At 42.4% G+C, this 58,369-nt stretch overlaps 1 protein-coding gene across 1 annotated transcript; it reads left to right on the forward strand.

Moving 5' to 3' along the window:
- Positions 1–8,194: 8,194 nt before the first annotated feature.
- CDH17 (cadherin 17) lies at positions 8,195–33,211 on the forward strand. The gene is made up of 18 exons (XM_063391086.1): positions 8,195–8,806; positions 11,431–11,500; positions 14,211–14,309; positions 14,962–15,099; positions 16,773–16,911; positions 18,130–18,288; positions 18,967–19,166; positions 20,228–20,359; positions 20,936–21,086; positions 21,789–22,004; positions 23,265–23,341; positions 24,596–24,787; positions 26,003–26,247; positions 27,950–28,080; positions 28,994–29,230; positions 31,102–31,218; positions 31,315–31,431; positions 32,366–33,211. Exons 2-18 carry the CDS (start codon positions 11,456–11,458, stop codon positions 32,470–32,472), a joined length of 2,502 nt encoding a protein of 833 aa, XP_063247156.1. The 5' UTR covers positions 8,195–8,806; positions 11,431–11,455; the 3' UTR covers positions 32,473–33,211.
- The last annotated feature ends 25,158 nt before the right edge of the window (positions 33,212–58,369 follow it).

The raw sequence follows: 58,369 nt of genomic DNA on the forward strand, positions 1-58,369 counted from the left end.
TTGCTGCATTAGTTGCTCATTGTCCTGTCGAACTTACCAACAAGTCATTCACAAAAACTTACTACCAGAACTACAGTTTCATGAACATAACTCAAAGTCCTGAGACTGATAACAAGCTCTTAATGCTTTAGATTAGTTAGATATAGGAGATAAATATCTCTGTAGTTCCAAATAGCTCAGTAATTTATTTGAAAAGCACATAGGAAGTTCAGACAAAGTTGTATTTTTGTTTTCTAAGCACACTGTTTTGAAACAGTCTTGTTTTTGTTTGATAGCTTCTACAAATTTATGAGTGTGTGAGAAGGTTTCTCTTGTTCAAAAAACTCTCTCTAATCTCCATAACTGTAATGAAACTTCAAGGGTCACGCAGCAAAAGGTGAATAAATTCATTCATTCATTCATTCATTCATTCATTCATTCATTCATTCATTCATTCATTCATTCATTCACATTGTTGTTCTTATTGAGACCTTTTTAAGACCACCATGGTATTTTGGGGCCTGAATTACTGTTTTTGAATTCCTGAAATTGATGGCAGCACTACTTTTGTGGAAAGGAGATGGGGTTTTTTTGTAGATCTTGCAGAATTTCATTAATCCAAGTCTACAAAATACTTGGAACTCCTATAATGCATTATATAAATGCAACTGTATTATTAACCAGTAATTGATTCAACGTATTCAATATCCCACAAACTGTTGTGTTCACTCAGCACTTAGACAAGACACACTACGACAGAGAAGTTCAGGCAAGGTATTCTTCAGCAGGCTGGTTTGGGTTTTATGGATGTGCTACAAAGTGTGTTGATCTCCCTTTGGACTGGGAGGATAACCTGAGGTTGCTGCGAGCAGGACTTTTGTTTGCTCAGCCCTGCCCTGCTGCATCTGTGCAGGTGATTTGGCCTGGGCAGACCTGCAGGAAGGAAATGAAGTCTGAGAGCAGGCATGAGGTGCTGCTCTGACCCAAGCACAGCCAATCACAAGATCCACAAGATCTTGCTGGAGTCAAGGGTAAAAGGAAGCGGTTTGGTGCTTCTGTCTCTAAGTGAAACCTTTGGCCTCATGTCTGGGCTCCTCAAGAGGAAGGAGGAGCCCTGTCCTGTTGTCTTTGAGCATGAAACTAATCACTGAATGCACAGCTTTTAGTTTCAGCTTTGCTGGGCTTGGATCATTGGGGTCTAGGATGGATATTGGTACCAGCACCACAGCACCTCTTCTCATGGGCACTGTTAAAGGCACTGGTTCGTTCTCTGGCTGCACTGACCTTGACCTTGAGACCTTGAGATGCAAAAAGGCCTAGATATTTCTGAACTGATGAATTTGCCCTGCTAACTGTCCTCATAATTTGAAAGGTAGAGAGACAGATGCACACTTGAAGCTTGAAGGTGGGAGATGATGGAGGGCATTAAGTCATGGAGTTCCCATAAATGTCAAGCAGAGGTGTCTGTCCAGGGAGGCATTTCCATATAAGTCACAAGGGAAACAGAAAAAGAGCTAAAATGGTTGCACTGCAATCTTTGGAAGTCCAGAAGTGAACACGAAGTACATACACAGATAGGCCAATACCACGGTTATTTAGTCACGGAAATGAAAGTCCCACAGAAAGTCCCTTGAGGTCCTAGTTGAGTATGGTGTGCCAACAAAAGCTGGTCATCCATCACTGGCAGAAGTTAAAATTATGTGGTATTTTCAACATTTTCTATTCTAAGCACAGGAATGAGTTCTTTAAATAGTGTTCATCGTAGGTGATGGCAACACAAAATGTGCACTCTCCTCTCTTGCAGACCACAGGCCTCATCCCCTAATGCCTTGTTCATGTGACTAGGTTTTGGTTAGCAAAGTAGATAATTGAAATAAGTGTGATTATTTATGCTTGGCTTGGCCTCTAATGAATGTAGAATTCCTTCCAATAGCTAAAGGTCAGTCTCAGCATTGATTCAGGTTTATCAGGTGAGCCATGTAATTTGTCTCGGGAGTGAAGTTGCCAAAATCCTAGAAGATTCAACTCCCATTTTGTCACTTCTTTGGAAGTTTGTAATACCTTCAGTGGAGGGCAAAGCTGCAAACAGACCTCATGGTCCTACTGAGATGAATGGTAACACAACTGATTTGTGGCAATTTTTCCAGCAGGAATCACATTTGGGGCCACCTGGAAGCTCCTCTGAAAAGAATGTGTGTTAAATAACCCCCAAGTTTGATATTTAGACATAAAGCACTTTCATTGCATGTTAAAATCAATGTGAATATTCAGTCCCTTGCTATCTGTTCCTACCCTTGTCAAAGGCTTCAAGGAAGCTAATTCAGTGTTAGAAATGCACATAATATTTAGGGAGACATACTCTGGGAACTCAATTACCAGTAAGAATTCCTGATGAGCTGAAGTTTGCTGCTCTTCCTACTATTACAGTTGGTGGTACAAGAATTTATAAGAAATTCTATGCTCAAGGAAACACTTGGTATCTTATCAGGCTTTAAAAGTTCCACCCTATGACATAAAGTAGTGTCAGTATGAATATTGTCTGCATGGGGAAGAGAAGAGCTAAAACCAAGGGGAGAATGACTCTGACTTATCCCTGCTCAGGCAAAGAGCATCTTTTTTTAACCTATCCCAGGAGACAACAAGCTGGTTTCTTATAAACTATAAACCTTGACCAGTTTTGTCTCCACTGGTCAAGCTCTGCATTTTTGAGGTTTATACTAGCATGGCAACAATAAATTCTGCCCCTTAGGGGTGTCATCAGTCTTTAGATGAGGGTGTTGGAGTGATATTCTTTCGTGTTCCTGGTTTTACACAGTCATGGCAAAGGGAGAGTCAGGTAAGCCTGAGCAGCAGAAACCCATTCTGTATTCACAGCTGGGAGGTTGGGAGGGAGGGACACAAAAAGCATCAATTTCCAGTCATTTGTGCTAGTTTTTGAAACATGTTTTCATTCAAAGGCCAGTTTTCCAGGTTCTGAGCTGAGGGACATGGACTGCCCAGGCACTGCAGATTTGTCTATGTGGGCCACTGAATTTCAATTTACTTTGTAAGTGAGTCACCATAAACATATTTCATATATCATATACACAAAATGTGTATTATAATACTAATTGTTAATTAAGACATTAAGAACAAGATATAATAAAAAGTTGAAACTCTGCTGAGCTTTTTTTTCTCAAGCACAGAGCAAAATTCGTTCCCAAAGCTCTAAGCCTTTATCCCTGACTCAGCTAACAGGGCCAGCAAACCTAGAAGGGGAGGAGGTGAAGCAGTGAGCTGCAGTCGTGGGGACTTCCCTTCAAGGGAAGGCTAAGCACAGGGCTGCCTGTGAGCTCCTGCCCCAGCTCTGGGGCTTGGATGTCTGCAGAAGTGTTGGTCCCTACACCTGGGAGCCAGAGCTGCAGATCCTGCCCAAGGAGAGCATCCCCTGAGGGGATTGCCTGGCTGTAAGAGAAAAAGAATGAAGAGCACCTAAGTCCTGCTTCAGTTTGAAGGAGGAATCTTGGTATCTGAGCTCTGTTCCTGAGCTTCTTTCTGGTTTTCATGCAGTGATTGCTATATGTAACAGTTCAGGCAGCAGAATATGAGATCACAGTGATAAACAAAGCCCTAGAGACTACCTTGTTTTATCATGCTTATTTCAGTGTCCTACAGGTGCGCATATATATCCAGACCATAGACTCCTCTAAGACCATCTGCATTTATATATGTATGTGAATAAAAAAAAGAAGCATCAGTCTGCCAGCCTGAGGGTTATTTCATGTTGTAATACTATCAAGCTTTGTAAAAAGACTATAGATGAGGAAAGACTTGCATTTTCTTTTTAGATTTTACACTATGTTATATATTTTGAGCTGTGCCAATTTGGACATGTCTATAGAGATATTAAGTTATGAATGCAAGAGGTTAATAATTTGTTTCTTCTGCATTTATGAAGAAAAATGTATTTTTCAAATAATGCAGTTTATAATTCTTAGTGCATATGACACCTTAAGACATCATGTTACAGGACGCCAGCATCCTGAAAGAAAGGGAATATCTCCATGCTCCAGTATGGAGCTCAAGTTTTAATCTTCTTTGGAGGTCTTGCACGTAGAGTAAACACAAGTAATCTCTAGAATATGCATTGTTTATTCCAGAAGAGCCACTTGGTTCCATTATGTCATTGCTTGCAAGGAGAAAAAGGAAAACTAAAATCTATCATCTTGACCCGTGCAAGTTTAATAGCTGAGGAGTTCAACAGCATTAGCTCAGCAGCTAACAGGGGCCAGGGCCTGGCAGCAGCAAATTGGGGAACTTCTCAGCAGGCCCCTTGTTCCAGGGGGGAAGAGGGCAGGGCAGTGTGATCTACCTGTGTGCAGCAGGAGCACTGCCACCCCTGGGGACAGAGCCTGAGAGTGCCTCGTGTGAGGCAGCTCCTGCAGGGATGGCACTGACCAAGCCCTTCAGGGAGATCCTCTGAGGGTGAAGGTGGCCATGTGCTGTTCATCAGTCAGACGTGCTGCTGATTCACCTTCCTCCTGCTTTGAGACGAGCCACACCTAGCAACAAACGAAACCAGCTGAGGAGACATCTGTCCAAGCTCTGGTGAGCTGCAAGGTGGCATCACTGTCATTGCAAGCCAGGAATGAGGTGCCATGTGGGTAAGGGAGGTGGTGGCCAGGCTGAGCCACAACAGTGGCTAGGAGAGTTATGTCAATATAATGGACGTGGAGCACTCTGAGGACAGCCAGACACAGAAGGTGGACACATATGGCAGCATCAACAGGGAAGGACTGTGCCCCTCAGTGGGGTGAAAACTGTGTGTGAACTTCCCTGAGAAAGAACAGAGCCCATGTCTTCTAGGAGATGTGCAATTCATAATGACTGCTGCAAGGAGGGAAGCAAGCAGGAAGTGTCTCTGCTTCTGAGACAGTGTGGGGGAACCTTTTCAGGTTCCTCTCCTGAGTTCCTGGTCATCTGTTTTCTGCTGTCTCAGACAGGAGAACTGATCCAACTGAGAATTAAGATTAGCAGGTCGAAACTGAAGAGCATGTTCTGGGAACAGGGATGATATAGGCAAAGTTTTTATCTTCCAAGGCACAGCACTCATAGGCTAGTCAAAAAACCATTTTCTGGACAGAACTGGGCCACACAAATGGTGTAGCTTCACTCACTCCGGCCATCAAGCATTAGTACTGTGAACTATTGGATGCCTCTGTTTTCCCTCTTTTATGCAGAGCTTGCTAAACAGTCAGTGCTGTGCTTTGGTCCTATCCCAACACGTAGTTTACCTCTTCCCCTTGTGCCTTTTACCATGATGTCTCTTGTTTTGGATGACTGCTCACAAAAAGATTCTCATTTGCTTTTCTTGGTTTGTGCTTTTTTGTCTAGGTACCTTCTCCCCAGCACAATTCTCACACTGTTGTATAAAGACAAATTATCTCAACGTGAACTGGTGTATAAACAATAGAAAGGGCAAAGCTACCAAAAGAGAGTGAGAGATGTCAAAGGAAGGTTTGAAGAATACTTAAATGGAAGGAATATGTGATCCTTTAACACTTAATATATTCTCAAGATTATGAGAACTACAGAGATTTGGCTGAATAATTTAAGACTGAATTGTTTGTGTAGAAGGGCAAAGTGTTTCAGAAAGAGTTGTCAGGAAAATAGAACTGTCAGGAAAAAAAAGTGAAATGTTGGTGGGGATGCATGTACTTATTTTGAAATGCAGGCTACAAGAGCTAGCAATGATATCAGTGTTGGTAATTATACCATGATGGGAATCCACAGTCCTCACAAAGGAAAAGAGGGAAAAGTAAAAAAATTACAGTGAACCTGGAAAAAGCAGACTTCTATAAAATAACATTACTGATAAAAAGAATTTGCTAAGAAATAAAACAAAGAAAAGCATTAGCAGGAATGACCAGGTCTCTCTATAAATGGAATGAATGACATATGTCCCAAAAGTAGTATTAGGAAGGTTAGTAAGAATAAACAAAATCAGAGCTAATCTTTGCTAAATCAGAGGTCATTTCAGACACTCAGACACTTATGAACTGGTTACACCACTAAACTGAGTGTATAGAGTAGGCAAATACAGACAAAATCTGAATTCTGTAAGTGCAATTATCAGTGCAATGAAGATAGCATGAAAATACATTATAAATGCATTGGTAAGAGGTACATTGTTTGGGAGATACTTTTTGTAGGAACCTTTCCTCAGCAGTGTTGTAAAGTCTCGTCTGGGAGAATATGGGGCTGGAGGTCATCGGCAAAAGTGGAGTGACTGAGCAGTGTGCAGAGGGCATCCATATGAATGAGCACATGCTAGAAGTGCCGCAGTGGATTAGCTATGGAAACTAAAAACCGGTCATTATTTGCATTTTTTACAATCAGGGAGGTGGAAGGTATAGGTGATTCTGCCTCATGAGAAGTGAAGGAACTAAGCCAATAGAAACTTAAGTTTGTTTTCAGCATTACATTTCTATGCTTCTTTTTCCTCCAGTGGTACTATCTCCTTTTGAAACACATTAATTATGTCATGAAATTATCATACCCTAATAGATCTATAAAAGACATATTTTTTAAACAAACAGAAAGGGAAAGAAGCTGAGGTCAGGCAGATCCAGCTAGTTAGGTATGTAGAAAAGGTGCATGGAAAGATATCAGCTGAGTTGAAATCAGGAGTAAAAGTAAAAAGACAAAAAGAAAAAAAAATAAAAGGAGCGAGAGAGAAATGACAAAGTTGATAAATGGGAAAGGTGAAAAGGATGTGAGTAATGATATGAGAAGAGTTGTTTCTGGAAAAACTGACTCGTTGAACAATGATTCACTCAATAAACACCTGGACGTTTGCCTTTTCTTCGTTGGATTTACTCAGAGAAACAGCTGGCTCAAGGACCCAGCCTCACTGCTGAGTTTCTTCTTGTGTTTTTATCTGTGGCACCATGTTATGACTGTTGTAAAGCCTTAAGTGCTTCTGGACTTTGTAATGCATTTGACATGGGAGATTTTTTTTTTCTCCTGTGCAGTTGCAACCTGTAAGCAGTTGCTCTGTGCCTGGGAAACTCTTTCAGCCTGAGAAAGTTACTGAGTATGACAAGCTCACCTCTGACTTTAAATAATGGGGACATTCAATTAGGCATACTAGGTACCTCACATTTGTGTATTTGTACTTCAAGTGATACACTGCGCTTGCTAGTAGTTGAACTTCCAAGCAGAGACACTAGCACTTGAAAGACAAATGCTTGACTTGTTTATAGGGATTGCACTTCTGACATCATGCCTTGAGTTACTCTGCACTTGTCTTGTGAAGGAGGACTAAAAATGTCATTAGGAATTTGTGTATGTGTATTTGGTTCTGCCGCGTGAAGTCTCGCAGTTTTAAAATTACTACCTCATGCTGGAAGCACTCCTCAATCACATCCAACTAGTTAATCTGCATGTAGGTCACTTAAAATCAACATGTTTCCGAGAAAGTTAATTTCCCTCTCCTTACCATATTTATTTAGAAGTCATCAGCAATGAATTTTAATGCTTCATTCAAAATTGGATTTGAGCTGTGCTCTAAAGATAACTCACTGCTAGCAGACAGCTTTGAGAAAGTCTGAATCATTCTGAGTGCATGACGAAGGGAGAACACTTGTGTTTTAAAGCATGCTGAAAGCATAGCCTAGAGGTTTTTTCCTGGAGAAACAAACACTGATTTCGAGGGAAATGTGTGATCTGAAACACAAACAGAAGGCCTTTTCCCAGAACTGTACACCTTTGAGCTGCAATTGTTCCTAAACACTTCATTCTTTAGATGCATAATTCAAAAAACAATGTGCTGAACAAATAATAAATCAGTGTTCAGAGCAATCTGACAGACTGAGGAAATTGAAAGCAGAAGTCAGAACCTGGATAAAAAGTAACATTTCTCAAGACAATAAAATTAGCCTGTCCAAAACTTCTGAAATAAACATGATATAAAAAAGTGAGATACAAAAAGCATAATATTTCAAGAACAGAAATTTTTTTAAAAAAAAATTCCAAATATATTTTATTTATTATTTGTTTTACTATTGTCCTTTACAGGCCAATTGATTTCAGTTCCCTCTACTGCAAGTGTCATAATTCAGAGACTAGTGGGGGCTAGTTCCCCTGAAAGGCTGCAAACACAAACAGACATGAAATATGGCACACAAGGGAAAGGAATGATTGGATCCTTTATGAGATAAGTATCTGGAAAAGGGCAGACAGACTGATTTGCCTAAAGTTACCCAAAGTAAAGTTTTAATAGAGCTGAAACATAATTTGAACTTTCCAACGTGAGGACTGATGAATTATTTTCATAACTTGGCTGGGTCCTTTCCATGAAAGGGTCTGCTGTGAAAACAAGCCACCTTTATGTCCAAATTCTCATCTTCTGGATGTGAATTATTCCTGTGACTAGGCAAGTAGCAAACACGAGGCCCATGCCCTCTCCTGTCCACCTGCTCTCCTGCAGAAAGGCTATCTTTCCCCTGTGGCTCCAACCCATGCCCTGCATGTTCTTTTCTCACAGCCTGACCGAAAAAAATTAAATCAGAAAGAAAATCGCAAAGGACATAAAAATATTGAGGACTGTAAATTGCCTTGGAGCTACCTTGCTTCCTTACAGGGCTGCTGTTTCATACCACACCTAGTCATTAGAATCAATAATTGCCCATGCAGTTAATGTTTGAGCTGCTGAATCTCTGAGGGCAAGTCTGAGGAACTATAAACTGGATAAGCACAGGCAGACATCCCCAAGCTGTGCAAAGGTGATTCCCACAACTGAAAGAAAGAAGCATTTTTAAAGCAAAATAAGCTTCTCATGTTACAGGTAAGGGGTGATCTAACTGACATTTCACAGAAAGATTTTAATAGCTGAAGCAGGGGTTTTGCTGAAGGATTTTCAGGCAGTGTTAGGAACTCAGCTGTCTGTGTAAAATGGATGATTGCTTTGCTAAGGCTTAGTCTGGTTTATATTTGATTTGGATCAATTTCCTCTGTTTTCTCTTTGCTGAATTTGAACATCTGAAATCAATCAACTAAAGAAAATAATATTTTTTTCCATGGAACCAAATACTTGTGATTGTTACTGATCTTTAATCTCCAGGAATATTCTTTGTTCTCTGAATGTTTATTATTGAAAGTCACAGGAATATTTGTATGGTGGTTATCCTAGAGATTTCTCTTCAGTCATGGGAAGCGTGAGGGATTATTGGGGATAGAGCACTGAGACGAAGCTGAGAAATGAAGGAGAAAATATGGCTCCGGTCCTCAGCCAGATCTCAAGCTGCTTTTAGTTAAGCTGATGCTATTCTAATCCTGAAACTGCCTGTTACTGAAAACTTTTATATGAATCTCTATATACTGGAACTCTATTCTGAGTGACAGAGGAGTACGGATTTTGGGGCTTTGGCCCTTGGCAATGAGACGGTTCATGAGACTTGGTAACAGTTTCCACCAAAAATAAGTGTTCAAGGACTGATCAAGACTTGCAATAGGCACCATAAATGGCATGACATAAGGAAATGATGTTTATGTTCAAAGAGAAGAGAACATCAAAGACACTTGTCATGCAAACTGTGAAATGGCTGCATTTCCACTGCTGTGTTTGGTAGTCAGATCTGGGCAGGAGAACCTGGCCATGACACAGTCGCATTTAGCAATTAATTTTCCAGTATTTTCCGTCCCCGAAAGTAAGCCTTGTAAGGGACACTTGTAAGTGTCCCTGGAACTTTCTCCTCTCCTTGGTAGGTCCTGCTCCTTCTCTTTTCCCTGAATCCAGACCATGGTACCCCAGAGCACCCCATACAGTTTTTTCTCCCTTTGGATGGCCTTCCCCAGTACTTTTAGCTCCCTGGTGTTCCTCCACTGCTGTTGGCAAAGGGACACCTCCAGCCATGCCTCCTCCAGAGGGGCAGACAAAACCCTGCTGGGAGGCCCTGGGCACAGACTGCAGCCTTACAGGAGGGAGAGCAAGCGCCTTGGGTACTCTGTCCCACCTTCCACCCCAAATTAACAAGGAATGAGTTTTCTGAAGTTCCCACAAGCTACTAAGTGGAGCTGAAACTGGCCAATATATTCAGAAGAGAGTGCAGGAGAGGAGGGGAGGGGAGAGGTTGTGTAGGCAGAGGAACTGAAAGAATTTTCATTGACTGTATAACCGGAATATCAGCAACACCTTTGGTTCAAAGTGTCCTTCCAGGAGGTTCAAAGTGTCTTCTCCTTCTCTCTGCCCTGCCTGTGCCACCTCCTCTGGCTTCAGGAAGGGCTCACTAAGGAGGTATCACAGCCAAGCCTCTACAGAGGGCTCAACTTCAGCCCTTGTCTCCTGACAAATTGAATGATTTTCCTGATCACTTCTGGCTTGAAAAGCATGTCATATTATTTTCTTCCAGTACCCACAGAGTTATCTCCAGGCCAAGGGAAGAGCCCAGTACTTTCAAAGGGTGTGATTGCACACACGGTGTAATCCAGCTCAGAATGGGATCTGGAAGATGAAGTCCTTTGGCATGTGCTAGAATAAGTGTTGGAGAGAACAGCAGTGTGGCTGGCAGTTTCTATATTTACAGGTTCCCTCTTTGTTCAGCCATTGAGGAAAGAAAAGGAGGTATGATGGGAAGCACAAGCAGGAAGGCATCTGGAGGGAGCTGTGCCTCCACACTGAGCTCTCCCCATGGGAGGCCTCCATGGGACAGAGCTGTGGAAGGATTCAGTGTGAGCCATATAACATGAAGCACCACTGAAGATGGCAGCACAATATGACAGCTTCGCCTCTGTCCAGAACCGGCCTTATCCTCTTGGTTAAAATCTAGAGGCAGTGAGGAAATAGGATTGCATTTTGAGAAAGCCATCTAGTTTTCAGGAGGATGTAACATAAATTGTGAAAGTGTGTGCTCAACATTTCTTTCAAATTTGAGGCAGAGAGTGCTCCTTAGACTTGGAAATTTTGTTTCCAGTAGCCACGTTTTAGGGGGTACAGACTCCTGAGGCTGCCTTTGCCTCTGCAATCTGCAGGAAGCAGTTGGTTTTTTGGAGCCAGAATACAGACACCTCAGGATAGTCTCTGCAAGACCTTTGTCCTGTGGTTATAGCATTTCCTGTGAACATCTCATTGCTTTCAGTAAAGCAGAAATGAAAATAGGCTTGTGGTACAGAATCATGACAACAATGCAGTTGCACTGCTTGAACTTTTGTGCCAGGTTCAATCTCTGACAACTCTGGAGCTCTCACATGTTGCATCTTTTGCACTATTAGGCACAACCTGATGAGCACTGCCTTTCTTGAAGCCCAGGGGTAGCACTGGTCTTGCCTTTCGTGGGCAGAGCTGCACCTGCTCCTTCGGGGCTCGCCCCTCAGCTCTCTCCCTGCGGGTTCAGAAAAACTCAGCGGTTGCCGTAGTTTGCAAATAGACTGGGACAACTCTATGGGGCTAAAGTGACTGTCATCTCTTTGCAGGAGCTGAAGCAAAGCATATTCCAGTATGCTTAAGCTGTGTGGATTTCCATTTCTGCTTCTCATTCACTCGGTGAGTTACAGTTTTCCTTTGTTTATCTGTGGGCAAATGGCAAAGGCTGCCTGCGAGCCTCTGAGCTCCGACCCTCAGGGTGCCAGCTCAGGCTGGCAGTGGTGCCAGAGAGTGGCTGCAACTCTGGGTGTGGGAGTGTGTCCTGGGCACATCCGTGTGACCCCACAGCCAGATAATCTCAGTCAGCAGGAAAAAAAACTTCGAAAAGCCTAGGAGGCACCAATTTTGCTTGTTTTGCCTCTTCTACTTCCTCTTTAGATATCACTGTTTCCAATACGTGAATTTCATGCTAGGAAAGATTCAAACATGCTGTAATAAATCACCAGAGTGAAAACATCAGTGTCATGTGTTCTACATTATAATCCATACATATGCTGACATACTAAATTATTCTAAGGCATATAATGGCTCATAGTTTAAACTGTGCATAATAATTACCTATCCTTGTTAATTGGTTCCTGTGAATCTCTTTTCAGAGAGTTTTCTGGAACTGAAATGTACTAATTATACTCTTTATGGGTCTTATGTATTAAATTCAATAGATTTATTGATATTTGTAAAGACTACAGCAGTGGTGACTTCTATTTCACAATTGAAATTAACAAAAAAGATTGAAAAAAATGTATCAAATTCAAGTTCAGTAAAAAATGCCTCAGAATATGGACACCTTGAGGGGATCCCACAGTGAGCACCTCTTTTTCCCTTCCCATTTCACAAGCTGCTGCTTGTGGCAGTGCTGCCCACCTCCCCCTCCTTCCCTGCCATGAAACCACTCTGAAGGCATTATGGCATCTTCAGAAGAGATGCCAATAGATCTGGACCTAGAGGTAAAGCCTCTTTCCCCTTCAAGCTCGAGAACAGTGATTCATGCTGTAGAAATACGTTTGGAAACATTTATGGTCCACATAAAGTAATTTTAATCAACAGAAGTGGTATCGCTTACTTGCTTCGTAGGCTGCACTTTGAACTTGTTGGATTTTTATGACATCAGCCTTTGTTCCTCCATGGCAGGGAACATGATAAAGCAAAATCTGTCCACAAAATGGCCCTGGGGAAAGCCTCCAGGAGCCGGGCTGTGCCAGCCTGTGTGACATGGGAATAACCACAGAGGGTCAGACTCAGGGTCCTGATACCTGGTCCCTGGCAGAGGGCAGCAGTCAGCATTTTGCAAAAATATTGAAAAGTAGCTGAAAAATGCATTGCCCAACTATCAGATTGCATTTGTTGATATTCTTGTGCTGACACTAGTGTTCACTAGCATCCCTCCCTCTCCTTCCCCAGCTCTCTGCTTTTCCTGTTGTCAAAAGGATTCACAAAGCCTTGTAGGTGATGGGGACAGCATCTCTGGCTATTATTAAGAACAATATGTAATTACTGAAACACTACTTGTGACACACACACAGCAGTGCTTTAGGGTGAATTGTGCTGAACTTAGCTAACGTTTTTGTCACTGGCAGAATTAGGCTTTCCTTGGTAATATGCAGCCTGTGCTTTTCTGTGAGAAATTGAATAGCTGTCCCAGCAGCCATAGGATCAAATCCAGAGGAAAAGTCATGCAGCAGAGAACACACACTCAACTCTGTGGTGTGATGGACAAGGTGGAAATAGTACTCTAAATCTGTAAAGCAAAATAAATTAATTTTTACTGTGGAAGAAAAGAAACTTTACCTGTGCAGCCAAATAATGGAGTCTAATTCTGACAGGCAGATCTGCAGGGTTGTCAAGATAGGTGGTGAAGAGAGGGAATTTGGGGAAGCTTGGTTTTGCCTTTGAAGAAACAGGTGAATCACAGTGTGAATTGTCTTGTGTGCAAGGCCTGCCCTGAGAGGCTCATTTTTGCCTTGTTGTTTTTTTTTTTTTTGTTTGGAAGTGAGAACAGCCCTGAAATCTTAGGGCAGAAGTGTGAGGGTCTTTGGGCACTGGGTAGTGTGTGGTTATAAAACTCCTAAAAATTTGGCAGAAAAAACCCCGATGTTAAGACATTGCTAGCCATTAAGAAGAAAACAGAGGCTGAGACAGCTTTGTAAGACATTTTTGCCATCAGGTAAAAGCCAAAGATCTGAAGGACATGTTTGTTCTCTCTGTGGTTTGCTTTCACATGCAATTGATGTGAAGACACACCGCTCAAGTGGCTTATCCAGATGGCTGTGGCACTGAGGGAGATGGTGTAGGGACCATGGGAGGACCACCTCATTCCCATACAAAAAGTATTTGATTCACTGGGGAAATTACAAAGGGTGCAGCCACAGCTCCTCCCCATGCCCAGGTTTGATGTTTGGTTTCCAGACACTTGTTTTCATAGGGCTTTGTGGCTCCTGGATGGGTCGTGGGTGGTCCCACTGGGGACAGAGAGGAGATCTAGCAATGATTTTATGAATTCCCTTTTGCTCTCAGTCTACATGGATCTATTTTCTTATTGTTTGCTCTTGAAGGCAGATCCAATCTCATGTAATTATGTGGTGGTCAGAAAAGGGCAGGGCAGAAACTCTTTCTCTCAAATTAATTAATAAATCATACTGTTCTAAAAAAAAAGTACATACACTAAAGAACCTGGACATGTTTAGTGCAAACCTGGAAGAGTCTCTGCCATTGTACAATAGCAAAATAGCTTGCAGGAGGCTCAGTGGTGGGGAGCTGGTGTTTGTGTGTGGTGGCAGCAGACACCCCTCAGCTGCTTTCCTCCATCCCCCTCTGTCTCTCTCTCTCACAGGCTGTGTGGCTCAGTGTGGAGGGCCTGAGTGTCAGTGGGCCTCTGAAGGACATGGACTTCTCTGTGCAAGAGGGAGGGGGTCCACGCATCCTTCACCAGGTAATCAAGGGTCTTGTGTTGTCCACTCTGGTGAAAACCCCCACAGCCTGCACACACCACGTATGAAGTGTTGTCTCTGTGCTGGTGGGAAGAACAGTCCTCCAAGAGGATCCAAAATTAGTTTTTAATTCCTCTCTCTGGGAATTCAAGAGTCTTCATGTAAAGAAGAGGAGACAACCCCCTCTCAAACACATTTCTAAGAAGATACCCTAAGACAGGGATTAATAAAACCAGCATTCCTGGAGAATTTCTTTCCATGTAACTTGTGTCATCATTTTCCTTTGACTCTGAGGTTTTCCTCTCAAAGCCATAACCACAGAAGGACAGATCCAGCTCCCAGGCAAATGGAGGATGTGTGTCATTTTTTTCCATTCCCATGCTCAGACAAAGCTTGTCCTAAGCAGACGTTTGCTTTGGAAACAAACTGCAGTTGGGATTTCTTGCAGCATTCAGGAAATAATGTGAAAACTTCTCTGCTGAGGATCAGAAAAGAGCAGACTTGTTTGAGCAGACTTGTTTGGAATATCATTCTCCCAGCCAAACACATTGTTGGCAATAGATTTTAAAAGTCACAAAAGCATGAAATTATTTTTAACATGGTGAAAATGCTGAAAAAATGACGATTTTTCCCTCTGTTATTTTGCCATTGTAGTTCACACTTGAGCCACCTGCTGTGAGTTTCAGAATGTCTGGTGAAAAAGCTGGAATTATTGACATTGAGCCGAAGACAGGCATCCTGTATATCAATGGGTCTCTGGACTGGGAGACCAAGCCAGTGCACAAACTGCAGGTAAAAACTCAATGAAAAATAGGAAGGGAGAAGTATTCAAATTCACCTTCTTTTGGTAACTTAATACTAAGAGAAATCTGTTGAAATTTTGAATCCTTCATTTTGCCTATGTTTACAGGCAGATTTTTCATTTTTAATATCAAGATTTGCTGGAAGACACATAGTTTTGTAGCTCTCAAAGACTGAATAAGAACATGCTCCTTAGCAGAAGAAGGCTATGTTGAGAAAACAATTGTGATGCCAACACCAACCTTTTACCTCTCCTAATCTGAGAGCAATACTTGACTGGAGGTAAAATCTAGCCTCATGAATGAGCTTCTCTTGTTATCCCTGAAGTCTGACAGGGTGAATTCCATATCTAGAGTGGAAAAACAACCCTATTGTAATAATTTAGAAAGCTTATAATATACATAATGACAAACTGAGATTACCACAATTGGTTAGAGCATGGTGCTAATAATGCCAAGGTTTGATCCCTGCATGGGCCATTCCCATCAGGGCTGGACTTGATGATCCTTGTGGGTCACTTCCAACCCACAGTATTCTGTGACTCTGTGAAACAGTATGAGTAAAATACATTTATGCACAGAGGCACAGATCTAACCTCTCTATAATGATAACAGCAGAAAGCTGTTTGGCGCTTGTTGGACTCTAAGAGAAGAAAAAGCTTTGTGTGCTTGTCCTACTATTACACCCTTTTCGTGAGAATCTCACTGGTGTAAACACTGTTGAGAACGGAGCAGTGGATTGGCAGTCTGTGGGTCTCAGTACAGCCTTGTCCTCCTATAAGAACCATGTCAAAAATGGTGTTGTCTTTTTCTGAGGCACTAGCAGCTGAGAAAGAGAGGATCATGAGAGGATCAGTATCTGAACAGACAAAGTCCTTGATGGTTTTTTAGCCAGCCTTAGCAGTCTTTCTGAAGACTAGCACTTCAGGTTTCATGGTTTCACACTATCAGCTCTAAAGCACCCTTGGATTGGAATTAGAGAGGACAATTTTCTAGCCGCAGAAGTTAATAACTCTAAGCATGTGAATCATTTATAGACAAGAAGTGATGACAGAATGAAGAAATTATGCTTGGTTAGGCATAAATAATCATGATTTTATCTATTACGTGCAAACAAAATGAAGTGTGACAGATATAATATATCTGGTGCTTTAAAGTTAAAGAAGGCTGGAAAATAAGTCAAATTGTTTGGAAAAAAAGTCATTAGAATTGAGAATTACTTTTTCTTTACTAACCCTTATATCAGACTATTTATCTGATTTATGTTTATAACAGCAATTAGTTATAAATGCTATATCATGTTGAATTTTCTCCTTGTTTGCTAGAAAGTATATATTGCTCTTTAAATAAAAACATGGATTCTAAGCTGTGCAAAAATACAAGTAGTCTGCTGAAACTGGAAGTGGGAAATTGTCCTCTGAAAAGTGTCACCCGAAACAGGAGTGGGTTATTTAGTTTTGTTGGCATTATATACTGTGGCAAATTTTTGTCAGGGACCTACAGTGACAAATTTGTCCTGGTATGTGGAGCTACCCAGTGATGGCTCTGACCAGATTTGCATCACAGTAAGAGTGACCTGGCATCGGACATCCTGATATTAATTTATGCTTTTTAGTTTATCTGAATGATAATATTTCTTTACTGTTCCTTCTTTTTTCAAATCAGGTGGAAAGTCTGGATGCAAGTGGAAGAATTGTTCAAGGTCCAAACGCTGTTACAATATATGTGGAGGATATCAATGACAACCCACCAAAATTTAACCAGACAAGGTACTTTGGAGTAGTGAGGCAGAACTCTCGTCCAGGTAATTGCCACCATAATTAAATATTATCATTAATAGGGAGGTAGGTAAATTAAGCAGGAAGCTGAAGTGATTACTATATATGCTGGAAAACATCAGGTTTTTTCCCCACAGAACTGTACAAAAAAGGGATGAAAGCCTCTATGATATAATGAAAGGGCAAAGAGGTGACCACCTTGTGGTCTAAAGGGTTGAGTGCAATCAGAAATATTTTTTAGTACTTATTCTTTTCAAGTATCACTTAACAGGCAAATATTGTTGCTCTCTCCACTGCTCTGAAAAAAAAAAAAACCACCCCCCAAAACCCCAACCCTTATGCTAGAAGGGGTTTAAAATTTAAAGGCTACCAAAGAATACACAGAAAGAGAATGCTAAGACTATCTGAATCTTTACATATCAGTGAAAGAAAGTGCCAGGGTAGATGTGGGGTATGTGCTTACTGTGACTGAAAATAGTCACTGAAAATAACTTCTCAGAAAATGGGTTGAACCTTAACATTTAGAGAAGAGTCTTAGATTATGGATTGCAGTGATCCATACCAGTGATCCATCAAGGAGCAGTTTGAGACTTACATCTTGGAAATGAAACAAAGGACTCACAGCTGTTATTGCTGTGACTATGGACTCAAGATGAAACTTTTGCTAAAGAATATGCATGTAAACCTCCATGGGGTCAGAAAATCATTCTGAAACATATTACTGTATCCTTAACTGCATCTAAGTCAATAAGATTTTGAATGTTGCACTGGTGCTCAAAAGGTAAGGGTTGAGTTACATTACTGTGTATTTTTTTCACTATATGATTGTTCTTTTATTATATCTGTGTCACAGGTTGTATGCTGCTTTTATCAAGGTTATTTGAGTTTAATTGATTTGTGTAAGAGCTGCAAAGTGGCCTTAAGGAGAGATTCCAGTGAGCTGAATTCTGGATTCAGGCACTTTTGTGTGATAGATAACTCTGTGCTGATATAACACTGTCACCTTCTTCATCAACTGGTCACCCCACCTAGGTGATCCTACAAAGCAGAGCTGGTGGAGGGTTGATCTGTGGGGTGGCATACAGCAGTGTGACCTCTCTATGTGGCTTCCCATGAGAGATGCATTATGGAACAATGGTAGCTCCCCATAAGTTGCTTTCCTGGTTTGAGAGCTCTGCTTGAATGGATTATGTGTTGATGTTCAGTCTCCCCTCTTACCACTGTTTCTTCCCCCATCCAAACAGGCAAGCCCTTCATGCGTGTCTATGCCACTGACCGTGATGATCCTACAACTCCCCATGCACAGCTGTCATACAGCATTTTCCATCATTTTCCCAACCCATATAAAGAAATGCTTTTCCAGATTGATAATGCAACTGGAGAAATCTCACCAAGCAGGACAGGTACGTAAAAAGATTCTTGTTTGCAAAGAGCAAGCACCACTCTCCTGGAGTGTGCATAGGAACAAAACAACACAGATCTGATGCTACATTCTGAATAAATGTAATCAGTGGGACACACTCCACTAAAGCCCTGGTTTTAGGGAACTTGTTTTTTGCCCCACCTAAATTCAAGGGAAGCTAACAGAAATGGAGATTGAGATCTAAAGGTACACTGAGAAGAGAGACAAATCCTCTGGCCATCAGGAGTACACTGTGTCATATCTTGGAATCAATTCTCTGTCTTGAAATCTAGAAACCCAAAAGCAGTAAAATGAAAAATGCAAAGAAAGCTCACCTGGACATGTGATCCCGATTAACTTGCAGTGATTTAGAAACACCCATCTATTCTGCAGGGCTGAACAGGTGCTTAACTGGGGTGAGGGCTGTTCAGTGATGCATCTGCACAAAATGAGAGCACAGCACAGAGGTCAGACCTCATTTGATTCCATCCACATGATGCTGTGCTGCATTGTTCAGCGAACCCAGAGGAAGTGGCTTGCTGAGGTTTGTCCCAAAGGACCATCTAAGGGATAAGTCTGAAGCAGCTAAAGAGCCATAGTGCATGTAGGAGGCAATGGGCAGATGAACAACCCCCACAGCCTCTGTGTCATTTCTCTTGGCTCTTTGCTCTATCTCTAGGCTCTTATTACTTGGATCCTCAAAAGCAGGATACCTTCACACTCGTTGTCTCCGTGAAGGACATGGGAGGAAAGACAATAAATGCTTTCACCAGCAGTGTCGATGTGATCATCTTTGTGAGGGAGAGCCTGTGGAAAGCTCCCCCCATCATCCACGTCAAAGAAAACTCAACTCAGGTCCACCCTGTCAACATCAGCAAGGTAGGGTCCTTGGCCACACTCCCTGAACTTCTCTTTGTTTCACACAATTGTTTCCTCACAACTAACTGTGAAGCTGTCCCCACTGTATCCAACACCAGGTTTTTCAGAAGGACTTTAGCAACTCCTAGTTACTTTTTTAATGTGGCATCCTTTGCAAATGATTGTTAGTGGAGGTCTCATTGACTTTTTGTTAGCATGAAAGTTAATTGTTTGAAGGTGACTGAGATACAGTCAATACAAACACTAGAGTGACTGGACTTTGCCTTTCAGTTTGGGAACGAAATCCAGCCATGGCTCCTCCAGGCTTTGAGCAAACCAAGAGTTCTTTGGAGCTTATTTTGAGGTTAGCTTCTTCCACCTGCAGAAGGGCAAGGCAGGGGACCAGCTCCGCAACAGCCCTGCTGTGGGCAGCCCCCCACACTCAGGGACACCTGCAGTGGCCAATTTTGTATCATATAGCACAATTGCCACATCAAGAGCACCTAGAAAGGACTGAAACACTCTCCTCCACATCCTGCGTCTTTGCACTGTTCCTCTTTTCACAGCTCAACCACAAAATATTTTGCTGATAACTGCAGACCAATAGCAGTGTATACATCAGTACATATTAACTAACAGGCCAACAGTCTTTCAGAAATATTTGACTTTGAAAAATGCCTTGGCAATGACACTCCCAATGCTGTCATCCCCTAAACATGGCAGGATTCCATGGATCCTGTTCACAAGACTAACTGGCTTGGTGCTATTCCCACTGGTCTCAGTGACAGCCCAGGGAAATCCAGAATGAAAACAGGTGGAAGGAAGACTAACATGTAACAGTGCACCCGTTGGAGAAACTGAGGTAAAGTGGATTCACCATACAATTCAGAGAGCAGAGGTGGATTATCAATCTGATTTTCTGCAGTTCATCCCAACAGCCTGCCAAACTGTTAATTTTCTGGTTTATGAAGCTAACAGGAATGTGATTATTTCTGTTTGTGGTCCAGAAATAATCCCTCCTAAATCTCAGTCTACACATTTGACTTCCTATCCTGACTTTTTGTTTTTTGGGGTTTTTTTAGGTGCAGTCAAATGAACCAGGTGTAATTTATGACATTTTTGAAAAAGAAAAGCTGCCAAGGCTCCCATTTTCCATCAGTGAGAATGGGGATATTTATGTGACTGAACCATTGGACAGGGAAGAAAAGGATACTGTAAGTAAACATATAAAACTTCACTGATGGCAGAGATCACAGCAGGAAGCTAATTATTAGTGTGGGAATAAATATGAGAAAGCTCAGTGGAAAGGAAGGGGGAAGGGGAAGATAGATGAATGCTTTGTTTCTTGTCCCTTTTGTTTGGAAATGATCTGAAATATATGTGAAAGTTCATCCACCTACTATGCTATGAACAGTCTTCAGGTTCCTACCCTAGAGTGGGTCTGGCAGCAGCAATCACTGCCCACAGCACAAGTACAATGTACAACATGGACCAGCTGTGGCAGGGCTGTAGGTGCACAGGGAAGAGGTAGGTGATGGCAAGTGTGGAGTGCAGGAGATCTGGAGGTTTCAGACCTACTTCAGACCTTAGGGACTACAGATTTTAAAATCTTTTGAGAACTCAGGCCTGAGAAACTAAGGGGTGATGGAAGAGTTCTGATTTAAACAGAGAGGAAACACCGAACAAACTCATGAAAGGATGTTTCATATTCCCTTAGTTACATACTAAAATGCAAAATGTTGTCACAGTGGGCATTCAAACCATCTAATTGTTATATTTTTTTTTGGCAGTATACATTCTTCGTGGTGTCCAAAGATGACACAGGAGAACTGGTGGACAAGCCTTTGCAAATTCATGTTATTGTGGACGACATCAACGACAATCCCCCTGTGTGCCAGCAGGACCTCACTGTAGTTGAAGTTCAAGAAAATGAAATAGGAGGTAAGAAAAGAGCTTCTGTTAATTTATATACCTCACTGTAGTCCTATTGTTTTCAGCTGTGTGTGAATGAAGCTAGAAATTCTGATCCCAAAGACTGAAACGTGGCTATCCCAGGGAAATATTTTCCTGTGCAAATAGATCTCCTGTTTTCCCTCCAATAATTCCTGTGGAAAGTATTTAAAGAACCTGAGAAGGATACACTCAGAACACCTACATTAAAAATGTTGTTTCATTTAAAATATATAACTGCATTTTCCCACAACCACAGATTTGGGTAACTGCTTAGACTATGTAAAAGAAAACACCTCTTTTATTACCAATACAAGAAATACTGTTCTTAAAGTGGTACAAGCCCAGCTACCCTCATCCAACTGCTTGTTCAGCATAATGTTTTTGACTTCAATGGACAGTTACACCATTACCAAAATCTGTCCAGTATCTTGACATTAGTTATTTGGTTTCAGGACTGAAGAGTCTGCTGTTACAATCTTTTGGTACCCTGACCCCAAACCAGTATGTTGGGATGCTAAAGGGAAAATCTCCCAGAAGTGAAATTGTTGTGTCTGTTGAAGTGTTTTCCATGCAGCTTTATTTTTACTGACCCTCTACTCTTTGCACTGGTGTCACTGTTGCCACGTTGTACTTTTGTGGAGAGACAGGACCACTGAGTTATCTGTCTGACTCTACTCTACCCTGCTACAGGAAGTAATATTGGCACTGTATTTGCCACGGACATGGATAAGAAGGACACCCTTAACTCTCGTCTGCGGTTCCAAGTCCAAAGTCAGGAACCTGAATTTCCCTCAAAGGACCTCTTCTATATCCAGCAAGACACTGGGACTTTGCAATTAACTGGCCGTTCCTTAAGCAAGCGTGAATCAGCCAAGTATTTCTTGAAGGTCCTGGTGACAGATTCAAGTATGTAATGCCTGCTGTTATCCATTGGAATAACTGTCCACACTGGCATGACTTGTGTTCAGTGTCTAAGGGGTGTGGGAGACAAGGAGGATTTGCTGAACAGGCAGTAGCACTGAGAGCTGTCTTGCTTTGGCAGGGTCCTTACCCTGTTCTTGAGATGCAGGGAGATTAATCATGATTCATAATGCAAGCATGGAAGGGAACCAGCTCTAGGACAGAATGTGGCTAAATTGGGAAGCTTTTTAACAAGTACTTCAGTAAGAGATTTCCTTCCACAGGGGGAAAAAATGAAGAGATCATGATTGTGGTTTTCCCCCAGATCTTTCAAAGGGACTTAACTGAAAAAAAAAAAAAATCAAGAAATTAAACACAGCTGCTCAGATAGTCCAAATAATATTTTAAAACATTAAGAGAAAATTAAACTGAAATTAAACTTCAAAAATAATCTTGTCCCTTATGTAAATTGCCAGAAGTCCTTTGTGATTCACTAAACAGAAAGGAAATCAAACTCCATACCAAAGCTTAAAGCTTTGTGCTGGAGTCCCTACAGTCAGGCAAAACTTGTGCATGAAGGAACTGGCATGTAAAGAAAGCCGTGTGACATGTCTGTAAACGAAATCACATCATTTTGGCAGATGATGGAAAGCCTTCCAGAGGGAGAAGCTGGTGATTTGTTTTGGATGCTTGTTTGAATTCCGTCTAAACAATGTTGTTTAGAATTTTCCTTAACTTTCAGCTCATGAAGTATGTTCGTAAAATACCAAAATCCATCCATATATGGATATATTATGCTTTTAAAATCACAACTTGCCATTGCTATGGGTGCTGCTCAGGTAGTGGTTAGATTTACATGGATCCTAAGTTTTAGTCTGGCTATAACAAAACTGAGGGTGTTGCCTGATGACCAAGAGGACAAGGGAGCATTAACAATCCAGGACTTACTTTTTGATATGGAAAAGTGATACTGAGATGGCTAACACAATTCATAGCTATCATCATCCTGGTAAACAGATATGGCTTAAAAAAGTGAGGGAAAGGAAACAGAATGGGACAGTGTTGAAGAGATTGGGAAGATCAGTGGTAAGACAGAGAGTGATGTTGTCATTGGTTAAGAGATATCTGATATAAGAACTTTTCTCTATTTAGTGCTTAGATTGGGCAATCTGGCAGTGCTCACTTTTGCTCACAGTGAACCCTTCTGGAGGGAAGTTATTTTCAGCAGAAAGGCTGGTGTGACGTTGTTTGTCTTTTTCCATGCAGAATTTGAAACAATCTGTGATGTGGAAGTACATGTCATCGACATCAATGATCAAATTCCCATCTTTGAACAATCAGATGTGAGTATTTTCAACATCATTTTGGATGTTCCAATAACTTTTGACAAGTGTTTGAGCATACCTTCAATGTCTATAGAATACTGGGGGGAAACTAGCTATTTACAAAACAAGTAACAGTGTGACCAACTAGTGGAAATAAAAGCTAATAAAATATTGCTACAAGTCTGCACATAAGCTCCATCTACGCAGTGAGCAATGGGACAGACTAACAGCTAATTATGAAATTTGCTCAGTGGAAAACTATGTGTGCAGAAAGAAATTATTCTATTAAGGCAGTTTATTCCAGAAATGCAAGTTCTGAAGGGAGAAGGGGAAGAAAAGGCTTTCAGATTAATCAAACTAAATGGAAAAAAGCTGGCATCTCCCAAGTACCTTTCCAAAGACAGCACTAGTGTACCCAAAACAGCCAGAAGGTGAATGAGAATCAAAAGCCCTATGTGGTTTGGCCAGAAACAGTGGTCCAGTGATCCATGCCCAAACACATACCTGGTTCCAGGATGGGTGTCAGGCTCTTGCCTTTTCTCTGGTGGACGTGCTGGCATCTGGCAGAGACCTGCAGGCATTTTGTGACTTCTGTCTTATGGTCCAAGCCTCCTGGCAGATGCTGGGGTGGCTGAAGTACACACACATTGGTGTCCCAGCTGCCACCATTCCTGCAGGCCGTGTAGGTGGCGGGCTCAGGAGAGTTGTCTGGCCTGTCAGGCATAGTTGTCCTTTCAGGGAAGCTGTGCTGGTTTTTGGGCCCTGCAGACTGCATTGCCCAGTTCTCTGTTGATGGCAATGGCAGCACAGTCACAGCAGACAAGGTGTCTGCATGGCAGGTTCTACACCACCTTAAGGTCTCAGTCCAGAACCTGGTCTCAAGGTGATGCTTCTGGGCAAGGGCACACATTTAAAGAGAAGAGCTGGGATACCAATGTGGCAACAGCCTATGGTGCATGAAACAATCAAATATTTAACAGTGAGTGGCCAGGGTGCTCACAGGGTACAGAGAAGCTGTACTATCCCTGCCCTGTGATCATGGGCTGGTTTTGACAGAGAAGCTAAAGATTTGGGACTGGTGCTGTACTAGTGGCACTGACATAGATCCCATCACCTACGATAAACAGCTGAAAAAGCTTCCCTCCTTCATGTGGCTGCTGTGGGTTAAAATACATCCGTGCATGTGGGTCGCAAGCTTGTGGTGGTGCTGAAGTTTTTATCCACAAATGGTGCTTGGTATGTCATGTTTCACTGACACCTCTCTCTCTTCAGTATGGCAATGTGACTGCAGCAGAAAATATCCCAAAAGGAACTGTGCTATTAGAAATTCAAGCTACTGATGGAGATGAGCCTGGCACAGGGAGCTCCCACATCATTTACCAAGTGAAGGAAGGCGATCCAAACAACACATTCATCATAGAGACAGACTCTGAAACAAACCGAGGGTTCCTCAAGGTTAACAAGGTGAATAGATGGGTTTTATTCTTCTCCTTTATTGTTACTTATTTGTCATACACAGTTACTGCCCTGGTACTGATTTGTGGGGAGGCTGTTGACTGGTGGAGGATGAGGACACCATGAGCATTGTGCAGACTGCAGGAGGCTCCACTTTTGGACTCAGGCTCTGTGCTTCTGTAGTGCTCACACACCCCTATCCTCCTGCCTTTGCTGTGCCCTCACCTCCCACCACCAGCAGCAGCTCCCTCCACTGCCTCTGCTGCTGGCTGCTTCTCCAGAAGAGCAGGTTCTGGCTAATGAGTTAGGTCTTTATGCACCATAGAGAGAAAAAGATGACATGATTTGAGTGATTTTGCAGCAGCATTTCTGGACAAGAGAAAGCCAGCTAAGGCTTCCATGGGCTGTGGTGGTAGTGGTGGGCTGGACGGGGCAGATTCTGCACCCTGCAGTTGCTCTGGCCACTGGTGGCCTTTGCAAAGCAAGGTGCAAGTGTTGTCAGCACGTCTTAGTGTCAGCATGGAGAAACTGTTTGTTCCTGAGGAGGGAAACATTAACTGTGAGCAAGCCAAGGACAGCATGTGCTGCAGTAGGTGATAGAGCCCATATGCTGAATGCTGGAGACAGGAATATAAGGAACACTTTTTGCTGCATCCATAAATTTCAATAGCAAAATTGCTCTACCTCTGAAATTATCCTTCTGGAAGGTGCTTGGACTATGGGTCCAGCAAACCTGTCACTCATTCTCCAAGGAGTGACAGACTGTGTGCATCCAGCTCGTGTGCTGCCAGCAGCCCAAGCACAGGCAGAGGCAGTGTTTGGTGGACCATCTTCAGCCGCATTTTTTCCCAAGGAGGCAGCTGTGAGAAACTCAGTAGTGTAACAACCCTCGCATGACTTTTGGCACCCGAAGGTCATTTGAGGCCTTCTCATACAGAGCTATAAATACAATTTCTGTAAACAGGATATTGCTACTAAACAGTCGGGCAGGTGGCAATATTATTAGAAAATGCAGTTGCTGAAGAGGCCTCTAAACAGGCATATGGTTTTATTTAAATTGACCATTCCCAGCATAATTTTCTCTTGACAGGTCTCCCTTATTTTGCCTGTATTTGGGATGCAACCTCCTCCTTGAGAAGAGGGGCACTTTTTAGTTTCTCTTTGGAGCTCCTACAGCAGCAGAGACATTGCTTCAGGAACACTTTTATTTTCTAATTCATCCAGGCTCTTGATTTTGAGACGACAGCTGTGTACAACCTGGTGATCAACGCCACAAACCCTGAACCGCTGGTGCCAAGTGTGCAGTACAACTCAAGCTCTCTCACCACGTTTAAAGTTTTTGTAACAAATGTGGATGAGCCACCTGTTTTCCTGGATCCAGTTTACAAAACAGAAGTGTCTGAAGACATTGCCGTCGATACCTTGGTCATGATGGTGGAGGCCTATGATCCTGAAGGGGATTCTGTACGGTAAAAAAGAGCGACTGTGATTAATTAATTGAACTATGGGTTTCAAAAGTTTCTCTAAAGGAGGTGCAAGGAAAATATGCTTCCCAATGCTTGGCATATGGAAAAATACTGCTTTTACAGAAGTCTTGTCTCCTAGTAGAAGGTGGACATGTGACCAGTGACCCACCTGCAGCAGACTGCTGCGTAGTGCTTTTCTGACCAGAATTCTCTCTGTGCTGTGACAAACATCAGCCTTGAGACAGAACACCACAAGGGAAGCAGGCTAATTTATATCTTCAGGAAAAAGGTAGAGCTGGATTGAGAATAACCAGATTGAATGTCCTTAATGCCTTTATCAAAAAAATGAAGCATATACTGTGAACCAGTAGGAGAGTAGCTGCTTTTCATGTCACACAGGAAACCACCAAAATACACAACCTCAAGTCTACAATTGAAAAATAATTTGTTTTCTTTCCTAGCTGTCAGAGATGACATACCTCTCTTTATTGTGGATGCAACGCTCTGTGCAAGACAACTCCTGTGCTGTGCTGCATGGTGTAAATGTAGCTTACACAGTAGAGTCAGATAGAAGAACTATTTGTGACTTTTGCTGTACAATTCCCAGCTGGAATGCTGAACAGATCAACTCAAAATAAACAGTTCTTGAAGTTTAACTAGAATTCAGCAAAACACCAAGTGGTTAATAGAGTTGTGTAATATGACTCTTAGGCCTCCTGTGGATTCTTATTCCCAGAGATTTCTCATCTGGCTTTCTACTTGTCCCTGATTTTTGGGAACTTATCATGTTTGGCCTTCTGTCAAACTAGTTTGAAAGTGAGCCATATAGTCCAGAAGCTCTGGGGGATGATGACAGGGACATATGACAGGAATTCAGATATACATAAACCACATTTCTACTAAAAATAGGTTAAAGGGCATAAAATAAAAAGTATAAAAAGTAGAAGATGTATAAGCCTGCTGTTTCTACTGTAAAGGGTATTGAAAGAACAAAAACACTGAATGAGAAGGTCGTGTCACCTTCACTCAAGCCAAGTGCCTGTGCTTTAACTGGGTCATATGTTCATGGTTAAATTTGTATAAGTAAATACCCAGCAGCCTTGGTGATTTTTAGAACAATGATATAAATGCAATTATGTGGTGATGCTTAAAGCAGTCTCTGTTCCAAGGCTGCCCCAATGGTAGTTACAGGCTGCTCCAGACCTGCAGAAGATAATCACCATAGGTCACCTTGGGGTCCTGGTCCCTTCTTGATCCACCATAGGGTGCCTGGCTGCACTGGCCCCTCTGTCCCCCAGCCCTTGGCTTGTGCCCCCATCAAAATCAAGATGTGGGAGATGTGATGGGGTGAGACAGACATGAGGTTTGGACAAATCACACTTCTGGACTAAAAGCTCAGTGCCATCCCAGGTTCCCCATTTAGAAGGAAAGTGGAATTGCCAGTACACAGGCTGCAGTAGTGATGGCATTTCCATAGTTCTGCTCTTACTCCTATTCTGAGTGATTTTGGCCTCTCTTCCACTCTCTGTGTCTCCTGGTTGGCTGTAGTACTGTAATACTGTGACTTTTCCAAGAACCCTCTCTTTGAGTACAATTGTAATCAAGCTTCTTGCATAAAATCAACAAAGAAGTATTTGCTTTGTCAGAATTTTTTCCCAATTTGGAACAGTATATGTGATTATTTTGCCCTTATTTCTTTCCAAAGGTACTCCTTGGAAGGTGACGTGAGAAAATGGCTGAGAATTGATTCAGCCACTGGGCAGGTATACACTGCTGCCCCTCTGGATCGAGAAAAAGAAGAAATATACTCTATAGAGGTTGTTGCATCAGAACTAAGTAAGTGATAAAACAACTAAATATACACACAGAGAATACCCTGTCCTTATTTTTTTAATGAGGAATTATACCTACCCTGACTAAACCCATGAAAAGTACTAGAACATGTACAGATATAAATCCTGTGGTGTATCCTTAGAAGTATATATTTCTTAAGAATTTAAATTTCTTGCAGAAATCTTGGTGTTTTAGATAACAAGGATTAAAATAGCTTTCAAGAAGTTGAGCATGGTCTTACACTTGCTTGGGCCACATGGCATATAGAGAAGATTCAAAATTTTTCACTGTTTTCAGTATTAATATTTTCTGCCATTTTTTTTCTCTACATCTATAAAGGCTTTAGTCTTTCTTCTGAGTATGGTTAGGCATCCTGAAAACATGCCTGGAGAGTAGTTTGTAACCTTTTAGAGAATTTAATTTTATTATAATTAAAACTAATACTCTATCAAGTCTGAAATATATTAGGACTTCTAGTTCAAGCCATTAAAATCTTCCAATTTTGGCTTGCATTTTCTTTATATAGAAGAGGGGTGGAAAACTCAGGGCATTTCATGCTTAAGAGTGCTCCAAAGAGCACTGGAGTCACAAGAGCCACTTTGGATGTGACTGCTTGCCAGACATGATGGATATGACAGATTACTAGATATGATCTGCTTCCTTTCCCTTGCTTGTGTTCTGTAGTTAGCAAGAGCTGGTGGTAAATAAACCATGCTTGTTAAAAAGTAGTGGCAGCTACCACAAATCCCTCAGGACCTCCTGAGACCTTCTCTCTGCAACCTTCAGTTGCAACTTTCTGCAACACGGCCTCTCACTGCCTGTCTGATGGTGTACCTCTGTGACAGCTGCAAATGCAACAGCCCAGAGTGTGAATCCGAGATGTGCATGTAACTTTGCACTCTGTTAAACTCGACAGATAATGCAAATCAGAGATCCAGAGTGTCCTTGGTTCTACAATTGCTTGATGTGAATGACAACCCTCCACAAATAGCTACGGATCATCCCACTTTCTTCTGCTACCCGGTCAGTGGAGGAGAGAGAACTCTGATTCGAGCTACTGATGCTGATGAACAGCTGTTCTATTCAAAATTCACTTTTTCCCTTGCAAATGAGATGAATGCAAGAAATAATTGGGAAATCTCAAAATTCAATGGTAAGCTAATACAGCCATTCTTACAATGATGCTTGGTACTCTGGTGAATATGACAAATTGCAGAATTCCTTTTCACTCCTAATATTGTATAACTAGTGTTCCATAGAAAAAAATTAGGTTGTTGAGAACAACAAAGTCACTAATTATTTTTTTCAAGAGAGAAAAACCTTGTATGTTACAAGCTGTAATTTTGTGAGCATTTTTGAGAGAAGGAGCATGTAGGTATGAATTATGTGTGTGTTTAACGAACACGAATCACTGCTGAAAAAGAGATAGAGCAGTTTGCAATCTGTATATTTCTGACATTTCATGGGCAAAAAGAAGTCCTGCCTCACAAAGTGAATGGAGCTTTTTGAAGGGGACAATAAGCACACAAATAAATGCTTGGCTAATAGAGCCTGTCTGAATTAATAAAACATGTTTGATGAATTGTGCCACTAGAGAAAATTGGGTTGCCACAAACTTAAAGTTATGAAAGAATAAACAATAATTTAAAATTCAGGGCTTGGAGTAAACAGTCAGCTCTTGGAGTGAAGGGAGTTTGTTTGTGATTTTCCAAAGATTTTTTGCTGGGTTCTGCATAACTCAATATATACGGGTGTGCAATGAGGAGGCAAAGTTTACTCATTATACAAAGTTATTTGAGTAGGAACCAAGCGTGAAGAATTTCAGAACATTCTTCCAAGGCTGAGCTGGTTGAACAATAAAATTCACAGGTACTGGTAAACCCTGGACTCCCAAATTCACGTTTGAAATCATGGGTGCTGAGCTGGGTGTTAGGAGTCAGGAAGGAGACCTGTAAGCAGCTCTATGGACATATGAGATCAATTTATCAGCAGTATTCAGAAAAACAGATCAGATATTGAGGGTTACCAAGAAAGAACCAGAGACAAAATCTGAGGACATCATTGTGCCCCTGTGTAAATGCATAATTTCTTCAAGTTTTGAACTCTAGTCTATCTCCATAAAAATGCAGTGTAACTGGAAACAGGTTTAGATAGGATGACAAAGATAATCAGAGTTATAGAGTGGCCTGATATAAGGAAATGTATGGGAGCAGCAAAGTAAATGACTACTTTTTATCTTGGAAGACAGTAGGAAAAAGTACAATAGAGAGATATAATTTTATAAGGGTTCATCCTTTGCTCTCTCTTCCAGTGTGCAAACCTGGGACCCTCAGGTGAAGCTTGTGGAGTTATTTCCAGTGCAGATAGAATGAGGAGGTAGTTCACTTGGGAACTTGGTGTTACAGGGTGCTGTCTATGCAGAAATTTTCTACAAGTTCAAAGCAAGAAATTGCATCTTGCTCAAGAAGTCCCTGAAAATGTTTAAAGGGTGATAGGGCATTAAGAGAAAATAAAATACATGCTTAGTTTTTCATTGTAATCTCCATTTATTCTGGAGACAGGATAATTACATCAACAGACCTTTGATCTGATTGCAGTGGCTATTATTACCTTTTCCAGCTTTTAAAGAATCTTAGATGTGACAGTATAAGTTCACTAGAAGGATGGTTTATCCTACATTGCCTTGGGAACAATTTACTCTGGTTATGGTCTTTATGAGTATAGGGGACTATTTCTGGTCTAGTTGGGATGCTATCAGTGTAGCACTACTCAAGATCAGATTTGGTCAGGTGTAGAAACTAGGAAGGAGATTTTATAGCAATATTATGCTGAAGGCCAGACTTCTAGATATTCCCTTTTTACTTAATGTCTGCAAACCAATGACATCTCAGAAGACATAGAAGAAAACAGGAATTATTATCATGTGCAAAGCAGCCTTAAAATAAAGAACGCTTACAGCTGGTATAAATAATGAATTAACTTTCTTTCTAGTGCTGACATGAATGTCCCATTTCCTACTTACAGCTACTCATGCTTACCTGTCCCCGAAACATGCTAACTTTGAAGAGAAGACGTATGATGTTCCAATAATACTTAATGACAATGGAAATCCACCTTTGGAAAACAAAGTGAATCTTAAAGGTATTCTATGCCCAGAAGTATTAGCTTCAAGACAGCAATTACATTTATAAATACCCAAATATGACTACTAAACTTCTCATTAATCTCATTTTGCAGTAAGCATCTGCAAGTGTTCCAGTGAAAATTCGTGTTTTATCGAAATAGACCCGGAGCACTCCTGGCCAACAGTTGGGCAAGCAGTTGGGACTCTACTTGGGGTCCTGCTCATCATAGGTGAGTCCCCTCTTGGTTGGTTTGAAGCCAGATCTCTGAGGTATGATGGTGCTGCTGCATTTCTGACACTAATTCACTCGTTGGGTGAAGATTTGTCATGCATGTTGCAGAACGAGTGAAAGAGGGAAGATCCCATGATGGTGTACCATGATGGCTGCAAACTTCTAAGTTTTTGGTTGTAAGAAAAATATCCAATGGCACAGCAATCAGCTAGGACAGAAAAAAACTGCTGAACTTGTAGCATATTGCCATTTCATTGCTACTTACTGCCCTTTGCCTGTCAGGGAGCAGATTTGAGCTTTGTCTTGGGCATCCAGATTATAGTGAAAATGGTGAGGTTTCCTACTTAAGATATCTGTACCTATAGTTATCATTTTAGTCGTTTTAGTGTCACAGGTTTTACATCTTTCATGTTCATTCTAACACTGAGGAAGAGGAAATAAATTTATATACAGTGTAACAAACTCATCATGATTTTAAAAATCAAAATATGCATTTTATATATATATATACACATTTATATATTTTTATATTTATGTATATTTTATATATATATATGTATATATGTATGTATGTGTATATGTATGTATATATATATATAAAAAAAGAGGGACTTCATCTCAAGACAAAATTGACAAATCCCTGCTCAGAGGGAGGGGGGCTAAAGTAGACACTTTGCCATCTGGTCAGATCCTAGAGGAAATGTTTTCCTTTGAGGGAAGGCCTCTGAGCCCCAAGGCATCTTACCCTGCCTGGCAGTGCCTTGGGTCTGTGCTCTTGGTCCCATGCTGCACAGCCCTTCCTCAAAGCTGTTTGCTTCTGTTCAAGAGGTGAAGCACTGTGGATATTACAGTGCAGTGTCATGGCCCTTGCTGGGACATCTTTTCAGAAAGTTTACTCTTCCCTTTACAGACAAACACTCTCTGTTTTTCAGGTGCCATTTTAACCGGTGTGTTTTGCCACATGAAACACAAAGAGAAAAATGAAAAGAGCCATCCCAAAGATGCAAAAGATAGTGCTGAGCTCAACAGACTGGCTTAATGACTCTTTCATCAAGAGACAAAACCATCCTTTGGGTTGTGAAACAGCGAACTGTGAAGCTTCCACAGCCCAGAGGTGTGCTATCACAAACAGGATAAAAACATGCAAAAGTAGACTCCCAGGGGTTTGGCCTCACTTTTGTGTGTAATACTATTTAGTCACAAAACATAAAACAGCAGCACCCATTAATAAGCACATCAGCTTTCACTGAAGTAACTCATGACAATACCAAATGCTGAGCTCCTTCAGGGATCTATACATGGGACCAGTCTTCTTCATCTGACAGCTGAAGTAAATATGGACTTTATAGAGGACTATATTTTGTCAACCTGCACATATTTGTCTCTTTCCAACTCTGTAAGTCACTGAAGACTAGATTGGACTATAAGGTCCTACATTTGAAGACACCCCATGAAGTTGTAGGAATCTCTCTGACTCTCAGAAAAGGAGATCCCAAACTTATTGCAATCTGTAATTTGCCCTTGGTCATGCCTGCTTACATTGTGCTGAATTTTTACTATCAATGTGACATTTCAATTTTTCTTTTTTGATATCCCACAGAGTAAAACCAGTTTGTGAAGCACCATGTCCTTTCATTACTGTTTCTAAGTTAAAAAAACCCACGAAATTATGTGGGTAATATGCTGGTTTGACATATTGCTGCAAATATTGCTCTTGCCCCCTGTTCTATCTTATAAGACAAGAATAAAAATGTTCTTTAAAGATTTTAGTCCCTGCTTATTTTATAAAATAAGTAAAAAGTGAGAGAGTGCATGGGAGCAAACCATTGCTGCTTGGTTCTCTATTGTAACCCTTACTTTCACAGAATACAGATTAAAAATGGCTCTTAGGCCAGAGTGATACATGTCCAGCAAATTCAAGAGGCAATGACTGCTGAAGCCATTTCTATCCTAGTTACAGTAGAATGTATTTGAACCCAGGGTAACACCCAGAGAAAAAAGCCTTTCCCCTGACAGCATGCCTATAGAAGGGCATTTTTGGTGACAGTTTGAGGAGGGCTTTTCTTTTAAGTTATAAATAAAAGTTGACAAATATTGTGTTAAACCAAAAAGACAATATACTTTTGAAAACATTCAAGGAAAGGTCATATGGAAAAGAGTATATTTGTTTACCCAGGATTTTTCTAATGGCTTTTGCATGCAGCACAGAACTAGAAAGAAAAGAACATTTTCTTGGTAGCATTGCATTTATAATAGGTTTTCCTAGAATGCTGCCAGCAAAAACTTTGCTTTTGGGCTTCAGTAACACAACCCAATTGTTGTACCTCTTCCCTCAGCTTCCCCAGCTGTTGGAGCTCTGTTATTTGCTGGGGGGCTCACTGCTGGAATGTATTTATTTTATGATGGGAATGTAATCCATTATATTTGGAAAGTATGACATTCAGTTACGTCAGTGTGTCCAGGGATTAAGATTAGTATATTGTTTTATAAATAAAGGAGACAAAGTTCAGCAGTCATTTTACTTGTGTATACCAAGACAGCTTTATCTGAAGATGGGGAAAATGTGCAGAAGTTCCCCTTTGCTCCATCTCCCTGAGCTCTCTTTGTGTTTGCTAAGTTTACTCAAGTGCATCTCCTATTTTGAACAACTTCTTTTCTGGAGAATGGTCAAAAAAATTCTTCCCTCATTTACCTACTGGTCCTACCCATTGAGGACTGGTTTGAGAGCAGGACCTTGTCCCTGTCCCCAGCCTAACATTGCCTCTGTTTCTTGTGTCTCTTGGGGTAATTCACTGCACCTTCTCCCACCTGCCCACAGACTAGTGGAAAGCAGAGCTCCTCGGACAAGTAAAGAGCTACCCCTCCTCAGGGTCTTAAACACATTTTCAGTCTTGAAGACTTTCAGTCTCAGTGCATCGGGAATCAGCCCTCCTGCAGGTATTTACTAAATATTGTTCACATGTGTCAGGAGAGTCTGAAGGAAACCACCTTGGGGTGTTCCTTCTCTGCATCTGCCCAGGTGACATCCCCAGGGGCTGAGCACCCTTGCTGCTGCAATGCTGCCCTGACAGCCCACACCTCTGCCTGCATCAGAGCAGGGCCTGCAGCTCCCTGCCTGCCCCACCCCACCTCTGCCCTCCTCCCCAGCCCACCTGCCAAAAGCGCCCTGTGCTCAAGGGACTTGGGATGTTCATGCTTGCATGGGCATCTGCTGCTGGTAACCTGTGCCTGGGCAACCGCTGCTTCTTAGTGCTTCTTGTACTGAACAAACTTAAATGACAAAAAAGAAAAAGAGAAAAAGAAAAAGAAAAAGAAAAAGAAAAAGAAAAAGAAAAAGAAAAAGAAAAAGAAAAAGAAAAAGAAAAAGAAAAAGAAAAAGAAAAAGAAAAAGAAAAAGAAAAAGAAAAAGAAAAAGAAAAAGAAAAAGAAAAAGAAAAAGAAAAAGAAAAAGAAAAAGAAAAAGAAAAAGAAAAAGAAAAAGAAAAAGAAAAAGACCTCATTTCCAACCCTGACACAAATATTCTCATTTTTTTCACCCTTCTTCTGCCTGCCTGCCAGGACTTCTCCCCCAGCCCTCCAGGGTTTATTTAAGACAGTCCTGCTCTGGCTCCTTTATTGGTTTAGTCTTTTTTGGGAGCCAGACAAAAGTTCTCACCCAGCCTTAGCTCTCCCCCTGTGGCAAACTACTGCCCCTGGCCTCCTTTCCAGAGGACAAATTCAGTTTTCTTTGGGTCTCTGGAGAGGAAAAGAAGCAATACTTATTATTGTTATTCCTTCCCACCATGCTTCCCACCAGTTCCAGCTGGTTCCCAGGTCCCTGCAGGAGTGGCAGGCATTAGAACATTTTGCCCTTGTATGTTACACTTTTGCTCTGAGTTCCAGAATGGGCACTTCTTTCTAAGCTCCTCAAAATCTGGACAGTGTCTGTTAGTCACTGCATCCTCCAAAGCTGTTTCATTGACACTTACCGGTCATAACCGACAACACATAAACTGTACTTTACCTATAAAAGTGCAAAGCTACAGACAACATTGAAACAAGAATTTTCTTCAGACTTCCCCCCAAAAATGGTTCTCTGAAGTTGGCCACATTATTACTTTTTTAAACACCTTGGAAATATTGCCCTCTATTGTTTTTTCTTTTTCCTTGAATAATAGATATTGTATATTGGCAGGATTTTCACACCTGCAGGAATAACTAGGAAGAAATTAGTAAGGTCTGCAAACATTAAAGCTGAAGTAGTGCCTTTAAAGATATGATACTTACAAGAAAATGGGAGAGGAGCAAAAGCTCTCCTAATTTATATCCACAAATTCCTAGAATAACTTTTTATACATTGATAGGAGAAGGACAAATTTTGAAAACAACATTGATGGCTTTGGACTCCAGTTTTTGCCAAGAACAATATCACACAAGAAGTCCAGTAATGAAATATGTCCTCTGGCACTGCTCCTTTCCATGGCTCCTCCTCCAAGCATACAGCATCTCATTAAAAGGTTTACAGATAGCAAAAGATGTTTCAGTGCTTTCTAATCCTTTTTTACAAGATTAGAGACTTATCAGGCTTTTGATTATCTCCAAGATTAATGGCATACATTAATTAAATTGTCATTATGCCTCTTTTTCCACCATTTGTAAATATAAACTTGAAAAGTAAGAACAAGATTTTTATCTGGGTTTATAGAACAAATGCCACAGAACAGTAGCTACTGGGGGGGAAAATGTGTCCTGAATCCACATTTTGAAGGAGAATTCATCATCCCTCATGTGATCAAAAGTACAAGGCTGTTTCCACCACATGCAGCTCTTGCTGTGCCTGTTAATGGGGATAAAGGTGAGCAGTGGCTGGTGGCCTGGTGAGGGTGGGGAGGGCTGTGTGCCCACCAGCACAGCCTGGGGATGGGTGGGGAGGGCTGTGTGCCCACCAGCACAGCTGGGGATGGGTGGGGAGGGCTGTGTGCCCACCAGCACAGCTGGGGATGGGTGGGGAGGGCTGTGTGCCCACCAGTGCAGCCTGGGGATGGGTGGGGAGGGCTGTGTGCCCACCAGCACAGCCTGGGGATGGGTGAGGAGGGCTGTGTGCCCACCAGCACAGCTGGGGATGGGTGGGGAGGGCTGTGTGCCCACCAGTGCAGCCTGGGGATGGGTGGGGAGGGCTGTGTGCCCACCAGCACAGCCTGGGGATGGGTGAGGAGGGCTGTGTGCCCACCAGCACAGCTGGGGATGGGTGGGGAGGGCTGTGTGCCCACCAGTGCAGCCTGGGGATGGGTGGGGAGGGCTGTGTGCCCACCAGCACAGCCTGGGGATGGGTGAGGAGGGCTGTGTGCCCACCAGTGCAGCCTGGGGATGGGTGGGGAGGGCTGTGTGCCCACCAGTGCAGCTGGAGGTGGGTGGGGAGGGCTGTGTGCCAGCAGCACACCTGGGGTGGCTGGAGCCACTGGTGTGTGTTGGGGGACAGACTCCCCTCAGGTCTGGGGAATGCAGAGAGAAATGTGTTTTCACCCAAAAAATGGCCCTGTTGTGAGCTGTGCAGTAGGCAAGCACCATGAGGAGTAGCAGAGAGGGAACTGAGGTGGGATCAGGAAGCTGGTTGATAAAGACCAACTGTTTTTGGCTGAAAGCAGCTGGGTCCTTTCCCAATCTCTCTGTGTAGCAGCTAATCCTAAATGCACCTCTCTAGGAGTTTGAAAAAACTTAATTTTAAAATAAATACACACATTTATCCTGGTGTTATTTTCCGCAGATTTGCCAGAACTGGGAGCTGAAATTAGCTAATTGCTTTAACAAACTAGACCAAGGAACAGATTTAATCCACAGAGCTACCACTGCTTCTAGAAACCAGAGATCTTGTGCTCAGTTCTTTAGATGGGATTCCAATGCCATTCACCCACTCCTTCCCTCTTGACTGACTTTAGGTCTTGAACAGAGGAGTCGGAAATTTGCAGCTTCAATTGCCAGACAAAGTCCCAGAGCTACAAGTCTGTGCCACAGCAAGGGACCATCCTTTCAGCTCAGAATGTTCTGTGGTTCTGTGATCCTCTATGGACAAACACCACAGACTGTGACCAGAGGGTTACAATGATGTACACAAGCATCCAGTAGCGCAGTAAAATACCACAGAAACATTCAGCAAGATGGACAGCATGATCATGTTAAGGACCCTAAGCCAGGAAAAATGTTCCCGGTTTTTTGATTGCGTATTCCAAAAGAAAAACAGAAGATTAAAGGCAAACCAGCAGCAGCTCTTTGAACTCGTTGCTGGACAGCATGTTCCTCCACTGATAGTGAGAGACTGTACAGCACAGGGAGACAAACTGCTTCAGCCTGTTCTGTTTACAGCTTCAGGCCAGAGGTGGGTGATGGGTGCAGCTGCAAAAAGATATTCTGCCACAGATGAGCTCAAGGGGGAAGAAGTGTCGTGTTTGCAGCTAAGAAGACGACAACTTTTATTGCCCACTTACGTCTGGTTATGACATCAGTATCAAAAGTGAGGGTTAAGCAAGCACCATCTCACCATTCCTGAATCATTCCATAATGCTGAATATGGTCAAGAAATGTGTTTCCACAACCTCCTTTTGCAGATCACTATTCCTCAGGACTAACATTAACATGAAACTTCTCTAGGGAGGTGTAGATCTAGCACATGATTCCTGGCTCTCAGAAGTGAGCAGAAAGAACAGAAGGTGGAATATGAAGACCAAGGGAGATCCCTCTGTTGCATTAATCCCATCACCAAATGAAAAGAGCTATGGTTCATCTGCTGACAGCCAGCATAGGCAGACACCTGTTGTTTCTCCACCTGCCAGAAACAGCATCTTTGAAGATTTCACACCCTGAGGCCATCACTGCAGAACTACATGCTTACATTTGAATTATTTCTTTTGTCTGGCAAAGCTGAAGTGATGTAACAGCTGAACCCACAAGACATTTCCTCATGTGAAGTTCACAGAGGGTTTATCCCATCCCTCTGTGCAGTGCAGTTGAGCTCACCTGTGCTGCTTGTCCCTTCCCAGCAAAGTGACATGTCTGTGCTCACTCAGCACAGAAAGGCCATTGTGGAAAAGCAGTGGAGGATTAGTAGTACCAGAGTGATGCCAGTAAAGATTTAGGGACTTGATTTACCTTAGTTGTAACTCAAGGAGACTTTTGAAATAACTTGTCCCAGCCAACTGAGCAGACTAACAAGGGCTGGGGACTGGCATAGCTGTTGCTGTGTTGCTTTCACACATTCAGTCTGGACAATGAAGGGTTACCAGAGGTAATGGTGGGAGCATCAGCAGGCAGAAGGAACAGGAAGGCAGCACTAAGCAAGACACACCAAAAAATGAGAGCAGAAGAGTACTCTGAGCCCCAGCTGAAGACCTGAATGAGTGTACAGGCCTGAAGGCTGTGCAGCTCCTCGGAACCATCACTGCCTTTCCTACCTGTAAGGATGTGAGTGAACTTCAGGTTGCACATACATCCTTCTGGATCTGATGACCACAGAAGGATAGAGGCAGCAAAGATCCAGGGACTTCAGGAGTAGAGTGATTTCCAGCTGCCAGGCCTCTTGAGCTCCTTTTACTGGTGGCTGCTGCTGCCAGACCTGACTGAGAAGGCGCCTGTTTTTCTTTCATTTTTGGCCAACATCTGAAAGGCTACAGATTTTTTTCTTGCCCTTTGGATAACTTTGTTGATGTTAAGATCTACTCTTATGAAACTTTTTCCATTTCCCCAGGAAATATTTTGTGTTAATATATTCTTATCCTTTACTTATTGATTTTATCTGCATTAGATTTTGCCAAGTCTAATTTTTAAAGCCTTACGTTTATTGTCTTAGGTCCCAGTTGTTAAGTGTTTTGCTGGGCTCCTTTTTTTTTTTTTTTTCCATGATGCACAGTGTGCTTCTTTTAAGTGAGGCACAGCTGAGAGGGGTTTATTATTTCTGTGTACGTCAGACTGTCAATGTGGGCTAGCAGACTGGATGAATGTATAAGAAACAGGGCATATTCCCATGTGTTTACATCAGAGGCCTGAGGTCAAAAGAAAGCGAAATGAATTGTTTTAACTAATGAGTTAAAATAAGAAAGAAAAGAGAAAGGGACACATGTGAAGCCCTAGGCAGTGACAGCTTTTACTCATTCTTCTGGCTATGTGGGTTTGAGCATCAACAAACCATTGTGTGAGTGCCATTTTTTAAGCTCCTGGAAGCTGTAAGCAGGTGCTTTCTCTGCCAGGTGCACAGCTCATCTGCAAAAGCCAGACCTGATAAAGACTGCCTTTCAAGTCAACTCCTGGCATTCCATCACCTGCATGGGGCTGTGGACTTGGCCTGGAGAGCCCTTGCTGGGCTGCTGGCTCAGGCAGAGCCTGCCAGCAGGTCACCCACGAGGCTGCTGTCACCACCCAGCTCCTTCCAGGCTGCTTGTGTGGATGACGTTCCCAGCTCTGATGACAAAGTCAGCTCTGTACAGACTAAGCAAATGCCTGGCATTAGCAGTAATGATCAACGGTGGCAGTGCAGTGGTGGCCCAAGGTGCTCCAGCAGAGCACCCCAGAGTGACAAGGGCCCTGTCTGGGAAAACATTAATGAGGGAAGGAGGGAGGGAGAGACTGAGCTTGGCCAGAGACACTGAGATGCCAAGTGACTCAGTGGGTGCCACGTAAAGGATGTTCAGATTGCAGGGAAGAGGAAAGAGCTGTTTTCCCAGAAGCTCAGGGAGGCATTATCACAGCAGAGCTGTGATTATAGCCATTTTCCCAGAATACTGGGAGTTAAAGATACCCTGGATATTAAATACTATTGATACTAGCAATCTCCAGAGCCTGTTTGATTTGCAAGGGCCTATCACCCAGCCTTGGTCTGCCTTTGATGTGCATTCCTGCATACGCACAAGGCACATTCATTTCCTTTTGCAGTGCTTCAATTGCTGAAATCTCTCAGCCCCTCAGACAGGCCTGTGGCTATTAAGCCAGTGTTTTAAACCAGTTTTCATATTACTGAGAGCCTTAAACAAACTCTACTAGCTTTCTGCTGCACCGCATACCAACGTTTTACCATGGTGCAGAGAGTTAAAAATTCCCACATTGAGACCTTGGGCTTTTTTTCAGAAATTAGCCACCATCTTCACTGCAACTACACAAAATCTTCATCTGAAAATTGACCTCTTGCCAACACCCACCGTGAAGCCCCATTTTCTAACACTGCAGTATAAAACAGGGCTTCCATCTCCTTCAGAGGTATCAAAGCGGCCCAGCAAAACAAATGACAGGAGGAATAGAAAGAAATGCAATCCAAATATAGTCTGAAGATGCTCTACAAATATGCAGATTTTCATATGGGAATGCTAGCTGGAAGTAGCCTTAACAAAGAAGTGTTTCCATAAAACACTTCCACAAGAAACATTCCTTTGAAAACTAACAGGTACAGGAGACCAAACAGCTCTCTATCATCATGCTCTTTCCCATGCCACCTCTTGTGCCATTTTTTGTCATTACACAATGCTTACAGCAGAATGACTGTAACCAACCTGCCAGTGGCATTACTCTTCTCAGGGTGCACCACTATGCCACCAGAGGTTGGTAGTGTGAAAAGACAGGCAAACAAGTTGCAATTTATATCTGCCACCAAGAATGTGCAGTGGAACAGTTGAAACTGGAGGAGAGCGGAAGTAATAGAAGTAGACAGGGCTTGCAAGAGAACAAGCTTGGACTAAAGCCAGGGTGGAACTGTGGACAAGGCAGGTCCACATTTGAGGGTGAAGTCATGATTCAAAACTTCAGAGGGCCTTGAGCATGGTACATCTGATGGGAAAGCAGGAGTGTAGTCTGGAGTAACAAAAATGTCAGGAAATCTCAAAAGCAGGAGGGTAGGGAAGAGAGCATTTGGAGCAGGGTAAACAGGCTGGTTGGGGCAGTCACAGATGTTTACGAGCCCCAAGTGCTGAGTCTGCTCTGGGGAGCACTCGGGTGTCCTGCCTGTCCTGCAGTGCTGGGCCACCACAGCGCAGGCCTGCAACAGATCCTGGGTCATGTCCCCAAAGCTAGACCCTTCCCAGCCTGTGGCACTACCCTCTGGGCTTCAAGCTGGGTGTATCTATAAAGCCTTAATGACCATGGGGGATGTCATAAAGAGAGTCATTACCATGGCTAATGGGAGAGGAAAACTGAGCAAACAGAAAAGGGTTCAGCCACGTAATGGGACAGTCTTTCCTGGAGCCTTGTACTGCTAGGCATGAAAACACAGAGTGCATCAGTGCTTTAGCTGAAAACAGTTTCAGATAACAGTGACAGGTTGCTCTGTGTTTTGAGGACTTCCAACACTCAAATGTCAGCTGAAACATTACGGGCTTTAAAAGAGAATCAGTGCAAATATTCTTGACAAACTTCCTTGACATGGTGGCGGATCAACTGTGCTTTGTTGGGGATTGAGGTGCATCCAGTAAGTTCAGAGTGGAAGAAGGGAAAATCCCAAGCTGACAAAGAAACACCCTGGAAAATGAAGACATGAAGGCATTGTCCTGAGCAGGTCTGGCCAAGGGTTAGGTATACAGCATATCACACTGATGAAGTTTTGGAAGACCCTGCTGTCACCTGACACTGATCTCCAACACAGGAGACTAGCTGACAGAACAATATGGAGAGATTTGACATTCTAAATGACATTTAAAGGACTAAGGATTTACCACCAGGTAGAAGAAATCAGCCTGAAATTATTCTGACCAACACTACATGGAACCAGATGCCCTAAAGGGCAGTGAGGAATCCTTGCACGCAGCCATCCATTTCCAAAGACTGTGTTATCAAGTACAGTCTTGTGAGGAAAACAGCTCAAAGATGATTTCTGAAGACAGGGAGGCTGATGTCTGGATGGAATGGAGTGCTGTAGGCCTTTGTGGATTAGTCTGCTCTCAAGTACTACATGAGTCAACAGATACTCAGATATCTGGTTTGTATGTCTAGCCACCAGAAACTGTCCATGTTCCAGCATTTCTAATGAAATTTGTACATCCAGGATTAAAGTTCACGTTCTTATTATAACAGGGCAACCTTCAAGTCTTAATTTAAATCCCAGGTAGCTGTTTTGGTGTGCCAAGATAGGGCAGATCTCTACTAAGAGTTTAACTGGAACTTTCTTACTAGGATAATTCCAGCAGAATGACCTCTGTAAATTGCACATTTTTTTCACTGCTGGAACTGGGAGGTTTCAGAATAGTGTAACTTGCATTTTCCCTTTACTCAGCATCTGTCTTGATGTTTTGATTACTTGCCTGATAAGTTAAAGAAATCTAAACACTGAGGGGAATAGAGACCATCCTGCCTGTTGCTTTGGTAGCCCAGATTTAACTGCAGCATTAGAGGAATCTATTTCCATAAGAAGAGCTCTGATGGGTTTCAATGTGTACATGTATGGGTGAGGTGAGCATCTTCTTTGGCTGCTCCATGGTCTCTTGGGTTGTGTAACCAAAAAACCCCATGTATTCTATTTCATCTGTAGAAAGCAGTTGGGAGATGGTTTATTTTTTCCCCCCCCTCTTTATCTCTTGTAACTCCAGGGGGGAGGAGGGTGGATGCTTTCTGATAATAGACCAGCTGTTAAACCAGGTGGGGCAGTGTTTCTTATCTCTTTCATCAACCTTGTCCACCCTTGGAGGAATATCTTCTGTTAATGGGCCATTAAGGCTCACCAATGACACAACACATTCCATCATCCCATTGTGAGATGCACCACCCAGTGGGGAGGAGCCAACCATTCCCTACCCAGATAGAAATGGGGACACAGGGACCCCAGACATCCTCTCTCTGCTGGATTCTCAGAGGAAGACTGGACTCATCTCACCGCCACTGAACCTGTCCACAGGATCATCTCTACTCCAACAGAACCACATCTGTCACCCCAGGAGGATTTATTTGGACTGCTTCCAACACCCTGGCCAAGAGGGTGTCAGCTCGTATTCCTGACTCCATCAGGGCTTTCTAGGACTTTTGTTTGTTTGCTTGCTTGTTTTTTGTACTATTGAATTTTTATTTTTTAGTATTCCTAGTAAAGAACTGTTACTCCTATTCCCATATTTTTGCCTGAAAGCTCCTGATTAAAAATTGTAATATTTTGGAGGGAGGGGGTTTTACATTCTCCATTCCAAGGGAAACTCCAGTTTTCCCTGACAGATACCTGTCTTTCCAAGACAAGACACATGGCAAAATGGACTTCCTCAAAACATTAAATCTCCATTTAGGAGACTACAACTAGAGAAGCTACTCATTGAAGTCTTTGATGGACTGGCAACACACATCAAAAAGACAGATTGTATTTTTTAGTTCATTGGAGCAGCATCCAAGCTCCCAGTACCTAAACAATGATCCAGATGAAAAATGTCTATGGTGCCTTGTAAGGCACTATGCAAAAATACTGCTTATGTCACTTATACCACTATTCTGTCACTTATTTTGTTTTAGATAGACAGATTACATTGAAAAATATGCCCAAGGCAAAGGGAATACAAAGAGTACTCTAGTTTTTCAGGAAGATAGGTGGTTATTGTATTAAGTCGATTTACAGCAATTTAATGTTAAAACACTACAGAAAAAATCTGAAACATTGATGAAGCGTTCCAAGACATTTGGATGTGTAAAGATACCAAAATTTCTGTATGAGATGTAGAATATGGTCTCCCATTCATTACTGTGATAAATGCAGATGTGTTCCCTGAAAACCAACTTAAATTGTACTGATTCCTGCTATCTTTGAAATACTTAATTTCTGAAGAGTGCAGAATCCCATTGTCTATAACAATGACAAAAGCCTGGACCTGCCCTTAGTATGAACTTCACCTTTTTACTAGCAAACTTGGAACATCCCTGAGTGCACCAGCAAGGAATGGCATTTTCTTGTTCATAGAGTAGGAAAAATATGCCTTTAATGTTGTTAACTCAATAGAACCACATGATATTTTGTATGGTAATGCATCAGCTACTCCAAGACTTGGCAGAATAACTGCAATGTCTCCCCATCTCCCAAAATAATGTTTTGATTCGTGTTTCTAGCTTTTTAAACCCAGGCCTAGGATCATTCTAGCCTGGACATGGTGTCAAGTGTCTTGGCTGTGGTAATGGTATGGCATTAAACAACAACAGCTGCATTAGAATCAGGAGAGGCTGCAAGGAGGAGACTTCTCATGTTTCAGGATCTGTCACTACCTGTGGGACATGTGAGGACACTGAGGGCAGCTCTAAGATCATGCCACTTTGTTGCAGTACGTAGCGAGTGGAAAGGATTTTCTTTGGCTGACTAGACTGGGCCAAACAAGAGGAAAACAATGATTAAATGGGTATTTAGAATTCCCTGCAGCAATTGTGAAATAAAAAATGTAAGGGATGAAGAAGTTCAATTATGGCAATTTAACTTTATTTTTAGGGTGGATATAGATACCTTCAATGATGACATAAAGAGGAGTTACCTAACATGCATGTTATTCATGCATGAAGCCCCACCTGATGTGGCTGATGGAACAGAGCACCTGTGGGCAAGTAGTAACACTGAATGTGGCAGGACACACGTTGTGTGAGAAAGGGAGCAGGAGAAGTGTGGTATCAGGAGAAAAAAACCACACAGCTAGGAAGGAAGAGCAAAAGAAAAAGTTTATACAGGAGTACAAAGCAGAAATAAAGCAATGAAGAGGATAGGGTTACACTGAAAAACAGAAGAGCAATTACACTGACCAAAAGTAGAGTAAGACAGAAAAGATACAATCTCTGGAAACTGAGCTGAGAACAGGTAGCAGACCATCAGTGTATGTCTTAGTCATCAAACTGAATCAGTGTTTAGGATGTAGTGACTCAAAGTGGTGTCATCATGAACTTCCTGAGTTCAGCTTGAAGAACTGGATCCTAGCTGCTCCTAGACATACTAGCCAGGAGATACTGTTGTGTCGTGGTTGCTGGGGGAGGTGAATTTTTCCAGGGAGAGGTAAGCAGGCCAATTAGTAATCAGCTTTTCTGCTGGCACCTGGATTAGTCACTCGGAGGTTTGGACACGCCTCTGAGGACACAAAGAGTTAAAAGCAGGAGTCCAGGGGGTTCGGTCTCTTTTTGGATCCCAGTTTCAGCAGAGAGATGTCTCAGGCTTCCTTCCCCTGCCCAGCCACGAGGCTGGGTGGGAGAGGAGAAACACGTGGTCGGGCTCAGGTAAGCCGGAGCCCCGGGGGAGAGAAGAGAGGAGACAGGACTAGAACTGAGCTGCCCCGTCCAGGATGGAGGGGTGGAAAACTGTAGAAGTGCCTGCTGTGTGTGCTCACCCCCCTCCAGCCCCAAACTCCGGGAGAAGGGGCCCAGCCACGTGGGGGTTGCCGAGCCTGAGAGTGCCTGAGCCTGCACCCTTGCTAGGAGATAGAAGCTGTTAATTCTTGCTTAGCAGAAAGAAACTTTTCTTAGACATTGATTCTCATGACTGGTGATTTTCAAAAAAAAAAGAGAAGGAAGCGGCCTGAGACCGAGGTGATAAAGCACGATTAGAAGGAACCTGATGGGCAAAGAATGAGAAGAGTAGCCTTCTGAGCTGGACTTTTCTTGCATAATGTCAGCCATGGACTGAACTTGAGTCTCTTTTGAACATAAACTGCATTTTGGGTGGATGCAGCTGCCCTGCTTTTGCTACAGTGACTGGCACTTGAAGAGTGGAGCGAGCAGAGAAGAGAGGGGGAGGGTGAGGTGGTGCCCTCTGCCCTCAGGGCAGACCTGCTCCTGGAACCCCGGCCCCTGGGTAAAAAGGGGAGAGCTCGGCATGCAAGTATCCTTAAAAAGCCCTGTATGCAGTTTTCAGCCTATGGACAGCGGTGAGAGCGCTGGACATAGGAAAAAGAGAGTGTCACCCTGGCAGACTTCTCCGGGCGGTGCCATGGGTGACATAAGAACACATAAGGGGTGGACCCGTGTTTTCTAAAGAACAGTCTGTGGTGCGAGAGAGACTCCTCTCTCCCTTGCTGAACTGAAGATTAGTTTGTTTTTGAGTGGTGATTGTTTGATCTAAAACCCAAAGGTTGGTCTGTGAAGAGTGATGTGTAGGGAGGTAGAAACTAGGAGAAGAAATGTTCTAAGAAGTTTTTATTTCTGTCTCTGTATGTGTTTAAGAGTATTTCTGTCCCTGTTCTTATGTAATGTAATAAAGTTTTAGTGGTTTTTTTTTTGTTTTCAAGATTTAAGCCTGCTCTGCTCTGTTCCTGATCACATCCCACAGTAGCTGTTAAAGAAAAAGCATATATTCATAGGTGCATTAACATCTGGCCAGTGCCAACCCATGACATGTTGAAAAGCTGCTGAACAAACAAAAACAGTACTATTTTAGACTTGACTTCAGTAAGAATGACAAAATTATAAAAGGTCTGATTATAAAATACAACTTTAGCTATAATATTAAATATTCATATTTTCTAGAACAACTGCCAAATATAGGTCAAGAAACAAAAACTACAAGTCCTAAATCATGAACTTTGATTAAAACAAAGAAAAATGGTGAAGCTAACTGAACTCAAAAACTCAGAGACTTGAATGAGGATTAATCTTGGTGTTTCTTTAAGTCAAAGATACAAAAACTGCTTGTAGTGAGACAAATTTACAGAGAAGCACTCCAGACTTAGTAGACTGACTATCGTCTCAAAGAAGACATTAGGAATAGTCCTTACGTCACACAAACAAATGCTTATGAGCATATAAAGCTATGGTCCTTAAACACCACAAATAAATGCTTAGGAGCAAATAAAACCAAGTTTTGTACATCAGAATGTGGACATGTAAAGTAAGAATAAGCCAAAAACCCATAATAGTTTTAGATGTTGCAATGAAAATGAAAAATAAAACTTTTTTTTCAGTAGTACAATAAGGAAAAATAACAAGAAAATATGAAGATGAGATACAACAGAGCAAGAATTAAATAGCTTAAAAATTCATTCATACATTGACTTAGTTTGCAATAAGAAAAACAAAATAAAGTATGGAAACAAGCAAGGCAACTAAAAGAAATTATAGCATTTGAGAATAAACAAAACTTCAGGTACTCTAATAATGGGCTTCTGTCTCCTAAATTCTAGAAGAATTAGTTACAGCAAACCACAGTTTTGGTAGCCACAGTTTTAGTATCAAGTTAAAAATGTTGCAATTATGAGTGAAGAATAGCAAATATGATGATTCAGGAAGGAAAAAGGAGTGTGCTGGGGCAGGACCAGTTCTCCTGATTCAGGAGTAGGCATGGGTTTAAGGAACAAGCATAAATGAAAAGAGAGAATCATTAAAGGCATAAAAATATTTGCTGAACATGAAGAAAGACACATGGGTTTACTATGCGTAATTATTCCAGACTGACAGAAGAATTAATTTCCTCTAGGGGAAAAAAAAAAAAAAAGCAAACACGAACAACCAAAACCAACCAAAAAACCAGAAGCCAACTGATCTAATTCCACTGTGTGTCAGCTGGTATTTTGATACACTATCAAATGGGAAATGCTTTATATAACTCAGGAAGGTAGAGCATGGAAATGGGATCAAAAATTATACTAGGCTTTCACAATGAGAAGGTAAAGCAGATCATATTGAAAAGGAAGCTACTGTGCTGAAGTACCTTGTTACAGTTTATCAAAGATCAGACTTGGTTTCTCTAATTAAATATTTTCCTCTGAGACTTCAGCAAATACTGTACTTTTCCAAAGGCCTCTTCTAGAGACACAAGTAGGCTGTGATTGTCAGCACAGTGCAGAACTAGAGTATCACAAAGCGATAAAAGGTGACCTTGAGAAATAGGTAGTAGGAATGTGTTGAACCTTAATACTGTGAAGGGCACCATCAACTGGGGATCAAAAATGATTTGCTGGTTCTAAAACAACAGAAGGAAGTGGCTTGAGGGAAAGTCTACTGTAGTGGTGTGATGATAGATGAGTGTGAACCACTGCTGATACACAGTCATGAGAAAAGCAAATATGTGAAGCCAGCAAATTGTGAATATTGGTGTCTCATACTGTGAGATCCAATTTGGAACACTGCAGATATTCCTGGGCATCCCCTGTCAAGAAGGATTAATTGAAACAGGAGCAAATGAGACAATGATCAGACTAATGGAGACTCTCCTACAGGAGAGACCGGCGCCTGCTTAGCAGGGAAGAGAAAAGGAATACAAAAGGTTTCTAAAAATACATCAAGAAAGAGTAAACACCAGGGGAAGAAAATATCTATATAAGGGAAAGTGGCATAAGATGGAAATCTAAACTAGTTACAAACAACATTAATGTAGATGATAGAATTTGGCTTTTGTGACTAGGAAGACCAAGACTGGCACGTCATCCCAGTAGTAGCACAGGAACAAGAAATTTGCCTGGTGTACATCTGCAGGATCCCTGCAAAGAGGGACTGCACCCTACAGGGTTGTCTGAGAAGCAGAACACTGTGCTTCGTGGTCCTGTGTGTTTCCAGAGGAGGAGGCAGGCCCCTGTTGTTGGTGTCATGAACACCACAAGAATCCCTACATGTGAGCAGTCAGCCTGGTTTAACCAGAGCTCTGCAGCTCTCCCTACACCTTGAATTAAATGCTGTATGTGTGGAAATCCAAAAGTGTGCACTTTGTGCAGCCAGCAGTGCCCCTCACTCCTGTTCTGCTTCAGCAGTACAACTCATCCTTCCCATTTGGCTGAGAAGCTCTCCATGTCAACCTGGCTGTTAAACTTTATGCATTATTGTATTTTTTGTGTGATTACACTATGTCACTGCTGGACATACACCACTGACACCATTCCACAGTGGGAGAACACAAACTGTGCTCCCTTTTTTGGGACTGCCAGAAACATGTATTCCCTTAAAAACTACACAGTACCATCTTCTTGGAGTGGAAGATTATGTGTTACACAAAAAATCAGAGAAAAATCATAGCTGCCCAGGCCATGCATTATATAATAAAACTATAAGCTGTGCATAATTTTACAATGTATTTTCCTTGTAACAGTAAATGTCTTCAGTAGTACAGTGAGTGAATTATACCTAAACCAGTCTAAAGTTAGTGCCTGCAATCCAGTGCCTGCACCTGGATTCGGTGCTATCATCATTACATCATAGACATGTGATTAGGAGAACTGCTTTGTTTAAAATTAACAACATCTTTTTGAAGTCTAAGCTTGGATGAAGCTAATCTGCACAGGAAGCAAATATTTTTCTTTCTTTATAAGTCACTGCTGTTCCTCTATTTCAGCTCCCTTAGAGTTTGTGCCTTTTAAAGCAAATAAATATACTTCAGGGCTGATGGGAACAGGCAGCTGTGTATTCCTCATCTTGCACAACGATGGATGTGACTGAAAGCCTCAGGTTTGCTCTAGTGCCCACTCCAGAGCACAGGACTGGAGTGGGCACTCCAGTCAGATACTGAGTGAGATACTCATGTTTCACTTTAACTGCAATTGTGTGAATAACTTGAGATGCACTGGGCCCAGGATTTAGGAAAACAAGAAGAGAAACCAATAGTTGTTGCAGGGAATATAGGACACGAGAGGAAGCAGGGGAATCACAACTAGAAATCTTGGACAGCAACTAAAGAAAAGGAAAAGAAGAGAAAAGAAATGAGAAAGCTGAGTGAGAAAGACGTGAAGTACTCCCCCAGCCAGTACCCATCCAGAAGCTGGATGAGAGGAGAAACAGAAGGCAAAAAATTACAGAAGATTTCAGGGTCTGCTGACCATACAAAGCAGATACTAAATATAAAACACATCTAGCTGCGTTCAGGAACATGGACTCAAAGAATAATGGTATAACATAGGTTGGAAAAGATCCTTAAGATCATTGAGTCCAACCGTTAACCTGGCACTGCCAAGTCCACTACTAAACTATGTTCCTAAATGCCACATCTACATATCTTTCAAATACCTCCAGGGATGGTGACTCCACCATTTCCCTGGGCAGTCTTTTCTGATGCTTGATAACCCTTTCTGCAAAAAATGTTTTATTATATCCAATCTAAACCTCCCCTGACACAACTTGAGGCCATTTCCTCTTGTCCTGTCACTTGCTACCAGGTACAAGAGGCCAACCACAACTGGCTCCAGCCTCCTCTCAGGTAGTTGTGGAGAGCAATAAGATCTCCCCTGTGCCTCCTTTTCTCCAGGCTAAACACCCCCAGCTCCCTCAGCCGCTCCTCATGGGACTTGTCCTCCAGACCCTTCACCAGCTCCATTGCCCTTCTCTGGACTCACTCCAGTGCCTCAATGTCCTTCCTGAACTGAGGGCACAGAACTGGACACAGCACTCGAGGAGTGGCCTCAGTAGTGCCCAGCACAGGGGAAGAATGACCTCCCTGCTCCTGCTGGCCACACTACTGCTGATATAGGCTAGGATGCCATTTGCCTTCTTGGCCAGATGGACACAGTACTGGAACACAGGTTAAAATTAAACACAGATCAAATTTCTTTTTTGATCCCATCCTGAAGCAGGAGTCAGATTAAGAACAGATTCAGAATGTTTCTTTATCTAATTGAAACAGAGCACCATGAAATTGTCACAAAGTAAATGAAAATGCTGAAAACCCACCATTTTCTGTCTGTATGAATGTTTCACATTGAATTCTGCATTTTCACTAAGAAAAATCTCAAATATTTTGAAAAATATTATCCTGAAGTAACAGAAAAACACTGCATTTCTAAGATTGACTGTTGAAATTTAAAGGAAAACAAACAAAAAGCAAAACAAAACCAAACAAACCAAAACCAAAACCAAAACCAACAACAAAAAACCCCCCACAAAACCCCAAACCAATTGGAATATTTCATCTTCCTGAGAGGCTTCTGGAGGTTTTCCTTTTCCAAAATGAAATGCTTCCAACATACACGTGTTTCCATGGAAACTTTTAGTTTCTACATGAATGACATTGTTTAACTGAAAAAACAGTCTTCCACTGGAAAAAAAAAATTACTAGTTCTTGTGTGGCCATTCACACCCTTTTCTTTATTCCCAATATCTTTTTCCAGTCTTGATCAGTTACCCCCTGCCAAAAAAGCTCTGTCCACTGGAAAAAGGAGAGATCACCTCTTCTGCTGTTCTGCACATTGCTGTGTGCACCCTCTGCTTTTTCACATTAACCCTTTCTCCACCAAGACCCTGCAGCATGCAGGTTTTCAGGGCAGCTGCCACCTCCCTCTCTGCAGGAGTGGTACTATGGGGCAGGATCAAACCAGAGACTCCCATCGTTACGCTCTCGCTGTGGGCAGTGGGAGTAGCCCAGCTGGAGCAGGCAGGCTCTGGTCCTCAATAACCACAGTATGTTCTGTGGTGCTTCATGTTGACTGTCCTATTTCCACCCTCAGCTGCCTCAGAGCTGAGTAATGCTGAATAAGTGCTGATAACTGACAAAGGAATTCTGTGTGAGAACAACACTGGCAGTGCAGGCCTGAGGTGGGTTGAGCAATTTTTAAATTGCTTCCGCACTGAGGAGGACTTCTGAGAAGGAACAGCCAAGGTGGTTAATTGTAAGCTATGAACACCAGTAGGTCAGAAAAAGAGGTATTGCACATGGTAGGTCTAGGTTTCTAGTGCTCTAAGTGCATCAGTAATTTCACATCATCCCAAGACAGGTGGCTTCACACTTCTGGCAGCACTGGTGCTGGGCCCGAGAAAGATTTATTACTGTTCCTTGAGTTTATTAACAGAGAGCTTGGGCAGTGATGGAGGAAGGGGTCATTCCAGTAAATGCAGTGAAAAATCATCTACAGTGCAGAACTGCATTCATCCTGAGGAGCTGAGGCGTTGGGGGGGACCATGCTCACTGAGTGTCCCTATGTGACTCTTTAATGATCTTTAACTCCGCATTGAAAGCAGGAGCTTGTTTTAAATGTCTATTACAGAAAAGTTAAACACAGTGAACAACACTTGGAGCTCAGCTGCTAAGAGGGGTGTCAGGATTGGGGTGGGATGTCTCACTGGTTCAGCACACAGCTCAGCACAGTGAGACAACCCATGAACTGCCCCAGCTCCAGCGTGGGATGGACTGTGGGGGAGGGACTCTGCAGTGGCTGCTCTGCAAATCTCACTGAGTGGAAAGAACAAATGCTATCACATAGCTCCTTGCCTGGGCTTGGCTGGACAGCACAAACACTGCCCTTGCAAACCTTCATGGGACAGCTGCTGGGATGGTTGAACAGTGGCAGGAGCTGCTGTGGAGACGACAAGCCTTGACAGAGATATTTATAGGTCTGTAGCTGCTTAAAACCAAAAGAGCTGTTCAGTAATCAACTCATGGTTCTATTTAACAATGTGAGCAGAAGGGTCTCTTACCCTCTAATAGTTTAAAATTAGCAAGTGGTTTCTCTGCCAAAAGAAATCTTTAGAGCTTTTCAATATTTATCCCTTATAATTGGTATGTTTATTGTAGCATTTGTCCTTGAGACCATGTTTTGAAGAGAAACCCAAGAAACATGTCTGAATAAAGCAAAGCTTCATAAAACACCATATCATGACAAGCAGTGTCAGCACTCAAGGATCAGTGTCACACCACAGGCACTCCTTTGTGTCAGTGCTGTCTCCTCTCCAAGCACCAGAGATACCATTCCCACCAGAGCTTTCGGTTTTGTCAGATCTCCCAGGGTCACATGCCCTGGAGTGTCCCTGGTCTGTGCCTTGGGGATGCTACAACACAGTTAGAACGAGTCCTGTCTTTTTTTGCCACTGATGGCCTCCTCCGAGATGAGCTGGGCACCTGCACAATGGGAAGGGGTGAGCAGTTTTCCTTAACCATCCCCAAATCAGGGAAGCAGGAGAAGTCATTAGGACTTAAACAGGGCTCTTTCAGATGTAGTATTCCTCTAGTTCCATCTGGGGCATAAACATCACCCACTAAAGGAACAACACCAACAGCAGGGAGGCAGAGTTTGAGGTTTTACAGACTGACAGGGAGCCCTCAGCAGACAAAACCAGGCTTTAGCATCTGCACCTGATTTCAAGTCTGAACCATGTGTGTGTTGTCATCACATGCAATGACACAGCAGCAATACAGAACAAAGCTAAACCCCATAGGGGTTTTTTGCACCCAGAACTGCTGGCAGGAATATTCAGTAGAGGAAGACAGAGAGCCTGTTCTGCAAATCCTTCTCTTTATGTGTTTCTTTGTGCCAAAGGATGTGTTCATCAGTGTTTATCCTGGCACTGGCCAGCAACAGCAGCAAAGCCAGAGGTCTCTTTTGTTTGTAATCTCTGCTGAACAGATGAATCACTGCTAAGCACCATCAGATCACTTCTGGTTTATAACACCCTGCTCATATCATTACAAAAAATCCAGGTTTAAGTGGAGTAAATTAATTTATATTTTGTCTGGGCCTCATATTCCTTTTGATATTTAGAATGTGATTTCCACCAGAAAAGCAGTAATACTTATCTGTGCCTGGGGACAGCATCAGGTCATAGGCTGTGTGTAGCATAGCACCTTCTGGACACCAGCCAGCACTTCATAGATGAGCTCCACTGAAGCAGGCTTCTTTTAGTTGTCCAGTTCACGTCCTGTCACCACTGACTTGCTCTTTCGTCCATCTGAAAAAGTGAGATAGCTCTGAAAAGTTTATTATGCCCATTCCTGTTTGTCTAATGCCGAGTTTAAAGTCTCCTGGCCTTTTTCTGGTGATTTCTCTGGGGTTCTTTGTACCCAAACTGCACTGCAATGTGCATCAGCTCAGCACCTGCCCTCAAATCAGGAGATGGCTGTCTCTCAGTGGTGCTGTGCTTTGAGCATTCACCACACAAAAATCTCTGGAGAGACACTAAAATGAAAAGCATGTGTAGTTATCTATGTATTGTCCAACCATACCAACCGCAGAAAGAACCTGAGGGTCACCAAGATCAAGGACCTTCCCCAGAATTTGCCATGAGGCTGAATTTGTATCTGTGCACCAAGTGTGCAGTGTGTACACTGGAAAGTGCTCTCCATAGGAGCTCCAAAGGGAAATTGCTGCTGTGATTAACCCAACAAGCCCATTCTCTGGTGTGAGTCTTTTACAGTGCCACACTACAATTTCTGCTGTCTTTCTAGTTTGCTTTTTCTTTTCATGGAACTTCTTGTACTAGCTGAGAATTTCTTTAGCTCAGTGTAATAGGAAGGAGTAATTTTCAACATGCAGCTTGTGGAAAAATAACAGTGGGAGCAATGGCCTGGCCAGAACTGTCATGTTGTAAAGCTGAATAGAAAATAGCCAGTAGGACAGCAAACTTCACTGATGCCCAAATACAGACACTGGTATTGGCACTAGAGGTGTTTTGTGTCAATGCTCTGACTCCCAGGGACTAACACAGGTGCCTGTATGTGTTGGTGCAGTACATCTCCCTCCCATCTGTGTCTCCCTCTGACCCATGGGGCCTCTCAGAAGAATTAAAGGGCAGCAAGGCCCATTGTGAGCTGTGCTGTACCAGCCATCCTAAGTTATCCCAGCCATCAGGGTGGCACTGAAGCTGTACATGTTGAGTACTGGTTTCTGTGAGTGTGACAAACGTGAAAAAATGTATTTCCCAGTTCCTTCTCCACTGACTGGAACATCCTATGCCATCTGCCAGGTCTGGGCTTCTTGGGACTCATGCAAAGACCTTTCTTCTTGCAAAATCTTCTGCAAAGCAGTTCAACCTTCTGGCCAGCATCATGGCCTCTATTCACAGGGCATGGCAGCTTAGAGAGATTTGCTTGCTGATCTTCACTCAGGGTTGTGACTTCACAATTTTCCATTAAAAAGAAAAAGATTTTGAGTGTGACTGATTTTTAACAGAAAAAACAAAAACTCTAAGAAATTTGGTATGTAAAGACTTCTGCAAACAAAATGCATTTTGGAATTTAATTGAAGATTTGCATGCACATACTAGTGCCAAGTTTAATTTATTGTGATTTGTAGCTTGAAAAACATGTGAGAAACATCTTCCTGCATGTTAGTCATTATTTAAAAGGGAGCACTCTGTTAGTAGGGCATTGAACCTTAGATCACTACAGGCCAGGGAAAATAAATCCCTTCAACTGTATCTCTCTGCTTTTCTTTCTACCTCTTCAAGGCTACTTAAAATAGGAGCTTGTGTGTCAGGCAATGCCTAAGTTCATGTTTGTACAGAGCCTGTTGCAGTGCTGCCCGAGATGTGCCTGGGGATGCTGCTGTACCTAAGTGTTTTATCATAACATGATTGATAACTCCATATGTTTCAGAAGGAGCAGTCAAGGTTGTTGAGATAAATTTTATGGTTCAGCCACTGCTTTATCGGTTGGGTATAGGTGAAAGTCATGCCTGTGGTAGAATAGGAAGAAGAGAATTTGTTCCCCTGGCTCTCTGGTACCATGATAGGCTGTAGAAAGCAGAGAGCTTCTCGTTTCCTGTGTCTCAGACAGCTGAAGATATTAATTTTGGGAAATGGTGTATCCTTTTGAATCCCATAACCAGATACCAGACCTTTCACTCTGAGTTGAAGTCTTCAGCAATCTCAAGGCAAGCTAGAAAAGTCAAAGAGTACAATCACTTTTTCCCTCTTTAGGGCTGTGTACCACTGTGTGCCTCCAAGGAAAGACCAGTAGGGCAGTCAGGCTAGTGAAGGACTTTATCTTCCACCTCAGAATCAAATAGCATGGCTAAGATATATAGCATAGTTTATGGAGTCTTGTACGGCCCAAAACTAAAGGAAAGAAATCTCTAAATGCATTCAGCCCTGTGGCCAGTTTGCTGCTGTGTAGGATTCTTTCCTGGGGTTGCTCCATTCCCATGTGTCACTGGGCCCTCTTGGCATGTGTCATATCTCATCCCACAGAATTGTACACAACTCCCTTGTGCCTTGTGTCTGGGGCTTCTCCCACCACTCCCCTTTGCTCCACCCAGCTCAGGTCATGCTGAGTTCTCATCCCAGAGCGGGGCCAGTGGAAAGGACTTAAGATTCTACCTGTGGCAACAACCCTCTTGCAATGACTCTTTGCTTGCTTCTCCCCATTGTAGTGTCTTTTCATATACCAGCTCCCTTCTCAGGGTCTGCAAGGGGTCCCAGACCAGCACCCTTCTCTGGGCACCCTCCCACGTGCCTGCTCTCAGTGCCTCCCCAGTGCCTCTGGCTCATGGCCATGCTCCCTTCCTCCTGGGGACATGCTGTGGCCAAGGTGAAAAGTGGCCAAGGTGAAAAGTGCAAGCAAAATCCTTGTTAACATTTTGGGAATACATTACTGTAGGAGTTTGTACATAAACTCCTGGAGCTTCACAAAGCTATCTCTGTGTCATGATGCATACAAACACTTGTGGGACTATTGCTCCATTTCATAGATAAGATCTCTATTTGTTAATGAGCCTTCTTCCAGTTTGGTGGGGGTTTTGCTACATGTACTTATTCCATGTACTTATTCTGGATCTGTTTGTAATGTTGCTTTATTTTTCCTCATGATGAAGTAAACACAGCTACAGACTCCAGTTCTGTGTTTCCTTGCCTACAGTTCAGGAACACTGCAAATGACACTGCACACCCAAGCCAGGTCAGAATCCAAAGCTCTGGGTTTTGACATTGCTCAACTATGCAGATTTGGCCATGTGTTTAGCAAAGAGACCCTTTCTCTTAGATCACTGAAGACCATCAAACATATGTTGAGCTGTGGCATTGAAAAAAACCCCACAAAGCCTGTGCCCGTGACTTTGGTGAACAGCAGCGAAAGAGCTTTTTTCTTGTCTCTCTACTTCCCGTGAAGAAAAGAACCCCACAGGAAGAGAAGTCATCTCCATACTACCTAATGTGTGAAAAAACAACAGCCAGGAGTTTGTTGAAAAAACAGGCACAGGTAAGTACATTCCATCTGATTTTGTTTTTTTGCCAATCAAACTATAATGTCCTCATCTTTTCACAAAGGACAATAAGGAAACAATGGCCTCTTCAAAGGAGACGTTTTCTGTCATTCAGATCTTCTTGGTCAAAAAGGAAGCATTTACCTGCTTATATAATGGAATATTGGTTGAATGTTATTAACTAGCTTGTGTGGTGTCTAACATAAATCCATAGTGCCTCACTTTATCAATCATCCAATCTCATTTAAAATGTTTGGCCACACTAGAGAGAAATGACAGGCAGCAGCAGATATATCTTCTTAAGCATCATGTTTTCAGGCTGTAAAAGCTAAGGAGTGTGGAGGGCTGTGGGGAGGAGGTAGGAGCAGCCATGAGATGCTGAGCTCTCCCTACCATATTAGGTAACAAGGAAGTGGAGAAAGCTGTGCAGATTATGAGTAGGATGAAGAATGGTATATTTCTCTCTCACCCTCGTCACTATAGTTCTCTGTTGTACATATCCAAGCAATTTATGGCTAATTCTTTTTGGGAAGTGATGGTTAGCTAAACGTTGGTGACAATAATAGCACATCTGCCATATCATTGCTTCTGTCACAGTTGAGGCTGGTGTTGAACAGAAGGTGTTGACCTCTAATCACTGTGTAGAGGAATTAGTGAACTCGACTGTGGCATCTCGAATCTACATTTTTACAGTGTAGACATCTACAGCTGAAAACTACTGCCCCCATCAAAACCAGCACACCTGTAGGAAGAGACACCAAAGAACAAATGAAAACAGAAAGCAGTTATTCTCTAACCCTTAGAAATTAATCTTCTTTCAAATAATTTACAGTACAGGTAAAGTTGGATGTACCACAGCACCCAGATGGGCCTAAAAAGAAGGATGACTGGATCTTGTTGCCATCAACCTCATCCTTGTCTTTGAAATCTTTCTAAAATCAACATCTCACCAACATCACACTAGTTATAAGAAGTAGCTTGTTAGGAACTTATTGATCATAATTTTTATTATTTTTATCATTAAAATATTGTTTTAATAATGGTGATTGAATATCTGGTGTGGAGAGGAACACAGCATGTGATGGCACATTACCTGCTCCTTGTTAACACCAGGCAACTTTACTCAAACAGGGAATACTCATGTCTATAGACCATGGCAATGCTACCATG

This window comes from Prinia subflava, chromosome 1 (assembly GCF_021018805.1).
Source record: "Prinia subflava isolate CZ2003 ecotype Zambia chromosome 1, Cam_Psub_1.2, whole genome shotgun sequence".
Taxonomy (NCBI): Eukaryota; Metazoa; Chordata; class Aves; order Passeriformes; family Cisticolidae; genus Prinia; species Prinia subflava.

Bases quoted from the DNA above. Each gene is read 5' to 3' on its own strand.
- CDH17 (XM_063391086.1), top strand. From the start codon at position 11,456: ATGCTTAAGCTGTGTGGATTTCCATTTCTGCTTCTCATTCACTCG. The intron at 26,248-27,949 runs GTAAAAAAGAGC...TTCTTTCCAAAG, and splicing joins CCTGAAGGGGATTCTGTACG to GTACTCCTTGGAAGGTGACG. The intron at 31,219-31,314 runs GTATTCTATGCC...CTCATTTTGCAG, and splicing joins AAACAAAGTGAATCTTAAAG to TAAGCATCTGCAAGTGTTCC.